Below are 72,089 nucleotides of genomic sequence, written 5' to 3'. Positions count from 1 at the left end.
CTCAACCCCCGATCTGCATTTCAAGGTCCCACACCCTTGTGGGCGACAAACTTGAATCGTTGGAGTGATGAGCAGGGTCAACCATTACCCTTCAATGGAGACCGAAGCTTTTACAATCTCAGAGAAGGAGGCTCTGCTGACTGAGTCCTGCCCATTATGGTCCGCAAGATTGCTCGGAATATTGAGCAAGGTAGAGCAACTATCAACCAAGTCATGGAAATTGATGCTAACTTTGGCGTTAACACACTCCGCATTCGACAACTCGAAGAAGCCATGGAATGGACTAGAAGAACCAATGAGGCTTTGCAGCAACAGCTAGCTGCATCCCGCGCTGAGGTTATAGAACTTCGAGTGCGTCAAAGAGCTCATCAACAACACCTTCAAGACGTAGTATGTCAACTGGTAGATCTGAGGGTTCTCCCGAGGAATACCTGTCGCCAGTAGAAGGTGTTTGACTCATCTTTTCTTTTGGTTTAAGGAATAGCCTTTCATATCAGTGCTCTATGGAGCACTTTTCAGTAAAATATTCCTGTCGTTCAAATACTTTAAGTAGACTTCTAAGCTGTAAAAGTTTTGCTACTTCTGATATGATGTAAGACCTACTATTGATAATCTTTTGTAGAAATCTTTGTTCAAATACTTTCATTCTTGTGATTCTAGAACTTTATGGAACTTATACTCTCATCTAGTTGTTGAACTATGGCGATTTAGTTCATGGGACTCATTCATTAACTTCACTATTGAATTCATATCCTTGTACTCATCTTTTAAACTTATAATTGAAAGATGCCTCCCTGAAAGTCAACAAGGCGTAATCCTCCGATTACTCCAACTCCAATACCACTTCCTTCACAATTTGATATGTCAGCTCTCATTGTTGTGGTAGCTACGGCTATTGCTATAGCCATGGCACAATATCACAACAACCAAGGAACTAGTGGAGGTGGAACAATCGTTCATTCCACACAAGGTGACATCGTCGTGCGGTTGCGAGAGTGCACTTATAAAGACTTCACCAACTGTAAACCCCGAACCTTCAAGGGGATCGATGGAGTCGTTGTGTTGTCGCAATGGTTCGAAAAGACAGAATCGATCTTTGAGATCTGTTCCTGTACTAAAGGAAGCAAGGTAAAATTTGTTGCATGCACCTTCGGTGATAGAGCCCTGACATGGTGGAATAGCCATGTCAAGTCACTAACTTTAATAGTGGCAAATGCTATGGGCTGGGAAGCTCTTAAAGGGCTGATGGTTGAAGAATATTGCCAGAGGGGCAAGGTTCAGAAGATGGGACAAGAACTCTAGAGTCTGACCATGAAAGGCTCTAACATAGTGGCTTACACTGCCAGATTCAGCAATCTGGTGGCGCTATGTCCCAATATGGTTCCCATTGAGGGGAAGAAGATTGAGAGGTACATTTGGGGGCTAGTGCCTCCATTTTAGGGGAATGTCTTAGCTTTAAACCCTACTACTTTTGATGGCGCCAAGCGATTAGCACAACGACTCGTTGATCACGGAGTCTCTACCCCGACAACGACAACAACCTTGGCTATCCCAGAACCCTCCAAAGCTGCCAACAATAAACGGAAGTTCTAGGATAACAAGAAAGGAAAATCGGCGCAGAGCTCTACCAAGAAGCAGCGAGTTGTGACTGTTCATGCCGCGATTGTACCTGCTGCTATGGTGCCAAGGAAGCCGTATACCGGAAATTTACCCAAGTGCAACAAATGCACTTTCCATCATAATGGTGGCTGCCGAGAAATACAGTGCGCTAACTGCAACAGGAAAGGGCACATTGCTCGATTGTGCAAGGCTCCGATGAGGCCAATTAACCAAGTCCCCAGCATTGTTGTGGGTCAGGCTTGCTACGGTTGTGGCGAGGTTGGCCATTTCAAGAGAGACTGCCCGAAGGCAGGGAATGCTGGCGGAGTAGGAAGAATTGTGGCGATAGGCCACGAGGAAGCCGTAGCTGATCCTAAAATAGTTAGTGGTACGTTTCTCCTTGATAATTCATATGCCTGTATACTATTCGATAGTAGAGCAAAGAGAAGCTTCGTAATCCAGGAATTTTTTTCGCTTACTTAAACAAAAACCGCGTGCACTAGAGGAATCATTCATTGTAGAAATGGAAAACGGGTTAATGGAAAGTACTAACTGCATATACATAGGTTGTACTCTAACTCTAGATGGTCATTCATTCCAAATAGACCTCATGTCGGTCTCAATTAAAAGTTTCGATGTCATAATCAGAATGGATTTGTTAAGTCATCTTCGCGCCGACATCATGTGCTTTGAGAAAGCAGTTTGTCTTAACCTCCTTAACAACGAAACTCTAGTTATCTACGACGATAAATCTAGTTCAAACCTTCGCATCATTTCATGTATCCAAACTCAGAAGTGATTACGAAAGGAATATCATGCATTCCTTGCTCACATCATCGATACGAGTCAAGAAGTGAAGGACATTCAGAACATTCCAGAAGTATGCGACTTTCCCAACATTTTTCCAGAAGAACTACCGGGATTACCACCGCAACGCCAATCCGAGTTCAGAATCGACTTAGTGCCAAAGGCTACTCCAGTAGCCAAATCTCCATATCATCTGGCACCAGCAGAGATGCAGGAACTTTCCAGTCAGCTTAACGAACTTCTTAAGAAAGGATTCATTAGGCCAAGCTTCTCACCATGGAGAGCACCGGTCTTGTTCGTCAAGAAGAAAGATGGATCGTTTCGTATGTGCATCGACTACAGCGAACTCAAGAAACTTACTATCAAGAATCGCTAGCCTCCACACTAGGGCCCACATCACGGGTGAATCCCCAAGAGGAATGGATAAGAACTTGGATATCAAGGGTGGCAGAGCCTTATATCTCATAGACCGGATATGGACACCGAAACACGGTGGATTCCAAGACTTGGTCATGACCGAGGCACACAACACTCGATATTCCATTCACCCAGGTTTGGATAAGATGTATCTGGATCTTAAAAAGTTATATTGGTGGCCTAACATGAAAGCAGAAATTGCTACCTTCGTGAGTAAATGCCTTACTTGCGCAAAGGTTAAGGTCGAATACCAGAAACCATCAGGTTTACTTCAGCAACCGGAGATACCATAGTAGAAATGGGAGCGGATTACTATGGACATCATAACCAAGTTGCCCAAGACGATGGGTGGACTTGATACCATTTGGGTCATCGTCGACAGATTGACCAAATCCGCGCATTTTCTACTGATCAAAGAGACTGACAAGATGGAGAAACTAACGAGAACTTATATTAGAGAGATTATACGACTGCATGGTGTTCCTATATCCATTATCTCCGATAGAGACAGTAGATTTACTTCGAGCTTCTGGCAGTTGCTACAAAGTTCCCTTGGAACAAGGTTGGACATGAGTACAGCCTACCACCCACAGACCGACGGACAAAGTGAGAGAACTATCCAAACCTTGGAAGATATGTTGAGAGCCTGTGTGATCGAATTTGGGAAGGCATGGGATACTCATTTACCCCTTATCGAATTTTCCTACAACAACAGTTACCACATGAGAATAAAGGCTACTCCATTTGAAGCCCTCTATGGCTGAAAGTGCAGATCCCCTTTGTGGTGGGCTGAGGTGGGTGACACCCAGTTAGCTAAAGGACGAATTCCTGACAGCACTCTCAAAGGTCTGGAAATCATACGGGAAATGATAGAGAAGATCGTTCAGATTCGTGAACGATTGAAAGCCTCTAGAGACCGTCAGAAAAGCAACACATACAAGTGAAGGAACCTTTGGAATTCCAAGTGGGAGACCAAGTCCTTTTGAAAGTCTCACCCTGGAAGGGCTTGATACGCTTTGGACAGCGTGGAAAGCTAAATCCAAGATATGTAGGGCCTTTCGAGATTTTTGCAAGAATCGGCCCTGTATCTTACAAACTTAACCTACCGCGTGAACTCAATAATTCTAGTCTGTATGCTTGTTCTTGGATGGCCCATCATTATCCCAATCACTAAAGCCCAATAGAAAGGCCCAACTCAAGGCCCAAGCAAAATTAGGGTTTTCACACAAAATGATAATTAGGGTTAAGTGTTTCTTACTTAACCCATCAAGGACTTAATCTATTAAGTCCATCACTTTACTAGATAAGCTATACAACGTAATCAAGTGTAATTCATAATTCAATTTCATTGGCCCAAAACGCGGTCCCGACAAGTCCAAATTAAAATCTCCAAGACCAGGGATTCTAAAACCCTAATTAGGGTTTCCAACCCAAAAAATTTTAATTAGGCCCAAAAGCTAAGTCTTTAGATCAATTAGGGTTTCATTAGGTCAACTAGGGTTTCATTAGGTCGGGCACCACCCACTACCACCTCAGGTAGTGGTGGTCAACAACGGCTCATGGCGGCAGCCACCACCTCGTGGTGGTGACGGTTGTGAGTCTAGATCCAAAAACATGTCCAAGCACATCACAAATAGAAATCTATTGACACTCAAATGCACACTGTCACCCAACACAACGGTTGGTGGCGGCAAAATGCGGCAGCCACCACCTCACAGTAGTGGTGGTGGCGATTTCCTTGATTATTCTGGCCAAACTATAATTATACAACATAATTTTCCAAAATAAACAAACACACACACACACACTATAGCATGCACACACACACTCAACCACCTTTGTGGTGGCAGACGGTGGTCATAGGTGCTAGCCACCACCTCACGGTGGTGGTGATGGCTCTCTTTGTTCTTGATCATGCAACACACACCAACACAACGCCTTGACTGAAAAATGGTGATAACCACCCGCCCGGTGGCGTACAGCGATATAAACATCAGCACTAATGGTGACAAAACCAGTGCTTACGACGGCAGTGGGACAACGAGAGTAGTGACTCGAGTAACAACCGAAGGAATCGGAGATGTTGACGGTCACATGGGAGGCCACTGACGTCGAATAAAGCAGCAATCGTGCTCTCTAGTCTCCAAACTAGCCTTGAATTGCCCTTGATCTCACCGGAACAGGGACAACAGCGGCAACAACAAAGCGGGGGCTTGTCCGACGGCAGCTTCGTCTTCAGTTGCGGTGGTTGCGGCGGAGGAAATGGTGGTAGTGCCTCCACCAGAAAGCGACCACAGTGGCCATGACTCTCGGTCCCGCCGGTCTTCACTATATCCGGTCATAGAGAGCGTCGTCGGTGGTCTTTTCTGGTCGGAAAAACGAGTGTGAAGGGGTGGTGGCGGCGGCTGGAGGGAGGGAGGTATAAGGGTGGCGGTTGTATCTTCTAGTCTTAGGGTTACCGGGATGACGGGTTATATACCCTGAGCCCCATAAAACTTTATCCCATTATAACACAATTGGTCCCTCTTTCCCCTTTTCTTTCAAAATGGATCCATAATTTACCCTTTTAACCCTCAACATTCCAAATTCTTTTCAATTTAGGTACAATACTTACCAAACAGCCCCTCCTCTACAAATTATTTTCAACTGAAGTCTATATATTACCATTCAGCCCCTTAACATCCAAAATCTCTTCAAGTTAAGTCCCAATAATTTACCAAGCAGTCCCTGTCTTAATAAATATTTGCAAAACCACTCCGGAACTTACACTTTTAACCCCTAAGTTCTAAAATTATGGCAGTTAACTCCTCGAAACCAACACCTTTCTAAATTATTATTGATTTTAGGGCTGCTATTCATTCGTTAATTTGTCTATTTATTTATTCAATAAACTGGGTGTTACAATTCTCCTCCACTTAAATTAGATTTCGCCCTCGAAATCATTCCTTACCATTCCTTACACGCCTAACAACTTAAACAACATGGCCACAATCCCGAGCATAATCTACCCCTTCCAAGGCAACCAAAACCATCCCTCTCAGGGTTCTAAAACATGAAGACAAACGGATTCCTTGCATTATGATATCATTACTCAATCTGAAATCTGTAGTCTCGAGATAGTTTGACTCTCTGATAGAACACCCATATTGAATCATTATTGTTGAATCCAATCCACTTATCTCTCAACTGACTACTCAACTCTGATGACTCGAGGTTCCTGCTAGGAAACATAATCACAGACCTAATTATCCCTGTAGATCACTTATACTTGGCTAAGGTTCAAATAATCCCACTGTGAGTGACTTAGCATAACCCAAGCAATATGTTACCCATCCATACCTGAAATTCTAAAACATTAATACTATTACTGCCAAAACACTAAAACTGCCTGAAACAACATGTTTTCAGATGGCTACTTTCCAAAATCTATCGAGACCTCCCTGGTCTCAATTCATTCACCAGTCATCTGAAATACCGGGTTCTTGCTCGGTTGCAGAGCCGAAAGACTCCTACGCGGTCGCTCCACCTGACTTCCGAACGAAATCCTTGTCTATCAACAGTTGCCATTAGTTATCTTGTCACTGTGGCTCTAACGACCTTCTAATCTAACTGGTCGGGTCCATAAGTCGAGTCCTAACATTACCAAATCCAAGGCTAAAAGAGATTGCTATATGAGCAAGGGTAGCCTTATATCACTAACGACCTTAAACGTCCATCGCTTCCTTGATCACATAACTGCAGTGATGTTCCTACGGTCTTATCACTGGCTCAAATAGGTCTAATTCATCCGGGGAAATCTGTTAACCAATCTGTGTATTTGCCACACCCTCACTGTTGCACCCGAACTGATGGGTACTAATGTTCCTTCCACGATCTAACAACACACTCATGCTTTCTACTAACCTAGTGAATGCTACAGCTACACTCGCAGTCTCACAACGCTCTAGCACTATTGGCCAACCTCGTGAATACTATGGCTAGACCCGCAGACTTACAACACTTTAACACTATCTTCCAACCTTGTGAATGCCACGACTACATCCGCAGACTTACAACACTCTAACACTATCTGTCAACCTTGTGAATGCTACGGCTACACCCGTAGACTTACAACACTCTAATACTGTCTGCCAACCTTGTGAATGTTACGGCTACACCTGCAGACTTACAACACTCTAACACTATCTGGTTGCTAGTGAATGCTATATCCTGCAATCTTACAATGCTTTTAACACTGTCTCAATTGCTGAATACCTATCTGAACACATCCAATGTCGAGCATACACACGACCTAGCATCCTAAACTGAACTCATGTCATGACTGGAATCCCCAAATTGATTCCCTATCGCCTGCTATCAAACATTCCGAGAACGCGATCTCATTATTGGCAAGTTTTTCGGACTTCTAACTCACACTATCCTCAATCCATATAGCCGCTTGGGCTGTCTTCCTTCCTAACAAGGATGCAAAACTTATCCCAATTTCAAAACTACTCCTGCTTCTGGATCCGTGGACGATTCCCCCCCCCCCCCCCCATTTAGATTTGACTAAGTCTTCACAATATATGAAAGTTGAAGAATTCCCAATCCTTACTTTCCAATGACCGATCCGATGACAACCAACTCTTACCAACCAGTGCTCAATTACTAGCCAATCCAAAGGATCACACAACTGCTAAGAACCAAATGAATACTTCCCGAATCCACAATTAGGGAAATGACCTTCCGCTACCCACTAATAATTCTCAGCATGTAAATGACATATGACATCACTTGAAGATATAAACCTAACACAAACAGGGAAACAACCCAAGTTTACCCTTACCCGAGCCCTTGGAGTGAAAAACTCCATCGTGCAGTTTCCTACAAGTGCTGCACTGAATCTGACCCTACTAATCTCTCAAAAGTTGATCTGAAATCTTGGATCTCCTCCCGAGACCCTTCAATATAAGCAAATTATCTGGTTCCCACTTCCCAGTATGCTCCAAGTCAATATCCTGTTCTCGGGCTCTAGAAGTCATATCATTCAGGGTCTCTCACCCCAAGATACTCACGATCTCCCTGATATCATTCTACAATATGTCATGATACCTTACCTTCTTCATTTCATCATCTGTTACATATTGCGATACCAAATAAGCTCTCTCCCGAGAATTGGCAGTGATCTTTGCCGTAGTCCCAATAGTCTAGCGGAGATCTAACAACTCTCGCGCCAACTATTGCGTCTCAATCGCCTGGGCAAACTCTGCCCGGAATCTGGTCGAAAAGTCATCCCATGACATAGCATCGACTGCATCATCATGCAACTCACTACCAACCTCTTCCCATCAATCACGTGCCCTGTCCTTCAGGAGGCAGGAAGTAAGTCGAACCTTATCCCTCTCGGGCAACGAATGGTACAAAAAGTGTTGGCGGCATCTGCCAACCATATGCTGCTAGCAATGGGGTTCCTCGCCCCATTATACTTTCGAGCTTTACAAGCTCTGAACTCCCGAATCATAAACGTACGCGTCCCTATCATGTCCGTTATCTCAGTGCAGAATGCACTCCGCCTCTCATCAGGAATCTTCAAAATGCCCTCCTCGACCATACCGAAGATCACAGGAGCCTGGTAAGTGATAGTGTGTGTAATCTCAGATGGAATAAAATCCCTCCTTTGATTATCGAGGTTCCCAACTCCAGAGTCCGATCCTGATCCCTTGCACACACCAGAACTGCCATCTAGTCTATCATGTAGCGTCACCATACTTGGAAATATACCATAACAATCATCAGAATACTCATCATAACTCGAGGGATATCACACACTATAAGTTCCCCATGTTCGTCTCAGCCTTCCATGATTCGAGTATGGATCCTCTGCTTTCAGTAATACGGGCCCCTACTACCTTCCACATCTATCCGTACTTTCCTTAAGAATTTCCTTGACTTCACCAAGTCCATTCTACTACTACTACTGCTTCACGTGCTAATCTTGTCCTAGGCTTTCCCTAGGGTAATCATCATTCCACTCTCCGCCATCAGCTGCGTAAGGAGTCCCTGTTATCTAGCCCTAACTAGCTCGCGAATACCATTACATATCACTAAGACTAGATAATTCTTCTAATGAAAGGTCCTACCGTATAATGGTTAGACTTAAACAAGAGCTGTGAAGTAAGGCTAAACCTAACCTTCTGAAATTATTTATTCCTCGTAATATGTAACTTAACATATTCTTTACTAGCTAGTAAAAGATAAATAGATCTCCTAAAAGCACAAATCAAGCAGCATTCGAGCATTGAGCACCCATAATCAAGCATATCCTAATTAGTCCATCATATCACTGACTAATTTGTACTAGCATGTAGTTCATAAAATTGACACAAATATAACAGGCACATAAGCCATCCTTCTTAGATCCTTATCCCTAATCTAACAAGTAGTTCTCATCAACATACCATAACATAAACTTGTACGGGTAATATACGAGTACTTACTTGAGCTCGGCTAATTGCATGAACCACACCCTTTTCTCTTTTTCAAAGTTATTTTCTCTTTTCAAAATTCTTATCTTTTTCTCAAATTTCTTTTTATAAAAATGATTTTCTTTTGAAAAATTTCATACCAAGTCCTTAGTTTGAGTTTAGACACACCTGAGAGTGTGCCCGAATCCCTCAAACCAAGGCTTTGATACCAACTTGTAACATCCCAAAATTTAAGACCAAAAATTTCATTTTTAATTAAGTTCTTATAAAACCAACAGTATAAAAACATTCACAATAGCATCCTATGTCAAAACCAAAATGTCAATAATAAAAAAATGTTATCATGAAACAGTATCAGAGTGTAATCCCAAAGATCTCATATGCGGAAAACATAGTGTGATGTGCTGCGATCATGCCGCCTCCTTCATTTTCGCAAAAGAAGTACCTGAAACCAAAACTGAAAAACGTAAGCACGAAGCTTAGTGAGTTTCCCCATCATACCACATACCATACAATAAACATCTTGTCTAACATATTTGGGTACTGGATTACCCTTTCGGTCTCTTTTAACCGGTAACTGCCTAGCATATCAGGGTGTTGGCCTACCCATTCGGTCTCTTTCAACCGGTAACTTGCCTAGCATATTAGGGTGTTTGCCTACCCCTTCGGTCCTTTCGACTGGTACCTTGCTTAGCATATCAGGGTGTTGGCCTACCCCTTCGGTCCTTTCGACCGTTATCGAGGAATATTTCACCCCTTACTTCTACCACATAACATCCTAGTATATATATATATATATATATATATATATATATATATATATATATATATATATATATATATATATATATATATATATATACTGCCTACCTTATCAGGGTGTTGGCATACCCCTTCGGTCCTTTCGACCGGTACTGGGGCCTATTTTACCCCTCCTACCTCTATCACATAATATCGTAGCATACTAGCACATAAAGCATAATAGATAGTGGCATACCAGATAATTATCACAAAGACAACCATCTCTACTATACTCTTACTAGTAGGCCGACATTGGTGCCTTCGACCCACTTCTACTGGAAGGTAACTCACCACATACTGCTGAAGTCCCGCGGACGAAACCCTAGCTGTTGGATGACAGATTCCCGAACTGTCAACATCAAAACAATACCCAATTAATTAAATGGGTTGCAACACATAACCGTAAGTCCATGCTTGGGGTAAAAGACTTCTTTACCCCCATCTTAGCTTGATTCAAGCCCAAGGCCCAATCCAAAGGCCCAAACGTCAAACTGTGAACCAAAGCCCAACATATGGTGTAAGTTTCCAAATTGGGCCCAAACCTTTACATGATGTTACCCTAAGGCCCAACCATTTATTCCAGTTCAAACATTTGGTATTCTAATGGTCCAATATCTCATAATCATCAAGGCTTAATTATGGCCCACCTATGGCCTAATTTTCTAAATTGGGCCCAAACCCCTCACCTTGGCCTTACCCTAAAGCCCATCCAAATATTCTAATCCATATGCTTGTTCGTGGATGGCCCATCAATAGCCCAATCACCAAAGCCCAATAGAAAGGCCCAACTCAAGGCCTAAGCAAAATTAGAGTTTTCACATAAAATGACGATTAGTGTTAAGTGTTTCATACTTAACCCATTAAGGACTTAATCCATTAAGTCCATCACTTTACTAGATAAATCATACCGTGTGATCGGGTGTAATTCATAACTCAATTCCATTGGCCCAAAACGCGGGTCCCCGGCAAGTCCAAATTAAAATCTCCAAGATCAGAGTTTTCTAAACCCTAATTAGGGTTTCCAACCCAAAACACGCTAATTAGGCCCAAAAGCTAAGTCTTTAGATCAATTAGGGTTTCATTAGGTCAACTAGGGTTTATTAGGTCGGGCACCACCCACTACCACCTTGGGTAGTAGTGGTCAATGACGGCAACCACCACCTCGTGGTGGTGGTGGTTATGATTCTAGATCCAAAAACGTGTCCAAGCATATCATAAATAGTAATCCATTCACACTCAAATGCACACCGCCACCCAACACGACGGTTGGTGGCTACAGAGGGCGGCAGCCACCACCTCACGGTGGTGGTGGTGGCGATTTCCTTCATTATTCTGACCAAACTAGAATTATACAACATAATGTTCCAAAATAAACACACACACACAATATAACGCACACACTCAGCCACCTTTGTGGCGGTAGACGTTGGTCAGATGTGCTAGCCACCACGTCACGGTGGCCGTGATGGCTCTCTTGGTTCCCGATCATGCAACACACACCAACACAATGCCTTGACTGAAATGGTCACAACCACCCACCTGGTGGCGCACGACAACGGAAACAGCAGCACTAACAGTGGCAACAACGGCGCTTACGGCGACAGTGGGACAGCCGGAGCAGTGACTCGAGTAACATCCAGAGGAATTGGAGATATTGACGCTCGCATGGGTGGCAACTGACGTTGGCTAAAGCAACGGCCGTGCTCTCCGGTCTCCAAACTATACTTCAATCGCCCTTGATCTCGCAGGAACAAGGCCAACAGCAGCAATAACAGAGCGTGGGCTTGCCCGAAGGTAACTTCGTCTTCAGTTACGGTGGTTGCGGTGGAGGAAATGGTTGTAGAGAGCGTCATCGGTGGTGTTTGCCGGTCGAAAAAACAAGTATGAAGGGGTGACGGTGATGGCTGGAGGGAGGGAGGCATAAGGGTGGCGGCTGCATCATCTAGGGTTAGGGTTACCGGGGTGACGAGTTATATACCCCGAGCCCCATAAAACTTTATCCCATAATAACGCAATTGGTCCCTCCTTCCTTCTTTTCTTTCAAAATGGATCCATAATGTACCCTTTTAACCCTCAACATTCCAAATTTATTTTAATTTAGGTCCAATACTTACCAAACAACCCCTCCTCTACAAATTATATTCAACTGAAGTCCATATATTACCATTCAACCCCTTAACCTCCAAGTCCCAATAATTTACCAAGCAGTCCTTGCCTTCATAAATATTTACATACCCACTCCAGAATTTACACTTTTAACCCCCAACTTCTAAAATTATGACAGTTAACTTCTCGAAACCAACACCTTGCTAAATTATTATTGATTTTAGGGTTACTATTCATTCATTAATTTGTCTATTTATTTATTTAATAAACGGTGTGTGACAAGGATGTTTGGATTAGTGATATTGGGAGGAATGAGCCATAGCATGTTGGAGGAGAGGGATGAGCGGGAGGAGAGCAAGATAAAAAGAGAAGTGTGTTTCGGTTTGAAGAATCCGTTGGAGGTTGAAACCAAAGAAGAAATTTGCAGAAGACAGGTTGTGTGACATCTGACTTGGGCGAGTTCGACTCCCTTCACATTGGGTTCAACGGCTTGAGCGGGAGGAGACAAACGATTCCGTCCTCCATAAAAGATTGTCTTTTAAGATTCATTTTGCTAGAAAACGATACAAGTTGTCTCATAAATGATTGACGTTCAAAATCACTACTAGGGTTAGAGTTCGTGTAGAGGTGTATTTGCGGATATTTATAATTTTTGGCTTTTATCCAGTTTATTGGTTTGTTTGTTCCTTCGGTACATCCAACAAAATGAGTTTTGTATATTAATTAGTGGCAATAGTTTACAATATGTTCCACTATAAATTACATTGATAAAGTTAGTTTGGAAGTTGTGACTAATTCCACAAGATGTAATAAATTTGTTATAATATTTTAGTTTGAAGGGCTCTCTTAAATCATGTATCGACCAAATTAAATTTGGTAAATTAGGGTGTTGAGTTAGACCGATAATGTGTCCCTTGTTCTATAATTATTTTAATAACATTGAGATTTGTTTATGAATTGTGATGTGTTGGCCGATGTTTAGTTGGTGGGATCAGTTTGTGGTTCCTATTATGGAGTCTACTAGAGATTTGAGCATGTATGTCGACGCTTTCACATTGACTACTGCAATATATTTGGTTTTAGATGTGGTATTTTTGACGTATTTGTGGATGATTTGAAATTTCAGCAATGCCGAGGTTTTCCGATCTCAAAAATACCAAAGGGTTTTGTAAATATAGTTTTTATATATATATTTTTTGTTAGTTTGCTTGGAGAGATTCCAAACTTAAAGTCAGTTTTGTTATACAGGCTAATATTAGTTATCATTTTCTTGTAATTTTCTTTGGTGGCTTGTTGTTCATTCCAGTGGCGGATCTAGAAAAATAAAATAGGGTATGCGGAAATCATAGACTGATTTTTCATTAATGTCATATTACACATACACCAAATCGTTTTTAGTTAAATAAAAACACTAGAAAACCATAGAACAAAAATAAAATTTTCAAAAATACGCTCAAAATTTATGAGCACATAAAGGTAGAATACAAGAAATGATAAAATCAAGGTTATTATGCATCGAAATCTTATTTATTATCATTTATACTTTACAAAATCTTATTTATTATCGAAAGGTCTTATATATGAAAGAAAAGAAATTAATAAATCTTTTTAGATAATAATTTTAAACTTCAAAGCCACAAAGTCAAAATTAAATTGTGACAGCATAAAACGTTACCTACATAAAAGATTTAAAAGAAAAAAAAATCCTACATTTTGTTCAAAATTTGGATAATAAAATACGCAACATTCAAAAGATATCTTAAAGTGATATGAAAGAATTTTTAAATACAAAGTTAACGGATAAGATATATATTTTATAGGCTCAAATCACTTTAAATTTTAATTAGGTTATTTTCTTGAAGTGAAAACTTGGTAGATGGGTTATTTCTAAATATGATGCAATTAAAAGTCTATCATTTCACAAAAGATCGACATATCCATAGCTTTGCCACGAAATCAAACTCGTGGGTATGCAAAGGTATGCACACATAACATGTAATACATAATTTATTTATTTTCTAAAAACCAACATATGTACGAAAAAAATTAAGGGTATGCATTTGCATACCCTTGTTATGAACTAGATCCGCCCATGGTTCATTCTATAAAATTTGGCCAAGCAAAAAACATTAAAGAATTTGATTTCATTTCATGTCACAAATTACTTTCGAATTTCAGTTAGTTTGAAATATAATTTCAAATTCAAATTTCTTAGGTTATGCGGAGTGGTTTGGATCAACACTTGACACACCTCACCTCCACTGCAACATGTTGAGTTAAACAAGCCTCTTTGTCAATATGTTGTCGAGCCTTTGCCTGACTTCTTTAACCAACCAATTATAAATGATAAAACTGTAAGATTGGTCCATTCATTTTATTTTTATTTTTATTTTTTAATTTTTGGTTGAAAAAAGCTTGAATTGATGGTTATACCATTTACTTTCTTTTTTATATATTTTTTTTAAAATTTCAAATACTATTTTAATTTAAAAATAAAAAGAAAATAAAATAATTATCTCCCAACTAACTCTCTCTCTCTCTCTCTCTCTCTCTCTCTCTCTCTTGGTGAGTTCGGGTTATTCATTTTCAAACAACAATGGTTAGCCTATCTCCTAACTAACTCTCTCTCTCTCTCCCTCTCTCTCTCTCTTGCTGAGTTCGGGTTATTCATTTTCAAACAACAATGGTTAGCCTAAAAGTTTCTGAAGTTGTTGGTGGATACGGGTTTCTGACGTGATTGGAAGTAGATTCAAGTCCCATTCTTTCTCCATCCCTTGAAATGTAAATTACATAATTTCCAATAGATCCAATCAACCATGATTTCACAATAACCAAATTGCTTAATTGTGAAACAAGATAGTCGAGAACGCCATATGATTTCCCATCAAGAAACAGTTTCAATTCTTTTAGATTGAGAATCACACCGAAGCTTATACAGGTGCCGACGTTGTCTCTTACCTCCTTCGACTTCAAATTCATCACATCTTCACTCAAATTCCTAACAAGAAACTCACGGACCTCCTTCTCCATGCTGATTACGTTTAATCCTTGTAATTCGGTAGGCAAGAAATCTGTTTTACCCATCTTTAAAGAATCTGTGAATCCAGCGAGGACATGGTCAACGGAAACTCCGGTTAGGTGTGGATTTCTTGAGGTTTTCTTGGCTAAGACTTGCCCATTTCTTTTGAAATCTTCTTCTCCTTGATCAACAACAAATAGAAAATTAAACCCGACTCAATTGGTATTCGAATCGGGTAGGTTATAAAGGAACAAAGGCGGAAACCTCATCATGGATTTCTGAACCCATAAACTGTTAGTGGAGGTAAGATTGAGATTTCAAACAATAGTGGTTACAGAGAAATCTCAAAACAATGTGATTCAAGAGAATGGTTAGATTGATGAAGACGAAGAGGATATTGGGAGCGAATTTGGAGATATAGGAAGTCTAAAAGAGTGGGATGAAGGATGAATGAGTTCATTTGGTCATGTGTGTTTGTGTGTGTGTGTGTGTGAGAGAGAGAGAGAGAGAGAGAGAAGAGCTCTTTTGTTTTGTAATTAATAAAATATAAAAATAAGTATTAAAAAATTATTAAAAAAAAATGTATAATCGTCTTTTCAAGTTATTTTGGACAAAAAACATAAAAAAACCTAGATTTTGGACTTCCTGTGCAAGTAGAAACATTTTTGAATTCTATCCAAAGTTTTTTGAATATCAAGGATAAATCTTACAGATTTATCAATTATATAGGTTATACATTCTAATTTATTTTTTCAATTTAAAAACTCTACTAACCACATCACTAAATGACAAAAAATTAAGTTGTGTGGCAAAAGTAAGATAAGGTCTACTTGACAATGTGTGTCAAACGTGGTGTTATCATTACTTCTTCTAACCTTAAAGACTAAAGTTATACAAATGATAGGCTAGTAGCCCGGACAATAAAAATTTATAAGTTCATGGGAATGGGGTAGAACGATTTTTTATGGCAAAACTTTAGGTACAACGTTTGATATGCAAAAACTAACAGTCAAAGTTGAAATGTAATTAAATATCAAGATGGAATAAGAAAAACGTAATATTTTATACATGACAATCAATCGAAGAATGAAATAGAAGAATTAAATAGAAATCAATTTAATTTTTCTAAAAGAATCCCATTTTTTTTACTATATTTAAATGAACCAACGTATTTTTCCAAAAAAAAAAAAAAAGTGATTCCTTCTTTTCATTCATCCTATAAGTATAAGAGTGTTTTCTTCATGGAATGAAGTGACAGCTTGCATCTTATTTTACCAAACAAATTCTTTAAAATAATAAAATAAGGTTTATTTTTCATATCTTAATTCATTAAAACTATAAAATGTTTTTTTTTTTTTCTTTAACAATCAAGATAAATTTCTTCATATGTCTATTCATAAGACTACCATTGACAATTTCATGAAACATACACACCCACAATTTGCCAAATGCAACATTCCTAGACAACACCATTCTTTGGTTTCATCACCTTAAAAAGACCACATCAAAACAGCCGGCCATCTGTACATATCTTTGTCGGCATCTTAACCTCCTCTATTTAACCCAACCAATAACGGAATCGTAGTTCAAGTGTTCAACTTACACATATCAACACAACCAACAAAACTAACATGAACAGTGGTGGCCGGAGGAAAATGAGTGCACCATTACCTAACTCTTCAAAAGACAGAGATGAAGACCTTGTTTTATTCCGGGAGATGCATAAACGCGATAAAGATCGAGTTGTTAGCCTTCTTCAACCCGTATCCGATGAATTTGAACCCAATGGTTAGTTATATTATCTATTTTTTCAAAGCGATTAGTACGATTAATATTGATATCATTTTTAACGTACAGGAAACTATCCAATCTATGGAATGGCATCCGTGAAGAAACCAGGATTTGGATTCCTTGGAGAAACCGAGAAAAACGACTACGACTGGTATAACTCCTTTTTTTTTTTTTACCATCTTTTGCGTATATAACAACTTCAAATTTTATATAAAAAAGAGTAATTGTTGTGCTTTTTAACAAAGGTTGAAGACACCACCCGCAACACCTCTCTTTCCATCTCTCGAGATGGATACAAAAAACGGGCATGAACTAGTCGTTCAACGTGAATTGCCCATAATCCAGCCACTTTCACGGGTATGTTCGGTTTTCATTTTATATTTTTAATTTTTAATTTCATTTTATATTTTAACATAGATAGCGATAATGATGTCACTTCGGATAAAATTGATTTGTTTCTTATCTAGATGGAATAAACCGTTAAAGAAAACTAAATTACAATTTTACCTTTACATTTCAAAAACAAATGCAGTACTTTTACTCGTCAAACCCTTGAAGTAAAAAGGTAAAAAGAAACTGAATCTAGCTAAATAACTCGGCCTAACACTAAATAACCACAGTTTGCAGTTAAACCAGACGAGAAGGAAACAAAGCAAACAGGCAATGGAGAAGGAAGGGCGAAAATTACAAACCCTAAACCAAGGATTCCAGCGAGATCGGTAACTCCTAGCGGTAGGTCAACCGGTTTGTTCACTGATCAGAAAAAGAACATAAAAACAGCTCCGATCCCGGTAATCACCGGTGTAAACAAGATTACTGATATCACTAACAAGTCTAATACCACTTCATCCATGTCAAATCAATCGAAAAGCATAACAAATTCGTCACCAAGAACCTCACAGAAAACTCGAGGGGTTTCGCCTCTTGTAACATCGAGGATTCCGGCACGGATTTCTGGTTTTTCAGATGAGACACCGGCTAATTTAAGGACAGATCGGTCCACTTCTGCTTCAAGAGGACGACCTGTTAACACTCCCGTGGCTGCTCCTCAGAAGCCGGAGGTTTTGAGTATGAGAGGGAGAAGACAGTCGTGTTCACCGAGTGTTATGAGAGGTCGGAAAGTGGCGCCAACTAATGAAGAAAGTGTGAACACCATGGCTGTTCAAAAGGGTAGCAATAGAATGTTTCAAACGGGAAATGGGGGACAATTTCTTGGAAGTAGGATGGTGGACAAGATTATGAATGCGAGAAAGTCAAGTGTTGAAGAGAAGGAAACGAGGATGAAACTCAATGGTTCGATTAATGAAGGATCTGGTTATGGAAGGATAATGGCGAAGAGTTCATTAGATATGGTATAGATATGTTTTGCTTTTGTTCTTAATTAATTTATATATACTTTAATTGGAGTTTGACTTAAAATGTTTGACACTTTGACTTTTTTATGACTTGTAGGAGACTAAGCGGGATTCAGTTCACTCCCGTCAAGTTGGAATATTATCGGGAAGAAAATCTATGTCCACGACCTATGCTCCTACTTCAAGGTCAAATGGGGGAAATTATAAAATGTGATCCATGCATGTAAAACAGTAAAATTCGAGTATTTGTATTCTACAGTTGACAAATGATATATAAACGGACTTAACTGATTTATTTTGATAACAGATCGGAGCAAGATCCATGAAAACATACGATAACTTGTACTAAATTTGTAGGTTTTGCTGTTACGAATTTGCAGTGGCATTCAAATTCTCACCATGGAGTCTTATTATCATGTCATAAATACTCAAATCCTCTAGGCAGATTAGCTTGCTTCCAAATTATTAAAACCACCTTCATGTACGTGTGCATCTTCTTTAGATATTCGATCTGTACATGCAGCTTAGGGTTTTTCAACGTTCAATCGAGCATTCTTCAAACTCCATGCACTCAGCTCAGAGATCACCACACTTTCAGTTCCATAGTTGAAGACGAAAAGTCGAGCTTCTTCTCCGATGGCTAATGTCGGGTAAACCCTAGCTGTGATGCAAGTCTTTCCTCCTCCTCCAAAGCTTTCAACGATCGAGTGATCTATCTGTAGAAATCCAAGATCAAACAATTAAACTACATTACACCTCACATAGAAAAACATATATAACAAAAACAAATCAAGCAGATTTACAAACCAAGGTTCTGAGTGAAATTTCATCTTGTTGAGGATCTACGTCCAGAAATGCTCCATATGTCGTTTTGTCAATCCCGTCCTTGGTGGAAGACCTGGGATTTGTAGGTTTGGAATGTAATTCGTTAGTAATTGAATAGCATAGAGATAATTCAATCGTGGAATACCTACCGGCTTTGATCACTGCACATTACCACGACATATCGTCCGTTTTTTTGAAAAACCCTAAAAAAGACTGCAGTTTTTTCGGCCAAGTCGTTGGAAGCCAAAGCCAACAGCCCAAAGGGTCCAAATTTGCCTTTCTTTGATGCATCATTTTCGCTGCAGATAAGCTGTGGATCATCAACCCAACTCGCGTCCATTTCTTCAGCGTCTTCTAAATTAGCCAGTTTGAATGAAATCTTCACATCAGCCTTTCAAATAATTAACCAATTGTTAGCCCAAATTAAAGAATCCTAAATGGAATTCAAGTAAAGTTAATTAGACTTATATGGCTTACCTGAGAAGCAGTGATACCCTGAATTTCATGTAATGAACCACCTTCAAGTTTTTTGTTTTGAAAACTAACTTTGTTTTCATGTAGCATCTCGATTTCCTCGATAGGCCATTGTAGGAGCTGCTTCTGGTTTTTGTCGAGCCAAATACTCCTCGGAAACGCCTGTATTTTATAAGTGAATTGATTATTATCTTATAGCATGTGTACGTATAATAAGAAGATGAAATTAATTGAAATCAATCTTCGATCGATCGATTACTTGAACTCCGGACCATCCTTTAGCGATAACATCAGCTTCAGAATCAGTCTCGTTCACCCAAGCAGTCATGATCCTTCGGTTTTTCACAGGATCGAAAAACGATTTGGAAGCGTAGTAAATCCCGTAATCAAGCCTCAAAGTAGTAGTTGTTAATTCGTCTTCAGGAACAAATTGTTCTTTCTCTGGACTGTATTCCCCGATCAAGTAGCAGTCTTTTCCATGATCTTGTATTCCCAGTTTCAACACATGCTTTACCCGGTTGGTAGGGTTGATGACAGATGCATCCACACCATTTGTGCTATCAACCCACACAGGAAAGAAATCAGGACATTCCCACATTCCGGTCCCAGAAACTTTATGTAATGGCGAATCGGATTTAGTCCAATTAACAAAGTCGTCAGATTGGTAAAGAAACGCGATTCCGGTCTTATCTCTCTGACTTCCGACAAGTAATCTCCATTTCCCGTCTTCTGCAAGCCAGACGGTGGTCGGGTCTCTGAAATCATCCGGTTGAATCTCTTCCGGCAGGCTGATGATTGGATTAGCGGTGTGCTTGACCCATTCTCTGAGATAGGGATCTGATAAGTCCTTGGGGAAGGCCAAGTTCTGGACTTGGCGGTTTTCAGTGTCAATTCCGGTGTATAACATAATAGGTTTTCCCCCGGGGATGACGGAAGCAGAACCAGACAAGCAACCATTAATGTCGAAAGGTTCGGATGGAGCAAAGGCCGGGTCTAGATGGATCCAGTTGATTAAGTCGTGTGATACGGAATGTGCCCAATGCATTCGTAAATTGAAGAGTGGGCCAAAAGGGTTATATTGATAGAACATATGGTATACTCCATTGTAGCACATTGGCCCTGGATACATATATATGGATCTGCAGTTAGAATTTATAAATATATGCATTCTAAGTTAGCTGCCTACAAATTTGGTGATTGACCAATGAATTTTGTTAGAGTTCATTACTTAACTTTTTGAATAGGAATATACTATTTTGAAAAGATATTTACCATTTCATTGTGGTTTAAGGTTAGAAGGTATGTGGGAATTAAAAGACTTTTTATGTCTTCTAAAAGAGGACATATTAATATTTTTAGGACTAAGGTATTTTAGAAAACGAATAATTTTCGGTAAAGATATTTGGTTTATTTGTAGTCAAAAAGAGCTCAATAAGAGCTTTTAACCAAACAATAATACCACTTGGTAGATTATTTTTTATATTATATATCTTGATGAAAAAAATGATCTTGAGTTAGAATAAAAAATCAAGTAACAATTATAGAGAAAATTTGTGAAATGACCATAAAGAGGGGGGTGTTGGAGAAAAATGACCAAAATTTTTTGTTTATCGGAAAACGACCAAGACTTCTGCAGAAAGAAGCTCTACGGAAGTCTTTATCTTCTGAGGAATGGATTTGGCTATGAGGAAAGACATGTCATGGGGAAAAAATCCATGGTTCCGCAGAGGTTGCATCGGTTCCGTAGAGATGCCCCCTGCGGATATGTTCATCAGAGGTAATCATCTGAGGATTTGTTCTTTGCTGAAAAATAATTGAAAACGATCGAAATCGATCATTGTGACAGTCGGAAACTTCATCATCTTCCCTAAAAACCCTATTTTATAAATCGACTTAGAAATTGGTTTAGAAACGTAGTTTTATAGTTTACATTGTTATTTTGAATCAATGATATGTGCTAAATGTTGATAACTCGTTAGATTTAGAAGAAAACACATTTGAAATCATTATTAGGCCATTTTTCAGTGAAGAACATTTCCTCAGCGGAGTACATCTGAAAAACAGATCCGAAAAGACCATCTCTACGGAACCAATGCACCATCTTTGGAACCATGAGTTTTTTTTTTGTCTTTTTCCCATGACACGTCATTTCCTTAAAGCTAAATTCATTCCTCGAAAGATAAGGACTTCCGCATGACTCATTTCTACGGAAGTCATGGTCATTTTCCAAAAAACAAAAATTCTTGGCCATTTTTCTCAAACATCATTTTCTTTTCGGTCATTTCACAATTTTTCTCAAGAATATATATATATATATATATATATATATATATATATATATATATATATATATATATATATATATATATATATATATATATATATATATAGTTTATGTTGGGTTGGAAATCCTTATCGGTAAGTAAGAAAGACTAAATAGAAACGATGAGAATCAAAAGACGATGAGAGAAGGCAATGTGCGGGTGAGATCTACAATGTTATAATTAATCATTGTCAAGTAAATGTTTTTTTACCTGCTAGTCAATAGGTAAATATGTTTTAACGTTTTACCAAATACCAGTTTCTTTACTTTAAGTAGAAAAAAGTACATAATCTTTTACACGACAAAACAAGTGATTTTGGACGGGAACGTAGAGGAAGTTGATATATTTTATGGAAATTAAGATTTGATGCTAATTTATTTCCACGACTTTATTTCAATAAATATGGAAAGACATGGGAAGCAAAGAAAGAAAGTAATCTATAAGCCTTTTTAATTAAGAACAAGTACATTGAACATTTGATTTACAACATAACAATTAACAAGTATAAAAAAAACAATCTAAATTAGGAAACAAAAAGTCAAAAAGTAGGTGTTGATAATGCTTACCATTAGGATCTGTGCCATGCAATCAGTCATATGCCATGTTCGTCATAACAGATCAACAAAACCATTAATGCGATATTAGAACATATACACGAGGAAAGTCAAACTTGAAGAAAAATAAGATTAAGAAAAGTCAAAATTATATATAAAGAAAATCTCACCGTTCATCCAGTTTTGCGGAGGCTGGAAGTGAAACGCCGTCCTATAGGGCTGCTCAGCAAGAAGAGATTCCGACATGATTAACACTGCTGGGATTGGATAGGATACCAGAAATATTAGGAAGAAGAATGAAGCAAATTGGGGGATTATATGATTACCTCTTTGGGTCTTCCATTATAATATAAACAATTTCCTTATCCTTCTGTTTTTTTGTTTGATTAGTTTACAATAATAAATAATTTATGTTTTAGTATCACTAAAACTTAACTCACCAAAACCTATTTCTTAAAAAAGTTGATGTACTATATAATAAAAACTCATGGTGGGTGGATTCATTGATTTTGAAAACCGTATGCGAAGAGTGAAAATAGGCTCCTAAAATTTCAGGTTAGCTACATATTAGCAATGGATTAACAGCGAGTTAGTGACAAATTAGCAATTGGCCACGATTACAGATGGATTAACGACATATTAAATTTCCGGACCCTTTCGTGACACGAGCCATGTGCGACACCTGGCACATGCTCATTGTCCCACTTGCAAAAACTAATAGTACCCAAAATATCTTGTTTTATAATATGATAAAAATATACTGAGTCAAAAAAAATAATCATGAATACAATGGTTTTTATTTTAAACAAATAGCTTATCATCCAAAAGTTACTTCAAATTAAATTTGAAAGTTGTTATTTTAGCTTATCATCCAAAAGTTACTTCAAATTAAATTTGAAAGTTGTTATTTTATATGCTATATGTTATTTTACATCAACTGGGAATCTCAAGTCTAATAACAAATCGGTTGGCGTACACGTACTTAAAAAGTTTAAAACATTATTTTCATGACTACGAGAGATCTGTATGGGCTTTAAAGATCTTACTGATTTGTCGTGACCTCAACAGTTGGTACGAATAATTCTAATACTTTATGTTTTCTTTCTTTTTAATGACTTCTTTTCGGATATTATATATTGACCATAGCATAAGGAATTTAATATTCTGACTTTGCATCTGGCCCTTTAGGTGATTGTAATTTACTATGGATAAATTTGTTATTATATCGTCACTCCGTTTTAAATTTGATGCGTCAATACGTGAATGATGTGTATGCATTGATATTTTTTTTTATGTACATAACCTCTTTTTTTTTTTTTTTTTTTTTTTTTAAAAGGCAAATCTAATTTATTCATAAACTACAAACTACACATGGAAGAGGCTGCTCTGTGTTTTGATAAAGGGTTACGTGAGTCGATTGAAGATATTGTGGTTTGTGAGGGTCCGTTCTTTGGAGACCTTCAATGGCGACTGGCTTCATCAATTAAATTTGGTGGTTTGGGCTATACTCAACAGTAGAGGCTTCCTCATATGCTTTTGTTGCCTCACAAGCTCAATCGTGGGTGTTACAAGACCACATTTTACGAAATAGCGGCATATGTGGTATGGATTCATATTATGTTTGTGCTTTGGTTTGTCTTCATGATATGATTCCGGACTTTGACTTTAGCGGTTTCACTAATAAGGACATCGCCCCTCCAAAAGCCCAACATTCATTGGCGAGTGCCCTTTTTAGTAAAATTATCCAAGACATGGAAGTTCACTTCGACATGACGATTAGGCAGAAAGCTATTTTTGAGTGTCTAAGAGCCTCACATGCTCAGGATTTTCTTATGACTATTCCTATTGACGGTTTAGCCAGTATATGTCGCCAGTGGAGTATCGTGTCATCCTCAAGTATCGCCTTACGATCCCTTTATTTCCGGCTGACGAGACTTGTCATGTTTGTCGTAAGGCGTGTTTGGACTCATTTGGGGAGTGTACAGTTCATTGTAAAGAACTCCCGGGTTTCAAGTACCGACACGATCTGGTTAGGGATGTTCGGTTTGACATATTTAGACGCGTTGGGGTTTCTGCCAAGAAAGAGACCTCTGTGAACTTTCTGACTGACCCATTGGAACGAAGATCAACACTTAGACCAGCTGATGTTTTAGTATTTGGATTGGCTGGAGGAAAACATGCATGCGTGGATCTAACAGGGGTCTCCCCTCTTGTGGGCTTAGGGAGTGGAGTTTTGACAGTGGGGCAAGCTGCTTTAAAAGCTGCATCAAGCAAAGTGGCAAAACATGAGAAAGCATGCATGGAAAATCAACACACATTTATACCTTTTGCATTTGATACTTTCGATTTTCTTGCACCAGAAGCTGTGGAGATACTCAATAGAGTCCAACGGGTCATGCATTGTAATGTTATGACTCCAAGATTTATAGATGTTGTTTTTAAAAGAATTAGTTTTGCCATCCAAAAAGGGGTTGCGACACAGCTTGTTGCTCGTTTACCCGCTACGTCTATGTAATTTTCAAGTAAAAACATTACAATGGAAACTACACCTTAAATTCATATATGTCTACGACGGGACTTGAACCCTCAACCTCAAGGAGGAAGAGTAACATCGGATACAACTAGACTATAAGCCCTTTGGTAATTATGTACATAACTGATTGATTTTGAAGAAGAGCAACACCGGATACCGCTAGACTATAAGCCCTTTGGTAATTATGTACATAACTGATTGATTAATTTTGCTCATATGACTTTTAATATTACATTATTTTTTATTTCGGTATTATTTTATATATGAAAAACAACAAATATAACCAATTTTCTTGTTTTAATTTAAATAAAAATCATAAAAAATTAAGTGATATGCCACAAATAACCAACCATTTAGCAGTGGGGTCGCTCATAAATAAAGGTGGTCACTAGTGTCGTAAACGAACCAAACGAACATGAACAAAGGCTTAGGATGTGTTCGACATGGAGCGTTTGAGAGCTTCTAGCTTTTAGTGTTGACAAAATGTTCCGTTTTGAATAGAAAGTCTCGTTCGACACTACAAGCTTCTAGTATTTAGTTCAAACATAACGCTCCAAATCCAAATGCTACTTCAAAAAGGCTACAAGTTACAAGCTACACATTACCAATTTTCCGAACACGCTCTTATTCATGTTTGTTCGTTTAACCTAGACGAACAAGCAACGAACACGAATGGATAAACGAACAAGTTCTCTTGTTCATGTTGTTTGTTTAACAAATTACATTCTTCATGTTCGTTCATTTATGTTCGTGAACATGTTAAACACGAATAAACGAACGCACATAAACGAACAAAGATAAACAAACACAATTGAATATATATGAACATAAACGAAAATATAATATAGTAATATATTAAAAACAATTAAACATATACGAACATAAATAAACATAATCAAACAAACATAAACGACCGTAAATGAACAACATAAACAAACGTTCACGAACATAAATGAAGGAATGAGACCATTGTTCAGATTCGTTCATTTAACTAAATGAACGGAAATTTGTGTTTATGTTTGTTCCTTTATTAAATAAACGAACATAATAGAACTTCCCACTGTAACACCAAGTTCAAGGTATAATTACTTTTGTGTTTGTGGACATTTAATGCTTAAAATACTTGATTTTTGTGGTGGCCACGACGTGGTGATGATAACACCACGACGTGGCGACACTCGATGAAACGCAAGATGAAGAATGGTACGTAGATGCACCCTAAGGTGTAATAGAGGTGAATACTCCTCAAATAGAACTCAACTATCCAAGCTAACAAAGGTGGTCAAAATGCTTGCCAAAGATAAAGGTGTGCAACCCACACCCAATTCTTGCAATATTTGCGCTCAAGTAGGACATCCAACCGATATGTGCCCATAAATACAAGAAGATATGGAAAACATTGCAAGCAATGGGAGTTTATTCCGGGAAAAATCAAAGGAATTTCAATCAACCACAAAGCAATCAAGAGAAGAGCAAAAATCAAAACATGGGTTATCAACCGAGACAACCACCTCCTTACCAACAAAGATCACCATTCTAACCTCAAAATTTTTAGCCAATGCAACCACAACATCTACCTCAAGAAGCGGCTTCATCAAGTTTGTCCTTGGAGGACATAGTCAAGAGCTTGGCAACTACCACTCAATCCTTCCAACAAGAGGCAAAGGCAAACATAAAAAACTTAGAGCAACAAATTTCACAGCTTGTCACTCCCGTAAGCAATATGGAATCTCAAGGAAAATTGTCCTTCCAAACTGAAAGTAAACCGAGGCACAAAGCTCGTGCCATCACATTAAGAGGTGGAAAGAGTAATGATGATCTGAAATTATTGGTTGACCATGAAGAGGAGGAAGAAGAGATTATGGTGGAAAAGTTGAGTCGAGAGGACAAAAGGAAAGATAAGTCTAACAAAAAGAATCACATCATCACTACCCACATGAAAGTAACACCTGCATCTCCCAGATAACTAAAAAAATGAAAAAAAAAAGAGTGAGAGGAAAATGAAATCATGACAATATTTAGAAAAGTTGAGGTTAGCATTCTCATTCTAGATGCAATAAAACAAGTCCCTAAATATGCAAAGTTTCTTAAGAAAATCTCTACATCTAAAAAGAAATTAAAGGAAATAAAATCTTAAAAGTCAACAGAAATATATCTACGGTGCTACAAAAGAGATTTTCCCTAACTAAAAGTACAAAGATCCTGGAATTTTCATGATTCCTTGCGAATTGGGAAATCTACATGTACTTCCTGCGATGCTTGACCTTGGAGCTTTCATTAATGTTTTGCCATATTCTTGTTATAAATAAATGAGAATCGGATCTTTTTAAAAACATGTGGTTATCATTCAACTTGTTGATTGGTGTATAGTACATCCTAAGGGTATATTAGAGGACGTGCTAGTGCAAGCTAATAGCTTGTTTTTCCAGCCAACTTATATGTTAGACATGGGTAATGGTGACAACCTCAATTCAAGTTCCACACTTTTGGGAAGACCCTTTATGAAAACAGCAAAACAAATGTCTATTATGACACTCTATTTGTGGAGTTGGATGGGGAGATTATCAATTTCAACACTTATGAGGCTATACGGTATCCTAATGGTGTTCATGCTCTTAACTTTATTGATGTAGTTTGAACTAATAGTTAATGAATGTTTCGATGTTAATATTCAAGAGCTATTAACATTAGTATTAAACAAGAACATAGACAAAAGCACAACTATAGAGTTGACAAGAGAGTTTAGTTTAGTAGAAGAGTTGGTTGAGATTGTATAATGTATGGAAAGAATGAACATGAAAGGTAAACATCTAAAGCTGAAACTACCAATTACTAATAAATAATTTCTTCCTTTGATTGTGCAGGTACCATTTCTAGAATTGGAAGACACTTCCCGATCACTCAAATATGCTTATCTGGGTAGCAAAGAGACCTTATTGGTGATTATTTCTAGAAAATGTTAATGGCCAACATAAATATGCTTCTTCATTTTCATTCAATGGTATGTTTATGAACATTCCTATTAGGTCATTCATAGTTGGTTTGGAAGACCAAATTCGAAAATGTCAAACCTAACATATTCAATGACTTTCTATTTTTGCTAAATCGTTTTGCACTAACTTTTGTTTATCAAAAACTTATCAGTATTGGCCTCATTCCTTAAGGTTGAGGGTTTAAGTCTCATCTGAGATATAGGTGGATTTAGAAATAGTTTAGGAATATACTGTATTTTCCGTTCAAAAATAAATCTATTCAAAATGTGCTATAAAACCCCTTCTCTAATTTTCCATATGGGGACACTGTATATTCAAATGTAAATATTACTTGATATTATGATTGATATGAGTAGAGTAAATCTTAGGACAGCCTGAGATTGATATATACGGTAGTCGTGGGATATGGTTTGGATGTGGGAAGAATTGGAATTATCAGGTAAAGCAGTGGGGAAAGGTATAGGTAGGTGTGGAAGGTAGTACTGGGCCTGTACTACTGGAAGCACATGACCTATACCCGAATCATTGTTAGATCTGACGACTTCAAGAAGGACCGGTATGGGGAAGATCCCTTATATGGAAATCCTAATAATTATGATTTATGATATTTCAATTAAGCATGGTGGTGACACGATTTGGAGCAGGAGGATCAGGATCGGCATCTGGATCCGGGGTAGGATCAGGCGCCACAATTGAGGTTATTGATGAGAGGTTGCACGATCTTATTGTAGAAGAGGTCACCAGTGGCATCCTTGACGCCACCCCAGCCAATTTTTGGGACGGTCAAGGAGGGCATAATGGAGATTATGGAGGAGAGAATCAAATCCTTCAGGGCTGAGATGGTAGCGGGTCAGATTGGGTCCCGAACTCCCTCATTTCGGGAGTTCAAGGCATGTGGGGCGTCGGAGTTCTTCGGGGTCAGGGACCCCATTGTCAGTCGATGCTGGGTAGCGGACATCGAGAACGCTCAGCGCACGAGTTCTTGTCCGGATGCGGCGAAGGTTGGGTTTGCTTCTTTTATGTTGAGAGACAGGGCTCGGGATTGGTGGGGCGAGGTTACTAGCCAGGTGGGGCAAGTCGAAGTGGCTGAGATGACATGGGCCAAGTTTGTTCGGTGGTTTGATTCGGAGTTTGCACCACCTATTGAGGTGCAACAACTAGTGAGGGGGTTTCATGACTTGCAACAGACCACCGAGACTGTGGCGGAGATCACCGCCAAGTTTCAGGAACGAGCTTTGTTGATTCCATAGTATGCTACCAATGAGGAGATGAGATGGACCCGATATCATTCCATGCTAAGGGGTAATATTCGGGAATTTATGAGCTTTACATGGTGAAAAACCCTGAATGAGATGGTGGAGAAGGCCCGTGAGAGGGATATGGAGTTGGATACCCACAGGAAGTCGAAGATTGAGTAGACACAAGCAGTAAGGGGTCAGGCTAAAAAGCCTAAGACCTCGGATTCTTCGGGTAGGGGCTAGTAGGGTCGGGGCCGATGTGCCAAGTGCCGGAGGTTTCATAGTGGGGCGTGTCGGATAGCTGGGATATCAGGATGTTACTCTTATGGTCAGTTTGGACACATGAGCAGGGATTGTCCCAAGAAGGGCCTGGTATATTTCCACTACAACCAGACTAGCCATAAAAAGTCCGACTATCCGAGGTTGCAGGGAGGGGAAGGAGTAGTGGCGGCATCTACACCCGCCACACTGAGGATCACCGATGACCGCCCTGTTAAGGCGGAAGCCCTGACGGTGAAGAGCCGTGCGATTTAGCTGACTACCGAGGAGGCTCGGGCCTCGCCAGACGTTGTGGCTGGTACGTGTTTATTATCCTCTACTCTTATTATTTGGTAGAACTTATGTGTATTTATGCTTGTACAGGGACGTTTTTGGTCAATGGTATTTCTGCTCATGTCTTGTTTGATTCGGGTGCTACCTGATCATTTGTGTCACTTGCGCTTAGCAAGAAGTTTGGGGACGCGCCGGGGGACCATGGATTCCCCGCTCGAGGTAGATATTGCAGATGACTGCACCGTTAGTGCGGCGAGGGTATATCAGGGTTGTGTTCTAAATGTGTTGGGCAAGAGGTTCTGTGTTGATCTAGTTCTGATATCGTTGCGAGGGTTGAAAGTGATTATTGGAATGGATTGGTTGGGGGCCAACTGGGCCATGATTGATTGCGAGCGCCAGTTGGTCAGGGTTCGAACCCCAAGTGGGGGAGAGCTGGTTATTCATGGTAAGAGGGCCTCACAGGAACTGACCCTCTGTTTGGCTATGAGGGCTAGGAGGTTTTTACAGCAGGCTTGCACACGATTTTTGGCTTATGTCTCGGATACAAGAATAGAGACCGTGAAGGATGTAGGCAGTGTGCTAGTTGTACAGGATTTTTGGGATGTTTTCCCCGAAGAGTTACAAGGAGTGCCTCCGTAGAGGCAGGTGGAGTTTCGCGTTTACTTGCTGCCGGGTGCCGCCCCGATAGCAAAGGCACCATATCGGTTGGCACCACCAGATATAGACGAGTTATCTATGCAGCTTCAGGAGCTACTAGACCGAGGGTTCATTCGTCCGAGCAGTTCTCCGTGGGGTGCACCGATACTTTTCGTGAAAAAGAAGGATGGATACCATAGGATGTGCATCGATTATAAGGAGTTGAACAAACTAACAATAAAGAACCGTTATCCGTTGCCGAGGATCGATGATTTGTTTGATCAGCTTCAGGGTGTGTCTTGGTTTTCCAAGATTGATCTTCGATCTGGGTATCATCAAATGAGGATTTGGGATGAGGATATACCGAAGACGGGTTTCAAGACTCGGTATAGGCACTATGAGTTTGTGGTGATGTCGTTTGGGCACCAATGCCCCCGCAACATTCATGGACCTCATGAACAAAGTGTGTAGTCTGATGTTGGATCGGTCGGTGATTGTTTTATTGATGATATTCTGGTCTATTATAAGCAAGGTTATAGAACTCATTACTCGGTACCTGTTCGGCCGACTACCAAGTAGCGAGTACTCAGGAATACTCAGGAATACTCGGGGAGTACTCGGATTTGGTAATTCATGTAGAAATATTTTTAAGGAAACTATATATTTCAAAATCATAAGTTAAAATCACAAGTTGACTGAAATATATAACAAAATTAGATAAATGTGAACACACAAAAACTAAAAAAAAACATATCATGGTCTCACTTCGTGAATAATTACTGAAAATTTAGGATATATATATATATATATATATATGTGTGTGTGTGTGTGTGTGTGTGTATATATATATATGTAGTAATAATCACATGTGTGTGTGTTAAATAATAAATCATTAAGTATACTATACATATTAATCACCGAGTTGACTTAGTTTTACATCACTTCTCAGTTTAGTAAGGGGCTGATCGAGGAGTACTCGAGATTCTATAACTCGCCTCGGTAAGGGGCCGAGTAGCGAGTACTCGGAGGAGTAATCGGCCAGATCGGCTAGTTTTACAACACGGATTCTAAGACCAGGGATAAGCATGAGCAGGATTTGAGGGAGGTAATGGAGACCCTGAGGGTAGAGAAACTTTATTTAAAGTTTTACAAATGTGATTTCTGGCTACGGGAAGTACAATTTTTGGGTCATGTCATTAATCAGGAGGGTATATTGGTTGATCCAGCCAAGGTTGAGGCTGTGATGCGGTGGGAAATGCCAAGGAATGCATCAGAGATTCGTAGCTTCTTGGGTTTAGCAGGATATTACCGGAGATTTATCTAGGATTTCTACAAGATTATTGTGCCATTGACCCGCTTGACCAAGAAGAATGTGACCTTTTGTTGGGTGCGGATCAATAGATGGCTTTTGAGACCCTGAGACGGAGGTTATGCGAGGCTTTGATTCTAGTGCTACCCGAGGGATTGGATTATTTAGTGGTGTACTATGACACATTGATTTCAGGGTTAGGTGCGGTGTTGATGTAGAGGTGACATATGAGTGCTTACACCTCGAGGCAGTTGAAGCCTCATGAGGAGAACTAACCCACACATGACTTGGAACTGGGGGCAATGGTGTTTGCCTTCAAGATTTGGAGGCACTATTTATGTGGAGTGTGGTTCACCATTTATACCGATCACAAGAGTCTAAAGTATTTGATGGATCAACAGAACCTTAACATGCGGTAGAGGAAGTGGCTGGATGTGCTTAACGATTATGATTGTGAGATCCTTTACCACCCGCGGAAGGCCAACGTGGTGGCCGATGCATTGATCTGCAAGACGGCGGGGTCCCCGATTAGGAGCATTTGTATGAGGATGACTGTGATTTCGCCTTTGTTAGATATGATCAGGGAGGCCCAGGTCGAGAGGGGAAAGAAAGAGAATTGGAAGATAGAGAAAATACGGGGATAGTATCCTTTGTTTGTTAAGGATAGCAACAGACTTTTGACGCAGTGTGGTCGAGTATGGGTACCAGTAACAGGGGGAGTGAGGCATAGGCTATTGGAGGAGGCCATAAGTCCAAGTTCACTATACACCCATGAGCTACAAAAATGTATAGGGGCTTAAGGCTGAGTTATTGGTGGTCGTGCTTGAAGCGGGAGATCGCATGGTTCGTGGAGCGGTGCTTGACCTAAAAGAAGGTCAAGGTCGAGCATCAGTAGCCTCATGACAAGGTTCAACTACTACCCATTCTCATGTGGAAGTAGGAAGAGATAACCATGGTCTTCATCACAAAGTTTCCTAGGACGGCGAGGGGAGTGGATGCTATATGGGTGAACGTAGACAGACTGACGAAGAGTGCGCACTTTATTCCAATTTCCGAGAGTATATCCGCGGAGAAGTTGGCAGATATATATGTATGTGAGGTGGTGGTTAGACACGGGGTGCCCGTGTCTATAGTCTTTGACAGGGATGTCCGGTTTACTTCCAAGTTTTGGAAGAAGTTCCACGAGGAACTGGGCACTCTGTTACATTTCAGTACGATGTGCCACCCTCAGACTGACGGTCAGAGTGAGAGGGCGATCCAGATGCTGGAGGACATGCTTCGGGCATGCGTGTTGGATTTTGGAGGGAGTTAGGATACATACCTCCCACTGGCAAAGTTCTCGTACAATAATAGTTATCATGTCAGTATTAACCGAGCTCCATTTAAAATGTTATATGGTCGGAGGTGTAGGACCCCAGTGTGTTGGGATAAGGTGGGGCACACTGAGGTAGTGCTCAAGACTATCAGATTGATTCAGTAGGTGCGTAACCAGTTGCGAGTCGCGCAGAGCCATCAGAAAAGTTATGTTGACCGACGACGTTCAGATCTCGAGTTTCAGGTGAGGGATTTTGTATTGCTAAAGGTGTCGCCCTGGAAAGGGATTAGTAGGTTTCGAAAGAGGGGCGACTTGGGGCCTCGGTTCATAGGCATCTTCAGGATCACGGACCGCGTGGGCAAGGTGGCATATCGCTTAGAGCTGCTAGAAGAGCTTAGTCAGATTCATAACACCTTCCACGCATCTCAACTTCGGAAGTGTGTTGCTGACGAGTCCACAATCATTTCCTTGGATGGCATTCAGGTGGATGTGAGTCTCAATTATGTCGAAAGGTCGGTCGCCATCTTAGATAGTAATACAAAGGGTCTTCGGAACAAGGAAGTGAGGTTGGTAAAGGTGCAATGGCAGCACCGCAAGGGTTCCAAATGGACTTGGGAACCGGAGGATGAGATGAGGGAGCATTACCCTGATATGTTTACAGCTACGGACTTCGAGGATGAAGTCTAGTTCAAGTGGGGGAGAGATGTAACGCCCTAAATCAGGTATGGCTCGAACCCTCGAAGAATTCTTATTTTGAGATAATTAGTCCCTTGAGTACGCTGGGCGTACTTATGAGTACGCTTAGTGTACTCTACATGAAGGATCACGGAGGAGCCTTACGTACGTTGGGCGTACGTAAGGGTACGTCGGGCGTACGCAACAGAGGGCTAAAACCCCAAATCATGGATTTATCCCCTATTTAAACATATTTTAGCCTCTTGGACCAAACCTTATCAGCCTCTTTAGCCTTTTTTCGTCTACGTTCAGCTGAGATTTTGTGTGTGAGTGTTTTGAGCTTAAGGAGTAGGTTTTGGTGGCCATTTTAGAGTTGTTTCAAGAAGAGGAAGTGGTCAAGCAAGCTTGGGATGGTTTGGTGCTTCAAGAATCTGCATCTTGGTCTTCTTGCAAAGCTTCTGGAGGTAAAAACCTTGCACCTTTCCACTTAAATCTCTAGATCTAGCTAGGGTTTTCTAGTTTTCCCCTTTGGTTGATTTTGGACCTCCACTTGTGAGTTAAACAACTCCAGAAGATGGGAATGACAGATCTGAGGTCCCTTGGTCCTTTAGTATCATTAAAATAGAGTCTTGATGGGAGTTTTGGCCTCATGCATGGGTTAAAGGCCTTGGAAAGGTCTTAATGGAGGTGTTGGGTGTATATGAGGCATGCAAATGATGCCTGAGGACATCCTAAAAAAACTTAGATCTGACTTTTGGACGTAAAGGAATCGAGTATTAAGCGATTAATGGAGAAAGTGATTAACCTGGGTGTACGCTGGGCGTAACCCACTGTACGATGGGCGTAGTCCCAAGACCCCAGTACGCTGCGCGTACCAGGATGGTACGCCAAGCGTACGCATCATAGTTGGGCCCAAATTTGTTTTGGGCCTTTGAGCTATTGGGCCTCATTTGGTTATTGGATATGGTTATATTCTGGGAATTGCGGGTTATTTCATCTATTATGGGCCATGGACATATTGATTGGGCCTTATTGGGCCAAGAGGCCTATTACTGATCTTGGACTTGGACTTTGGGGCCCATTAACAATGGAAGGATAATTGGGCCTCGTGGAAGGGTTTGGAGTTTGGGTTTCCTTTGATTGATTAAAATCCTAACAGTGATTAATTTTATTATTCATCACGGGAGGTTACAGACTGTTAGGAGAGCAACTTTTGTTTTCAGCAGACAGAGGTGAGTCTTCTCACCATACCCATGGGTCTAAGGCACCAAGGCCGACCCATTATGTGATTATGATTTATGTATTAGTCATTCTATGATTTGATATGATATGTGATTGTGTGTTTTGCATGGAAGACCCTAGGGGAGCCCGTTGCATTGGATGTAAGACCATGTGGGGGTAGCCCATGGCATTCCTAGGTAAAGACCATGTGGGGTAGCCCATGATATATGGGGTATCCCATGGTAGTCCTAGGTAAATACCATGTGAGGTAGCCCATGACATTAGATGTAAGACCATGTGGGGTAGCCCATGACAGTCCTAGGTAAATATCATGTGGGGTAGCCCATGACATTCTTTCAGGTTTTATGTATGCATGGATTATGTGATATGTGTGTAGCTTTAATTAGCTAATAGGATATGTGTATGTATATTGTGTGTGGTTTGCTCTGGGGAACTCACTAAGCATTTCGCTTACAGGTTGTTGATTTGTTTCAAGTACATCTGAGCCCAAGGGCAAGGAAAAAGCGTGATGGCGTGGCGTGTACTCTATCTCTCTTTCACTGACATGTTTCGGGGACACTCTGATGATTTAAATAAAGTTGAAATGAGTGTTGATTTGAAAATAATTATGTTGAGATTGCATGGGTTTTGCAATTGTGTTTTATTAATTAAAAATGAAATTTTTCTTTGAAAATTTGGGTCGTTACAAATTTGTAGTTTATGTTTCAGGTACTTCCAACTTGAAAGGGAAGACATGATAGCATTGCATCCGTCCATGTTTACCGCATTATGAGATTTTGGGATTATGTACTCTAATGATATTTTCTATGTGATAAAATAGTCACTTTACCCTAAGACTTGTTATTAGTTCTGACTAAGTGTCTTTATGGAAATTGTAGCCGGGGAGTTGTCGGAGCAGTAGTCAGACTTTTCCCGCTCAGTTTTTCAGCAGTTAGTTTCATGAGGTGAGTTTCCTTCAGTAAGAACGGGTCTAAGGTACCAAGGTCGGCTCGTAGTATGTTATGATTAGTAGATGAGAGTGGGTGGGGACCGTATCTGCCGTTAGCGGAGTTTCATTATGATATACACCTGAATGATAGACCAAGTTATACTTGCTGTCTGTGTGATGCTTGTATGTCTACCTAGTAATTGAGTGTGGGCGGGGCCCGTATCTTATAGCAACCAAGTGTGGGCGGGGCTCATATCTCGAGTATCTGAGTGTGGGTGGGGCCCGTATCTCAGAGTTAGCGGAGTGTGGGCGGGGCCCGTATCTCCATGAGTGTGGGCGGGGCTCATATCTCCTAGTTGCATGTTATATGTTTTTGGTATGTGGTAGCTTGGGGGAGCTCACTAAGCTTTATGCTTACAGTTTCAGTTTTGGTTTCAGGTACTTTAGCTAGCAAAGGGAAGGGTTCGAGTTGATGGCATGACACACACCACAATTTTTCGTTTGGGATGTATTGACTCTGATATTTTCTTATTCAGTTTTTGAAATAGTGTTCAATATGATATTTTGAGACACACGACACTTGTTTTCATTTTAATTTTGGATGATTATGTTTTAGTAATGCTTTTCAACAGAATTTTTAGATTGTATTTTTGGGTTGTTACAGAGAGGTTCAGAACAATGAAAATGGTGGTGGGTGGTGATCTGGTGATGGTGGTGAATGTTGCTCCGACGATGGTGATGGGCGGTTCTCCGGTAATGTTAGTGCTCCGGTAGATGTGGAAAGGTAGTTATGGTGATGCTGGTTTTTTGTGAGCAGAATAATGAAAATATGAGATAATGGAAGGATGTGTGGGATGGAGTTGAATTTATTTTTCTATTTTTTAAAAAACAAAATAAATTATAGTTAAATTAAAAATAGTATAAGGAGGTTAACAGGGATGGCCTCATGGCCTTACCTTTAAGTTAACTAAGCCCTTGCTTAGGGCCCCCAATTCTAAGGGGGCTCAGTTAACCTAATTAAGCAAATCCCGGTTTATCGATTCTTCGTTCCTTTATTAGCGCACGCCACAAAATGAGCGACTGTTCTTCTTCTTTCTCATAATTCTCAATTCATGGAAGAAACTAATCTCTATTGAATATTGATCGATTCTTGATGAGTCAATTCTGGAAGTTGTTCTTCTTCCTCTGATTCTCTATTATTGATCGATTGTTCAAAAATCAAAAGTAGGCTATCAAGAAGACAATAACTGAATGTCTGAAACGATATGTTCTTGTTCTTATTTTTCATTGTTGATGCTTCTTTCTCGATTAGTCTATTAAGCTTATGTTGGATATTTGAAGTAGAAAAATTATAATTTTAGGTGGAAATTTTCTAGAGAGACGTTCCGCCATTAATGAATCTCTTCTCTCCAGAAGAATTGTACGACACCGATTTTGTGTAAAACATAGGGCTGTGAATCCTATTTCTGGTACAACTCCTTCTCTTAGAGGTGAGTGCAATTTTTACTCATTTTTTTTTCTTCTTCCTTCTCTTTCAAATGGATAAATGTTAAAACGAAGTGATTTCAGAGGGTTAAACTAGCTTTGCCTTTGATTAATAATTAAATTTGTTAAGATAAATTTGTTATATTGTTTTTTTAATTGATCCGATCACACCTGATATGCATATCTTATTGTGATGCTACAATTTTGTAGTTGATGTTTCATCATTATTGAAAATAGAAGCCGAAAATGATGTCTTAAAAGCCTTATCTCATATTATTGATCTAGACTTTGGAACTGACATTACCTCATCTAGATTTGTAAAGCACTTACATGTTGATGATGCTTAAGGAGAGGTGTTTTAGAACAAATTGTAATGAGTTCCATAAAAACTATACATAAAGATCTTTAACCTCACTTAACATTCAGTTTTATATCTCAGGTTTTATTTCGGTTGGAGCTCACAACACCAACATGTATAGTCAATGATATGGTAATTGAATCACAAACATCGTTCTTTTGTGAAAACATAATGTATTTTAAAATGTGAAATATTATGTTTATGTTGACATATAATGAAGTGAAATTGAAAACATTCTTAAGAACAAAGTTTGAATCTTTTATTGCCTAGGTACGTTAATTTTATCTAATATTCTGATTAAAAGCTAACTAACTCGAAATACATATTTAAAAAAATGAACGTAAGTTAATGTACATAATTGTTTAATTAGGTGTTATAAATTGGAAGATGCTAAATTTTAGTTTAAGGTAATATTGTGTACACAATATATTGATTTTGTTTAGGTCCTTGTTGAAGAATCAAGAAGATCACCAAGTTACGAGTAGTACAACTTTTACGGTAGTATAAGGTGAGTACAACGGGCCCTAAAATTTTGGTTCGCTTAGAGTCCCCAAACTGGTTGAGACGTCTCTCGAGGGTAATATTGTTATCTTAAGTCTGATAAAGGATGCAACGTGCACAACTAAACTAATGAGGGATATAGCATACGCGTTTTAAACAGACAATGGACGATCTGAATTAATTTTTAAAAATAAAGACTAAACTTGTGTTTTGACATATTCGCCAGAAACTATAATTGTAATTTACCCTTATTTAAATGATGTTACCAAAATGTTTTTAAGAATAGATTGCATAATTTTACAAATTGAGTTGTACTCTGCATGAGATCCCTTCATGTATGAATCATTTTCATTGTATCGATCTCTCCACCTTATGGTTTTTCTCCATTGTTAATTATTTCATTTCCTATCATTAACTTTTGCAAATTACTTCCATTGATCAAACTAGAATTCTAAACAAACAAATATCCTGTTATTATTTAAATGTTGTTACAAAACCGTTTTTATGAATAGATCGCATAGTTTTACAAATTAAGTCGGTCTTCGTGGTTACAGTCCCTTCATGTATGCATCATTGTCATATTATCGATCTCTACACCTTACGGTTTTTCTTTGTTCAATCGAGCTTTCTTCAAACTCCATGCACTCAACTCAGAGATCACTACACTTTCTGTTCCGTAGTTGAAGGCGAACAGTCGGGCATCTTCTCCAATGACCAATGTCGGGTAAACCCTAGCTGTTATACAAGTCTTTCCTCCTCCCCCAAAGCTCTCAACAATTGAGTGATCTATCTGTACAAATCCAAGATCAAACAAACTACATTACAGCTCACAATAGAAAAATATATATGTAACAAGAACAAAAGAAGTAGATTTACGAACCAAGGTTCTGAGTGAAATTTCCTCTTGTTGAGGATCTATGTCCACAAATGCTCCATACGATGTTTTATCAATTCCGTTCTTTGTAGAAGACCTTGGATTTGTAAGTATTCGACATGTTATATCTTTAGTATTTGAATAAGTTAGAGATACTTGAATCAATCGTAGAAAACCTACCTGCTTTGATCACTGCACATTACCACAACGTATCGTCCCTTCTTTCGAAAAACCCTAAAGAAGATTGCAGTTTGTTCAGTCAAGTCGTTGGAAGCCAAAGCTAAAAGCCCAAATGGTCCGAATTTGCCTTTCTTTGATGCATCGCTTTCGGCGCAGATAAGCTGTGGATCATCCCAACTCGGGTCCAGTTCTTCGACTTCTTCTAAATTGCTTAATTTGAACGAGATCTTCACATCAGCCTTTCAAATAATTAACCAATTATTAAGCTGAAATGGATTATTAAACTAGATTTATCAAGAATTGATGGCTTACAAGTCACAGCTTACCTGAGAAGCAGTGATACCATGAATTTCATGTAATGAACCACCTTCAAGCTTTTTGTTTTGAAAACTAACTTTGTTCTCATGTAACATCTCGATTTCCTCGATAGGCCATTGTAGGAGCTGCTTCTGGTTTTTGTCGAGCCAAATACTCCTCGGAAATGACTGTATGTGATACGTGAGTCAATGATCTTATATATAATTAAGGAGACATGATAAAAATAATAAGTGAAATTCGATTCATGAATCTTTGATTACTTGAACTCCAGCCCATCCTTTAGCGATAGCATCAGCTTCAGAATCAGTCTCGTGCACCCAACCCATAATTATCCTTCGCTTTTTCACAGGATCGAAGAACGATTTGGAAGCGTAGTACCTCCCGTAATCAAGCCTTAAACTGCTGAGTGTTAATTCATCTTCAGGAACATACTGTTCTTTCTCAGGATTGTAATTCCCAATCACGTAGTAGTCTTTAAATTGATCTTGTAATCCCACCTTCAACACATGTTTTACCTCGTTACTAGGGTTTACGACGGATGTATCGACTCCCATGGTGCTATCAACCCACACCGGAAAGAAATCAGGGCATTCCCATATTCCAGTTCCTGGAACTTGATGAAGTGGGGAATCATGTTTACTCCAATTAACAAGATCGTCGGAGTGGTAAAGAAAAGCGATTCCCGTCTTATCTTTCTGACTTCCGACAAGTAATCTCCATTTCCCATCTTCTTGGAGCCAGGTGGTGGTCGGGTCTCTGAAGTCATCGTGTTGAATCCCTTCCGGCAGGTTTATGACTGGATTGCCGGCGTGCTTCACCCATTCTTTGAGATATGGATCGGATAAATCCTTTGGGACGGCCAAATTCTGGACTTGGCGGTTTTCAGAGTCGATTCCGGTGTATAGCATAATAGGTTTGTTTCCGGGGAGGATGGTGGAGGAGCCAGACCAGCAGCCATTGATGTCGAAGGGGTCGATTGGAGTGAAGGCTGAGTCCAGATGGATCCAGTTTATCAAGTCGTGTGATACAGAATGTCCCCAATGCATTCGTATGTTGAAGAATGGGCCGAAAGGGTTGTGTTGATAAAAGAAGTGGTATACTCCATTGTACCACATTTGTCCTGTTTTTGAATTAAAAATAATATTCTTTTTAATTAGTTCACAACAAAATAAACAAAATGAAATAAATCAAAAAGTAGGTGTTGAAGATCACGTACCATTAGGATCTGCGTCAATGAATCAGTCAGATTTCATGTTCGTCGTCACACATCAAGGAAACCATTGCGATATTAGAACACGTATGGAAAGAAAGTGAAAGCTGAAGAACAGAAGAAGAAGAAGAAGAAGACAAAGTGAAATATGAAAAGAAAAGCTCACCGTTCATCCAGTTTTGTGGAGGCTGGAAGTGAAATGCCGTCCGATACGGCTGCCCCGACGCGGCAGCAAGAGGAGATTCCGCCGGCGTACTGCTGGGATTAGACATGATCCAAGTCAAGCACCAGAAAAAATATCAGGAGCAAACTGGCGCTTTTCAACACCACCAAACGCAGATCGGAAGACTGTGATTCCCTCTTTTGGTCTAACATTTTAATATAATATAATTCCTTTTCTTTTGTAATAACACGGTTAGGTTTACAATAATTCAATTTTTTATAATATAAACATGACTTCAACAATATATTCTTTTATAAAAGATTGACGTGACATATAAGTATAACCATCAACAACACTCAATAAGGTCCAATATAAAAACATTGTTCTTGTTTTATAAGACCACAGTATATCAAGTTTAAGCTAATTTCTTGAGTAAAACAGAAATTTGTAGAAAACATAGTTACATTTTGTTACAAGTTATTTTATTTTACTAATTTATTTATTTATTTATGTTTTAATTTACAAAAAAAAAAAAAAAAAAAAAAAAAAAATAACCGCTTTATATAGAGAGCCTTCTACGAAAGGTGAAGCCTCTACAAAACGGGTATTTGTCAATTTAATAATGCGGTTTTGTCTGTTTAACATTGAGGATCACCAACTGCAAAATCAACCCTTCGAATCCCCCTTCCCCACGTTTGAAATTTGGGGAGAAGTTGAGTTTTTCATTATTTTGGGCCTTTGGGAGAAGTTGACTTTTTCGTATTTTGGGCTTTTTTGTTTTGTTGTGGGTCTTCAATTGAAAATTGAGTTTATCGGGTTGAGTTTTGTACTTTGTACACTACTATAATTTTTTTTTGGCGTATAATGTAAAATCTATAATTTTGGGTTAGATATTTAAAAACTAAATATGATAAAAGCTAATAAATAAACTAGGTGGGGAACCCCACGTTGCGTGGATCGGATGCGATAATTTTTTGTGTTGTTTGTTCTTTGATCTAACTATTTGTTTATAGTTTTAGTTGATCATTTCTTTCCTCTTTAAATGGTCTGTAAATAAATAAATAAGGAAAAAAAACCATCAACGAATCTGTAAGCAAAGTAAGAAAATTGTTAGATGACCCTCTTTAACACATTTTGACAAATTTTGGCAATGGAAATCATATATCATAAACCAAAATAACCAACATTGCATTCAAACGCTAAAACGGAAAGTATATTAGCAAATAACTTTTACATGAACAGCAGGTCATCATAAAGATTGAGAATGAAAATGACCTTTTAGTGGCTTGGACTCCTATATTCCACCTTCCACCTGCAAGCTCCAATGATGCTCCTTCATCCATCCATCCTTTAAAGGATACAATAGTATTAGTCACAAATGACATACAAAATTTAAAACAAATAAATACAAAAAACATGAAAATAAATAAAGCTACTTTGATTCAGGATGTAGTTTTAGATGGAAGTACAACAAAAAGGTGGGTAAATGTAATCTTGTCATTTGGTTTTAGCAAATCATTTGGCGATATGTTGATATTTTTTGTGGCTAAACTAATAAGAGTTAATTCACTACATAATATAATTAATTGACCAAATTAATAAAATGGTAATGTATAAATGTCTTCAAATCTGGAAAAAAAAAGACCTAAACATTATCTAGTAATTTTTCTACATTTTTGTTGATATACTTCCTTAAGGACCAACAAAAAAGTTATTAAACAAAGTTATAGTTATATCGAGGCGGTTAATGGTTAAAAAATGTAAGAACCAGAAGTGATTTTGCTTGGCTCCTAATTGTCGGTTCCGGTTCCAGCATTGCAGGTTGCAAAGATTGGTATCCAGTTTTCATGTTCACCTTGTTTTCTCTGTTTTAGAGACGGATTTGCTGAGTTTTTGTTGTTCCTCCATAACAAAAAGGTATCATGAGCTGCAAAAAATCATCACATAAAAAGAAATTATGAGAATAGAGGTAAGCAAACACCAAATAAGTAACTAATTTATTTAATTAGCAAAAGTCCTTTGGTAATAAGAAAAGGGAAGGAAGTTGCACAACATAAACAATAGTAAGATATGGAGAAAACGTGATGATAAAAACACAAAAAGTTGGCCTAAACAGAGAAACTGGTGGAGAATAGATCCAAAGCATCATATGTATTTTGCAATTTTCATAAAATTGAAGTTGGTATTATTCATCATCAAATTGATTTACCATATTTTTCCTTTGAATTGAAGTTGTACGTCACATTCCAAGAATTGCAAAGAACAAATTTTTTTTTTTTTTTTTTTTTTTATCAAGAACAACATTAAGGGACCCAAAAAATTTTAAATCAATCCAAACTAAAATTTTTGTTAATGCATTAAAATGTAAAAAATGTATCAATTATGGTCGTTGTCGTTACCTGATTAGATTTCAAGTATGCGATATTGGGTAAGTAAGGCTCACGGATGTCTTCTAGATGTACTTCTCAGCATACATTCTATCCAATAATGCTTTAATGACTACCTCATAAAATAACTAAAAAGTAAAACCCATGCAAGTTCTTTAAATTTCAGAAAATACACCAATTCAATTAATAGAAGTTGAAAATTAATAGAACCTGGGCAACAAATTGAATTTACTATGTCAACTATATGACCATATTTATATTTGGTCCTAATGAATGGTATTCCATAAGTTCCAACTCAACACCATGTTGTATTCAGACCAAGGCAAGTAATTTGAACCTTTGGTTCCCTATTGTTGTTATGAGACTACTATTATTGTATTCAAATGGAAGCTTTTGAAACTAAATTTATACAAACTCACCTATATACGTTGTCATTTTCGCGCAGATTTCTAAACATCATCTAGTGAGACAACAGCTGATACATATAGAAAGTTTGTTTCATTTGTAGACAACACTAAGGCCGTTTTTGAACCCACAACATCAGTTGACGTATTTGAGTACTTTCATCGAAAACTTGGCGTGGAATCTTCCAAACTCTACCTGAAGACAAAATTTCTTTGTGCAAGGACCTAATTTTCAATTCAAATCGGCAGAGAAAATATAATTTAATAAAATCACAAAGAATTAGACATTATTAATTACCTGATCCGAGATCAAAAACTCGAAGGCGGAAGAAAAGGAAGCGAGCAGCAGAACACCATTTGATTGAAAGAAGGGAGGCGGTGTGTTGTGCTCTACCCACCAACGCTGGGGATTTCAAAATCCTGAAAACATTCCTAAAATCAATGCGAAAACAAATTTGTCAAACCAGAGACTGAAATCAATTTATAGACTGTGGGAAGCAGTTGGAATATATATGAGAATATGGGGAACCCGAACAAAGATCTTAGCGCATAAACGTATTCATAAGCGAACAGTAATAGAAGAGACAGATTTGGAGAAAACTAATTACTTTTACCCATTAAAGCTTCGGAGCCAAGATAAACACCAGATTCTATGAAATGACGGAGTTTACAGGCCCATTGTTGGATTAATGTCTAAGTCCATAACTATAATTGGTAAGACTTGACCCGACCCGGCATGGTCCATTTGGGTTGCATGGCATCATGCACTTGGATAGACTAAAATGAGAGAAATAACACTTAAGGTTTGTTAATATATTATAAGTTCTAATATATTAATAAGGTTATTTAATTAGTATTGATCAAGAATTAATTTGGAATTAATTAAGTGATCAAAAGAAGACTAATTAAATATATGGGTTGATTGTGTAAATCATTCATTCTTATATATGTGGGCTTGTGATCCAAGATTCCTTATGTTGGACTAAGTCCATGGGGTGACCCATGGATACTCCATGGAGGTTAAAATCCATGGACCATAAGGAATGGGTAAAGTCATGGGTTACATGGTGTAACCCTAATAGCCACCATATAAAAGAAACCCATGGCTAAAGAAATCGGTACTATGTGTGTGTATGAGGGCTAGACGATTTCATGAAGTGTTCTAATTTCCCTCTAAGTTATTCCAAGTGCTTATGGTGTTGTGTGAACCATTTGAGGTGTCACACTTGGGGCACTAGGCACTCAAGCTTCATGAAGACAAGCACTATCAAAGAGGTATGTATTCTATCTTGTTATATCCATTATTTTGTATGCTAGATTAGGATAATACCTTGGATGTTCATATTTGCATGTATAATAGAGAAAACATAGATCCAAGGTATTTAGGGTTGCATGTACACTTAGGAGTGTTAGAATGCTCATAACCCAACAGTGGTATCAGAGCCTAGGCTTGTTTTCTTGTTATACCTGCAATAGAAGCTGAAAAATCGAGTTTTGATGCTGTCAGCCCAGCTGACTCGCCGAGTCCATGAAGGGACTCGACGAGTCCAAGGCAAAATGCATCCAACTCGCCGAGTTGTGTTCATGCACTCGACGAGTTGGACCCCAGACAGCATATCTTCGAGGTTTTTGGCTAGAAATGGACTAGGAACATTACCCTAAGTTGTTTTGAACTTATAAACTTGTTTTTTAATGTGGTAATGTTCATGCTAATCCATTTTCAAAGATAATTGTCAATAGATTCATGTTTTGTATTAGTTTAAAGGTTAGACTAATTACATGAAAAAGTTTGATTTGAATTATCTTGTTATTATGAGTTGCTTAGATTAATAGAAAAGTTGAATGAAATAGTTGTTTTCAATCCAAATTAATCTAAGAGTTGATTCTAAAATGTGTTTTTGTAACTTGTCCTCAAGTTATATGAAAAGTCACATTTAAGTTTCATAAAAACTCATAAAAGTTGGCAATGGTTACAAAAGATGAAGAGTCTTGTCCTTAAGTTATGGAGGTTCAAGAGTCACTTAATTAATAAATAAATAAATAAAATATGTAACCTTAATTAATTCCATAAGTTATAAAATAAAGAAAAAGTTAATTCTTTATTAGTTTAAAGTCTTCCATAATTTGTCCTCAAGTTATGGAACTTGAAGAGTTTTTGGATTAAAACTACTTTAAACATATAAGTTATGGAATTAATTAGTTTTGAATAGTTTCAAAACTTGCCCTCAAGTTTTGGAATTTGTAAAGTTTTCTCTTATGAATACTTTAATTCCAAGTCAGCCCTTAGAATTTTAAAAGTTAAAATTCAACCCTTATACTTTATAATATTATAAGTTAATAATATTTATATGTATAAGAGTAAAGTCGGTCTTACCGCTAGTACGCCTCATTCACGAAGCCGGTCTATAAGGTGGGTATAAGGTTGTTACCTATAAAATGGCAACTTAATGGGTGTCCACTCTCACCCACCGCTTGCTTGACTGGTGGAGGGTCGTTAGCCGAACGGGTTTGACATGACTATAATTCTCCCTTCATTAAAAGTATTAATGATAAATACTAAGTAACTAAACTCTTAATAATTCCCAATCTTAGTTACTTAGGAAAATGTGAATAAGGTGCTAATCCATGAAATTACACTTTGCACTTTGTTTAAGTCGGTTAGTGGAGCGTGTGTGGTTAACCGGCACACTAACTCGTATTTAACAAGGTAGGCAAAGGGTAACTTAATATTTATCATAGTATCGACGGAGCGTGTGTGGTTAACCGGCACATAGATTGAGGGGTAATTTATTAAGGGTACCAAGTAATTTGCATGGTTACTTCACACCTTGTTTTGTGATCCTCGGCATCCCAATCACAAAACCTGAAGGGCACACTCGAGATTGAAACATGCCATTGAACAGTTCAATGAATCTCAAAAGATCTAGGAGTTTCAAAAACCAATTAAAACCTAATAATACATTTCGTTTATCTTGGTGGAAATTGGTGAATCGTCATTCACCTACCTTCAAATTGTTTTATAGCTTGGATTACGACATACCTCTTCTAAGTTATAAAATAGTTTGTTGGGTCCTAGCCTTAATATTTTCATATTGGGTGTCATATTAAGGACTCAAAGATCAACTATCTTGAATATCTCCCAAAAGATGTCTGGTTTAGACATCTATGATCTTCCCAAATCTCTTGAAACAAGCATTCCTAATGAAGATGATGTCCCATGGATATCATACTTCTTTCTCCTCCTCCAATTATTCTCCCTAACCCACGAGTTCTTGAAAAGTTTAAGATCACTCAAGCCCTAGTGGCAAGGCAAGGTCTAGGTGTGATCACATCTTGGAGATGTAGTCACATATTGACAAGCCGGGAGAGTTGGGTGTCAAAGTCTTGAGAAAGTTAGTGGCTCAACTACTTTCTAAGTCACATAGTGAGTTCTTTTGGAACACCTATGAAACAGACTATGACAAGACCCTTAATGATCTTATCTATTTGCTAAGATCAACTTCCTGAAACTTTATGGACATTGACAATAGTGACACAGGAAATCCAGAAAAAGCATTCTCTTCCCAATAGAAAGGGATCGGCCATAGTCAACTCGGTTGAACAAATGGTAAAGAGAAAAACTAAGTCTGTAATAGTCCTGTGTACCATTATCAAAGGGTCCATATGTTTATATTGCCAAAGAAAGGGTCATTATTTGCGAAGCTGCCAAATTTACCTAAGGATGTTAAAGTCAATAAGGTTGACTCTACTTCAGGTAAAATTCACTACTCTAACTCTGTTAAGTTTCTATTCTGAGATTCTTGATGCATGATGTGACTGGGTCACATGGTAATGTTTTAAGAATCAAAGAAAAGTAAAGGAACTTAAAGAAAGAATATGCTGAATCTGATCGCATAGATGGATTTCTATCGCGTAGTTTGAAAAATCGGATTCTTGAGCTACTTCTTAGGAGTTATGAGATATTGCTAAGGAATAGATAACAACAAGTTTTCATATGGATTGTAAGGATAAGTTTTTCCGCATAGTTTTAAAAATAAAAGAAAAATTTTGATTTTATTTATTTTAAAAATATCCTTACAATGGCATTTGAGGAAAAAAAATTGTTGCTTGTATGATTCCATTAATAGCAAGAGTGGAAATACGAAATTGATTCCTTCATTTGTGGTAATGTCTAAATTTACCAAATAAGGAAAGATTCTCATCACCAAGTCTCAATTGGACCGAAACTTGGAATCGTGCAAGTTGTATAGCATGATGAATGAGAACTTTCAAGTATTGGAAAAATTAAGATTAATTACTTGTTCACATGGATGTGTGAGTCAAGTAATGGACTAAGGGATCGAGTACATAGTCATGTGCACTGATTAAGTCCACCACAAAAGATATAAGGCTATTCGTCATATTTTACTAGAGTTCAGTAAATATGATTATACTTACAAGCTTAAGTGTAACTCTGAGACATTGGAAAAGGTTCCAATGCATAGCAGAGCGGATAAGAAGAATCAAATTAGGCAGAAGGATAAAAGTTTCTCAAATCTGACAAGATGGGAGAGTACTTTAGTATCAGTTTTGTGATCATCTTAATGATTAAGAAACCATATCAAAATTAGTTCTCTAAGGAAGTCTTAGTGCATTCTTATGACTAAGAAGAAGGGATCTTGAATTGTTGAAATGGTTAAATCAAGAAGATGAGTCATACTTCGTTTCAATACAAGTCTTAGAGTCATACTCCAAGATTGTAATTTGAGTGACATGTCTTAAAGAAGGTTTAAAACACTTGACAAATGTAAGAGTAAAAGTTTTCTACTCTTGTACATTTGAAATTGGTAAGTTGTGATGTTTTGGATAAAACAAAGACCAACTAAGGCCAATTGTGTGAAGTGTTTGTCTTGATTAGAATCCACACTATCTCTTGGATGTTTGACAAGGAAGTCTTATAGGTCAAGAGGACAGTGGGAGTCTTAAAGGTCTTGAAATTCTCAAGAACTAATCAAGAATGAAACCTGAAGTTCTTCACTAGCACACGACTTGAGGTTTATAACCTATCGTGTTGACATATTCTGTGCTCATTCTAGTTAAAGTTGGCTTTGCATATGAGTTCTTAGAGTTCTCAATGTGTTGCACAACAACTTGGAAGCAATGGTAGGCCCTTAAGCTGCCAGGTGGCAAGAAATTAAGATTGAGTTCAATCCATATGGTTTTGGATTTGTCATTATCCTTGTCTTGTGATTATGGTTTTGACAAATTCATATGGGTAGGAACTCATACACCAATAAATCTAAGTGTCATAAGGTTTCTCTCCGATTCATGAAAATGATGGTGAGGAAACACTTTCACTAAGTAGATTTTAGCTAGATAGCAATTGTGATGTTTGCATTCTCAAAGTCGTTAGTGGAGCGTGTGTGGTTTACCGGCACACTAGCTTGGACTTGTGAGAAATGGCAAAGGTCAAAACGATCAAGACTATGATTACGACACCCCTTTTCATAGTTCTTAAAATTGTTTTGACACACCCATGAGCTATCTAAGGGAAGGTGTATGTTTTTGATAAAGTCTTATCAAAACAATCTAGTATCAGAAATCTGAACTTTGGTAAGAAAGTCAATAAAGTATTGATTTCTAGAAGTCGAGCTTTCTGAGTATATGTTAAAGCTAGTGGGAGCATAAGTGTTATGCTAATAATCATCATGTTAGTGGGAGCATGATAATTATGATAAAGATTGCAAGTTAGCAATGTTAATTATAGAAAACAAAAGGTTTCAATTGGGAAAAAGTTGTTTTGCTATAATTAAGGGAGAGGAAATTATACTTCATCTCAAATCTATAAGCTTAGATCGTGAGGTTTTAATCATTTAGTCAAGGATATATATGAATTTCATGTTGGAATGGCTCAACATAAGGAAATTTTGTATATGGGTCCATTATTTGCGTTCTTAAATTCGATTATGATTACGGCATCCCTTTTCATAATTTGAATTATGAGAACTTGGCAAATAGAAATGGAAATGTTATAGCAAAAGACTGGTTTAGTCTTTATGTGAGACATCATGAATCGTGTTCCATATGCTTTGGATATAGGATCGATTACATGTGCTATAGTTATCCGTTCTAAAAGTTTCCAAATGCCTGGGGCATTAAGAAGGGAAAAGGTTTAGAACTGGATATGACTAAAAGGATTAAACAATTGTTGAGGAAAATCTAAGGTTTACCAAAGATTGGTTGCTCAAGGACAGTTGGAAGTATAGTGATAATTCTGGAAGGACCATATTGACATAATCTGTAAGGAGGCAACTCTTGTTCAGAAGTGATAGTCGAAATGGAATCTGGAAATGTTTCAAAGTTAGAATTTTTTCAATCTGTGTAAGATTAAGGAAACTTAATGCAAGAAGGATGGTTCCAAGGACTTGATCTCCTTTGGAATGCTCTGTAATGATTGTTGTTAAGTCTTTCTGACTTTGTGCATAATCATTACAAGAGGATCGATGCATATAAGTTTAGAATCTAACAGATTTCAGTAAATGACATGAATTTGGAATTCTTGCATTTGCAGTAAGGATTTGGGAGTGTGAAAAGAGAATCATTGAAGTTATGTTCATTTGATCTAGTTCACAAAATAAAGATCATAGACAAACATATTATGCATACTTGGTGTATGGCATGACTAGTGTTTAGAAAACATAGTGTGCATGCTTGGAGCATGGGACAACTATTGTTTTAAATTCAAGAATAATGTTGATAGCTGAAACAGTATACAATGAATAATGTGTAATCATATGGTGATAAATAAAAGGTGTTTTATTTATATTCATAAGTTCTGAGACCATATTGGATTCAATTATTATTGTGTTGCACTTTGCATGTTTTGACTTCCCGAATAAACTAGGTTATTCTTCCGGAATGACTACGTTATTCAAACCATCCACAGTCGGTCATATGTTGGAAGTAGATATGAATTAAGACTGTCATGGGTTGGCTTGTAGAGGTCTAAGTTGTTGGACAAAGGGCTACAACACTCATGAGTGCTCATAAATTCTGAGTATTGGATTCAACCCGCGCTCATTGGAATCACTTCATGGATTTTATCACGAGTGATCATGAGACGATAATATCTTATATTCTTCAAACCTAGAGATATGAGTTGTTACTATGAGTTGATAGTACATTGATTACACGAAACGCATTGGTAACTCGATGTTATAAAATGTGTCTTTGTGTATGATTCAACAAGTAGTAGAACAAGCCATATGAGTCGAAGTTTATCCATTCCTTTTACCTTCGGGATAAAAGCGATATCTGTGGGCCCCTCGATGATTTGATGATGACAAATGGAAATGCTCGGCCAGGCTAGGACTGATTTGATTTGTTCAATTGGTCAGTCGTCATAAATCGGAAATCGGGAAACAGCAAATGGACAGAGAGAATGATTATAATCCATGTCTCAGTCTATATGATATCTAGAATGGAGGAATATATGATCCCTTATCTAATGGACAAGTCATTGACAAAGGTCAGAGTTCATCTACAAGATCAGAGTTCGACAGAAGCTTTTGAGAGCTACGATTGCTAGTCGGGTTTTGAAGTCATACTTGCAATAATAGTTTTAGACTTATCCAAGTGGGAGACTGTTGGATTAATGTCTAAGTCCATAACTATAATTGGTAAGACTTGACCCGACCCGGCATGGTCCATTTGGGTTGCATGGCATCATGCACTTGGATAGACTAAAATGAGAGAAATAACACTTAAGGTTTGTTAATATATTATAAGTTCTAATATATTAATAAGGTTATTTAATTAGTATTGATCAAGAATTAATTTGGAATTAATTAAGTGATCAAAAGAAGACTAATTAAATATATGGGTTGATTGTGTAAATCATTCATTCTTATATATGTGGGCTTGTGATCCAAGATTCCTTATGTTGGACTAAGTCCATGGGGTGACCCATGGATACTCCATGGAGGTTAAAATCCATGGACCATAAGGAATGGGTAAAGTCATGGGTTACATGGTGTAACCCTAATAGCCACCATATAAAAGAAACCCATGGCTAAAGAAATCGGTACTATGTGTGTGTATGAGGGCTAGACGATTTCATGAAGTGTTCTAATTTCTCTCTAAGTTATTCCAAGTGCTTATGGTGTTGTGTGAACCATTTGAGGTGTCACACTTGGGGCACTAGGCACTCAAGCTTCATGAAGACAAGCACTATCAAAGAGGTATGTATTCTATCTTGTTATATCCATTATTTTGTATGCTAGATTAGGATAATACCTTGGATGTTCATATTTGCATGTATAATAGAGAAAACATAGATCCAAGGTATTTAGGGTTGCATGTACACTTAGGAGTGTTAGAATGCTCATAACCCAACACCCATAACATCGAAGAAGCCAGAGGAATCTTCCTGGATGGCACCGATGATGCATCAATACCTTATAACCTTTGTACATCTAAGAATGAAATCGATTTGAGGTATTACAAAATTGATTCGATACCTGAGAAGCAGAAGGCGATGGTGGTTTCTTCTATGGCGGTCTCCTGAGTTGGAGATAAACTGGAGTGCAACGGTTTCAGGTGAGGTGGCGATTATAGCCATGAACGATGGTGATGTTGGGAAGATCTGTGAAGAAGACAGAACTTGAGCGGAAGACCTTAGGGACCAAAAACTAAACTGAACATCGAGAATCGTTAAGCTGTAGACGAAAGAAATTACCTTACCATTTGGAGGTGGAGGATGGGTGGGGAAAGCCGTCGCTTGGAAGAGCATCAAACCATGGAAGGAACTGGAAGGCAGAAGTCCATTTATGGAGGCGGTGGATTTGCAGAGGAGCGAAAGAAAGGAACGACAAAAACCTGTGGAAAACGGTGGTTTCAAGTAGAAGGTTTGGATGAAGCGATGACCATGGTTAAGGAATTAAGTGGCGGTCAAACAAAACCGTAATCAGTCGTAGGATGACCTATACGTGTGATGAATCGTGTCGATTTTGCTTCACGGTGGCAGCGACGTGATCGAAGTCGATGAAATTTGACACCACCATGTTCTACAGAAGGGGAGAGGGGAGGTAGGTGAGAGAATAAATTCTTCGTAACATGCAGAAGTGATGAAATTGGGTGGAGATAAGATATAAGAGGAAGGAAGTCGGTCCTGTCTGTAGATTGGAGAGTTGGAATGGGAAGATATTGGATAAGGACGCCAGAAGGATCCGGAAGCTAAGCACAGCAGACAAAGCACAATAATTTAGGATGGATAAAGATAACATAAGGAAAACACGTGGGTTTAACTTAAAAGAAAGAACAAATAACACCCTTAAAGAACAAATAACATCCAATCAAAGAACAAATAAGACCCAAAAAATACCAAGGGTCATTTTTGCCAAAAAGGACACAACTTCACTATTCCTAAAAATTATCCACCTTTATATATATATATATATATATATATATATATATATATATATATATATATATATATATATATATGTAAGAATGCCAAAAGCTGAAATAAGAAGGTATGAAAAGGACTCAATTTATATCCTAATTATGAAAAAGGCTTTATGTGGAAATTACTTAATTAAAAAGGAATTAAGTGTCAAAACATAACACTAAAACGAAAGAAAAATTAAATATAACTGAAATAAGTATAAGTGATGGAGCATGGGGTGTTATCTGTAAGTCTCGTAACACCAAAGGTAACTAAAAGGATAGAAGGGACCATAAATTTTTATAGTGGGTTTCGTTGGTGGGCTGAGGACGACGGCGACAACAACCAATGGTGATGAAAATCCATCTAGGGTTTTTAGAGAGATTAGAGATGAATTCAAATTATAAACAATGAGGGGAGAGGATGCCAGATAGTTTTTTAAGTCTTTGCACTATCTTTTTTAATCTTTTCAAGATAAAACATAACAGACTGTTGGATTTAACATGAGATGAATGATCTATGCATCTTTAAGAGTAATTTATGTCAAATACAAGATAATATTATGTGTGATACAAATATGAGAGTAACCGACTCATTATCTGTGTGATAAAAATATGGGAGTGACCGACTTATTTTTTCAATTTTCACATGGTTGTATCTTGAGCATAGTAGCTTGTATTTAAAAATTTTTTGCTTAAAAAAGATGTATCTTGTGCATAATAATTTGTATTTAAAAGTTTTTGTTTAAATGCTTTATAAGTAGTGTGTGTCTATATATATATATATATATATATATATATATATATATATATATATATATATATATATATATATATATATATATATATATATATATAGACACACACACACATACTAGCCGTTTACCCACGCTAAGCGTTAGATAGAAAAATATGATGATTGAATTTGATGAACATATCGAGTGTAGGAGTTACCGCAGACCATGGAAATATTTTATTTACCAAATTAGAAGTAAATATATTAAAATGTTTACATATAACTTATATAATTTGGAAAATATTTCAGTGATTGTGTGTAAAGATAAAAATAAGGGGTTAATTGCTATGGATTTACAAAGTTTATAATTATTGTATAAATAATCAAAAAATGGTGCTTTTGTGGTGGGATCTTAGTTATTTTTTTCATTTTTGTGATTATCGTAGAATTTGGCTAAAAAGTAGTTTGTTTTGTGTTCGGATCTTATTTATTTTGTCATTTTGTGTTGGAAACAACAAATCGCACAACCTCAATCACTAACCGTGTTTTGAGGTTATGTGTGTTTGTGCATGTAGGTATGTATGTGTGTGTGTGGAGGGGGGGGGGGGGGGAGGTGTTAAGGATTTGTATCTTTGTGTTGTTTTGATAAGGTAGTGAGCTTTATAACTTTTATTTTTAATAATTTAATTTAATATTTTTTGTTTGTTGATAATCTTTTTAAGTAACGAAGTATTGAAGAATATGGTAATAAACACTTTAAAAATGACAATATGTTTTCATCTAGAATAATTTATTTTATCAATGAACATTAATAGATTATTGACTTGTTAAACAAAAAATATATAAAAAAAACTTATCATACCATTTATGATTCTATTAATGACAATATGAAAATAATTACAACTCTAAAAGAACCACATGATTAACATCTTTTTCTGTAAGGCCTCGGGCCCCACGAATTCCGATTTCTGTTTTTGTTTGTATTAAAGTGTTGGTAGTTTCTAGCCTCGAGCTGGAAAGTCTCATTGGCGGGGGTACTATAGATATATCATAACTCTCTAATTGAGACTCAATCTATACAATCAATCAATCACTATGTGCAATATACCGGTCTTTGCGATATGCTCTTTCAAATAGATCACAGATCTTCCCGCTTAGCTGCACTACTTAGATCAGAATAGCATTCACAAAAATGTTCTAACATAGAGTAGAATCTAACATTGAAGAGATTAGTTGACAACAGTCAAAAGATGGACGCCTAATTCCAATACAATAGGGTATACCAGTGCAAGTCAGCTGAACACCGTGATTGATGGGTGGGTAGGTGGGTTAGGTGCACCTCTCGCCCAGTGGGAAGTCATGAGGCTAGTCTCCCCCCTCGAATGAAGAAGTAGTAAGGCCCCCTTCCCGCGTATGCACCTTGATTTAGTATTTAGTTTCTATTTTGATTCTTTCTATTTTTTAATGGGAATCTTTCTAAAAAAATATATCTGGCAAAACGCAATTCGTCGAGTTCAATCCAAGGTGCACCTTGCCTTTTTTTCAGGTAGCTTTCTTACGCGTATTCAGCTAGGGGGCCATTGGTCATAGCTTCAATTCATCGAAGGAAAAAAAAAGAAGAGAAAGAAAGGGAAGTTTTTTCTTTCTTTCAATCCAAATAAGAGAACAAAGAAACCACTCAAAAATGAAAGTTAGATAAAAATTTATCTTCAAACTTTTTGCTTATGTAATGGGGGAGGTACCAGCTGATGTCTTTGAAGACATTCAGAAGGACGTTCGAGATATGGAGGGGTGCTTTGGGTTTGATCTGAGATGGGTTCATGCCAGGCTGGGTGCAGTGGCCAAGGCAAGATTTGATACCCATCATCTCGAGGAGTACGCCCAGACTTCAGCAACGCTCGAGAAAGCTACAAGTGGCCAAGGCAAGATTTGAATTAGTCTCCCCAATGTTAAGCAAAAAATTAAGAAGATATCGATTTGAATTAGTCTTCATATGAATGATCCGTTTTAAGCCTTGACTTATCTATTTTTGTTGATCAGAAAAGATTTCAATGCCTAAATTCGTTGTACATGTCACAATAAGGTTTGTACGACTTAAAATTCAGTATTTGACTAAATATGCTTCATAAGGTACTAGTAGTCGATCCGCGCAATGTAGCAGCAACGATTCGTTTCATTCCAGAAAATAGTTTCTAGGCGGCGATTATCTTCCTTTTTGCATACGTCAAAACATTTCTTTTATGTGGTCAATGTTGTTTTGGCTTGAAGGTAAAAGTACATTGTTTATTTGGGTTTAAATGAAAAGTATTTTGTTGGCTGTGATTATTTTCATTTATGTGAATAGTTTCGGGACAATAATTAGACTTCGTTGGACATGTTTAAATAGTTTCCTTTCTATCAACGACTGGAAATTGTGATTTTTGGTTAAAAATATGTGTATGTTGTTATTTCGGTTGCTATTTCGGGTAAAAAATAAACATGTGTTGCTCTTTTTGTCAAAAAAAAAACATCATTTATTGTAGGATAACATTAAAGTAAGCTGGTTTTTGTTAAAATTAAATATACATTTTCAAATTCCATCAATTTAGAGGTATGTCAAGTTTGCTTTTACATATATTATTTGTTTTATTAGTTGTATTATTTTTAACATATATTATTATTACTTTTATCGATTTTTAACGATATATATTTTTATTATTATCATCTACATTGGTTTTTGTTATTAATTTTGTCATTCATTTTAACTTTTTTATCCATCATTAATTTGATAATTCTAATTATTACAACAAATGTAAGAACATATTTTACATATATATCAAGATTGTTGTAAATATTTAATTTGCATAAAACTTATTGAAATCTTTAAAATGTTAAAAACTCATTGTGAAGTTTGAGGATATAGGTCTTAGCTGGTTTTTTCAAACTTATTTTTTAATAGTTTTTTCTTTCTAAAATGTATTAGAAAGTCAGTAAAAATCACAATTTAAAGGATTTTTCATAAGATTTGTAAGATATTAACAAAATCTTTGACAATATTTGATTTAAACTCAACCAATCCTTATTTTTCAGGCCTACGAACTAATCAATATACTACTTTTGTATGTTTTTTTATTAATTAATCATTAAACCATTTTTTAAAATATATAATAATCACTTCTTAAGTTTACTTTTAATTTAAAAATGGTTAAATTGCTCGGTGGAACCTCTCCTCACTCTCATGTCGCCCTCCCAAAGTGGATGCGGTCATTTTTGCGTCTTCAATTCAACCAACCATCCCTTCTTTTGCCAAGCTATTGCCACAACTAATACAACTAACCGGTTATATCTTAAGCATAAGACCCATTTTTTTTTTTTTTGATTTTTCATGTTTCATTGTGTTTCTCATTTAATATGTTTCATTTTTATATCTTAACATAGATATAGAACGGGATGTCATATAAAATCCGACTCTGATTTTTCTGGTTTTTTAAAATCGTTTGGTTTCAAAATAAAATTCAAATATCTGTTTTAATGTACTATAAAAAAATTCAAAACGTAATGCATATATTTATAATATTATTTTGTTAGCATAAGTATGAAGCAAACTTATTCGGCTTTCAGCAAATGATGGTGTTACCCACTCAAAAAGTTAATTATACAACCGCCCACAACTTCCATACATTGGAGACCCTTATCTCATGCAAAAACACATAGCATAATCATAAATTATTTAAAATCATGTATTATTATAAAATCCAACTTAATATACAACCAGACATGTATAATATGCAAGTCAAAGATTGCAGAAATATTATCCTTTTTAATTCCAATCCCAATTACAGATTTTGCGACAATAGTTGCTATCTCGGTTCGGTGGGATTACATGAAGTCAATCATTGGCATTTTGAAAGTACCAAGTCACCAATATTCTCATGATCATGCTAATCTTGGAATCTTGCTAATGGTTTTTACACAATTTTAAGAAGTTTTAACATTGGTCAAACTTAATATTGGTTACGTTAACTTCAATATATCTTCACTTGGTTTGACTTTGATCAACATTAATAAGCATCTTCACCTAGTTTGACTTTGATCAACATCAATAAGCATCTTCACTTGGTTTGACTTCATCCACATCATTAAGCATCATTTCTTGCAACCTTCATTTCATCATGCTAAAAGAAATCCACTATACAAAACTTTTGCTTCGAAAACTTATCTTTAGGCACCCACCTAGAAAACTTTAATCAAATATATGTTAGCAGCCAAAATCACATGATTAGTTATAGTCGTCATAAACAAATACATGAAAGGTTTGCAGCCTTTTATTACATATTATCAAAAAATACTATAATGCCATTTTCTTATACCCACGCCCCATCTCTTGTTAACAGATTGCAACCCAATGGTAAAACCCCAACAGGAAACCCAAATGGTTAGACCTTGTAGTAATTGTACCTAAGCATACTAAGACGAACATACCCTTTCCTTTTTATTGAACATTTGACAGCAGTCCAGCACATCATAATTCAATGGCAAATGCCCAACAACACTTTACAGCTATTTTACTTCCTATAAAAGGAATTGAAAGTAGGGTAAAATTATAGACAAAAGAGTTTAAAAAAAATTATAATTTAACAAATGACCAAGGTTTGATGATGTGATACAGAAAACTGGAAAAAAAAAAGTCATTTCAGTCACATACACACAATTACATATAATATTTGCAAGAAATAGTTTTTAAAAAAATTTAAACCACTAACTATGACTTATTACCTTTCCATGATCAACATGCTCCAAGATGGTGAGAACAGGGGGGCTACATTTTTTGGAGGGCTTTGTCAGATGTGTTAGGGGTGCAACTTATGGTTTTGGACTGAGAGATAGAAAGAGAGGACTTATATACATATTCATAAGGTGCCTTGGGAAAACCTTTAGCCTTGAAAAGCATTTAAAAATATTAAGAAAATATGTCAACAAAATAAAAAGCAAGAACTTCTATGGTGTCGGTGAAGGAGAAGATGGTCATTGAAGGTGTCATGGTGAAAGCTGCAGATGGTGGTAGCAGTTGAAGCAACAACAGTGATGAGCAAAGCGGAAGGTGGTCGGTGGGCTTCTAAGGCTTCGATCTGTCCTTGAATCGAAGCAATCTGCAGGTTGAAGGAATTTAAGGAGACGGGGTCGAGATAATTGAGATTCAAGTTTAAATCTAACTAAAACTCCTTAAACTATGGTATGAATAGGTCAAGTATGATTGAAGACTCTTAATTCTTATCTTCGACGTTTTCACACGCAAATGTATATATGGGACTTAGTTAGTAAACCATTAGAATTATTATTTTGACTTTTTCAAATATTGATCGATGATGTGGCAATACATAAAATGATTGTAAACAATGCAATAAGGATTGTATGATTTAAAATTCAGCATTTGACTAAAAATGTTTTATTAGGTACAATAGATTATATATATATATATATATATATATATATATATATATATACAGACACACACACACACACACTAGTCGTATACCCGCGCAAAGCGGCAGGTGGCAAGTAGTTTTTATCGGCAGTTAGTTTCTTTTCTGCAGACAATGATTTGTTTCGGTTTAACAATTAATTTATTTTAGGAAATATGTCATATTAAATGTATTGACAATTAGTTTCATTTTGAAACATGTTATTTTCTTTTAACACAATGTAGTTACGTATTGTTACCGGTCTTTGTGTAATAAATAGTTGTAACCCTCACAATACAAAGTAAAATAAGTTTTTAGTGTGCATAAGTTTGGGCCCTTATGGTTAGTGGTTAATAGTTTTGATTTCGGACTTAAGATTAACGTTCGTTTAATAAATATATGGTTTCGCCTGAGTCGTCACCGATGACGTGGAAGTAAAACCTTCGGTCTCTTATCCAGACTTATCCACCTTATAATAGGGATTAAAGTTGGTCAGGACCAACCTGAATGGACCCGAGACCAGAGACTCGGAAACCGTAATTAAAGGTTAAGAAGACCCAAAAACCGGATTTGTATAAAGGAACCGGTTCCAGTTTAGTTTCGGGTACCGATATGGAAGCGGTTAGAACAAAAATTTGGTACTTTTAACCGGTTTTGGGTTTGAACTTTTAAATTGGTTTAGGCAATCATTTGGCGGGTAACAAACTCGACGAACGTTGTTATTAGGGTTAAAAAATAAAAGTACGTTACTATTTTATTTTAAAGTATGTTACTATTATGTACATTGTCATTGTGATTAAAAATAAAAGTACTAACTATTTAGAGTATCTCCAACCCACCTCCATTCTTTATTTTTCCTCCATTTCTTCCCTTCATTCTTCTCCAACCCTCTCCCATTTATTCCCCTATTTTGGGGGATATGAATAGTATTACACTAAATATGGTGTTATACTATTCATTTCTCCCAAAATAGGGGTGAACTTTGTATTGTTGGTTTTAGTTCATCTGTTATCTATTTTTACATTTCTAGTTCTTTTTTACCTATTAATTATAAATTAAATATAATATTTAATACTTATAATATTTTGTTATATATTAAATTATATTATTTAATTATAAACATAAAGTTTTTTTTTTGTTCATCAAATTCATATAAAAATTTAAATACATATTGAAATTTTAAAAAACGATAACGTATTTTATGAAAACTTATAATTAAAATATATATTACAATCACGATAACTTATTCTATTAAATTTGTAGCTAACATATATGTTACAATAATAATCTAATAAAAACCAACAAGTAACAATACTATTATTTATTTATTTAATATTTATTTAAAAGTGTGTATGTGTAATATTTTTATAAATGTTTGTATAATATTTAGTTATAAGTTTATTATAAATATAATCGTTTGTATTTAATATTAATGTAATAAAAAAATATAGATTATATATTTGTTAAAACTAAATTAGTAGAGGGGTGTGTTTGACAATCTTTGTAAGTTGGAATAATAGAATATACTAGGAATATACTTTTTGGAGATAAAAATGGGGTAAAAAATGAAATAAGGTTGGAGATGAAACACTATTTACTGAAATCAAACCATAGGAACGAAAAACGCAACAAAATCAAACCACAGGGACGATCCGAGTGCAAAAAAAAATTAGGGACCAAACGTGCAACTTTGACCAAACCATAGGGACGATTTCAATAATTTACTCAATTTCTTTTATAATTTTCCATTTTCGAATTTGAAAGTTTATATGGTTTTAACAATTTCTTTAATGTTAAATAATTCAACACTTAACCCTTTTGGGATAGATTAATCACTATATTATTTTTATTTTTATTTTTACAAAAAACTACCATGCTTATAGACACTTACATTAGTCAAACAACCTTGCAGAAGTGGTGTGAAATCAATAAAAACAACAACATAGAAAATACAAAATATGTTCAAAAACATATATATATATATATATATATATATATATATATATATATATATATATATATATATATATATATATATATATATATATATATATATATATATATATATAGATATATAAAACATCATTTCGTTGTTAAACCACAATACATATTTTATTAACTTCATGTACTATAAATATATTTACAAATAGTTATCATCTTTGACAGATTCAGTTGTTATAAAAGTTATACGAATATATCCAAAACACGATCAATGAATCTTTAATAGATTGTAATAAAAGTCTTGCTAATACGTTCAAAATACCATCTAATTCATTGTGACAATTAATCTTGAAACTCGATTTCATGTATGCATTTCCATATTTGCCCTCATCCACTTATGATTTACTATTTCCAACTTTACCCTTGTTATGCTAAAACCACCTTAACTTGACACCTATCTCATGTATGTTCATAACCTTCTAAAATGGTTCTTCCACCAACACTTGAGTTTAATGCAGTTAACTCATCAATTGGAGTAACTACCCCTTTACCCTTTGATGACTCTAAACCTATCATATCTGATATATTTAACTTGTGAAGCTAACTCTATAACCATAGACCACATAAACGAAATTAAAAATCAAACACGTTCCAACTAAAATCTGACAAGAGAGCAGTGAAGCAATGGAACAATTTTTACACAACATTATGTCAAATATGTATAGCATGACCCGGTACAATGCATGGATTTTGGATTTACTACTAAAGACTGATAGAAAAAGCATATTGAGGGTCAATACAAAGAATAAAAAATAATTTTTTTTATAAGGTTTGGATATCAAAAAAAAACCTAGAAAAACTCAAATATTGCTTGGTGCTGGTGGTATGTAGTTGCAATTACCTTTTGGTGAAGATAATCTTTTATCGCAGTTAAGTATAAGGTCCTAATGAAATGAGAATTTACCGCAAACATGCAACACTTTCATCAACATAACTGCCAATTCAAATGTTGTTTTACCAGAAGAGGGTAATCCTCAAGATAATGAAGTTAAAGATCGTCCATCATTTCAGATTCTCTGATTACCAACATTTGCCAAACGCTTAGGTTAGAAATTTTTTTAGAATGTTATAATTAATGTTTTTTTTTTTTAAAGTACAACATTGTAATAGAATTAAATGAAAGTAAAATGATCTGCTATGTAACCAGTTGTGTTTTGTAGTTTTGCATTAATTTGCAACTTCCATCTGTTCACACTTTTCCTTGAAACCTATATAACCTTCAATTTTTGTTGTGCGACATTTAATGGTCATGAGAAATAACCATGAAAGATTGGACGATTAATAAAGGTCATAAGAGATAACCAAGTTTAATAAACTTAATAAAATGAATAATATTTTTAGAACTAAAATATATAAAACAGAAAACAGACGACTAGCTTCCAACTAAACTAATACAAGGTGTTTAAACATAAAAACAAAGGTTACATGAAAGGAGGCTAGCTATGAAGACAAAACACAACATAAATTGATAAAGATAGTGTATGATTCATATTTTAATCCATCCATTGAAATATGTGTAAGGCTCAACCAATCCAATAAAAGCAACAGAGAAGTTGCATCAACAACCAATAAAAGGTTCATGAACTTATCAACCAAGGACCAAGGGAAATTAAACAAATCTAATTTTCTTGGAATTTTATCTATTTTCATACAAAATGTATTTAATTTCAAGCATTTGTCTTTCTTTTCATTAACAGTTCATCATTTCTCTTCTAACTATTGCAAATAATGTTTATGTATAGCTATAAATATGGGGAAATAGTTTCAAAATCATAATACGAAAACAATAATCAATAAAAGCCGAAAAAAAACAAACCTTAGAAAATGATCATCAAGCACTTTATAGCCTTGACCCCTCTATATTTCCTTCATTAAACAAACCAAAAATAACTCTTTATATGTACGAATGTGTATTATGAATGTATATTTGAATGCAAAAACTTACATAATTATCTCTATTTATTTACATGGTGGTGTGAAAGGAGAAGAACCTTGGTCCACTTCAGTAGATCGAAAAGCTAATATGAATGGAAACATAACAATAGAAACTATTTATATGTATACACCATTAACATTCCCAACATGTAATAGTATGTACTTGGGTCGGAGATAACACAAATTGTAACTTGCAAATGGAGAAGAAAACATAAATAAGAAAGCATCAGTAGAAGATCACAACCAATTGCAATGACTGATTTTAAGGTGATGAAAGTGGTGGTAGCGGGAGCGTTCGATCTAGGTTATATGGATGTAGAGAATAAGGTACAGAAGTGTTACTTGCTCAATTTTCTGATTTGTTGAGTTAGAAGGAGAAGCAGACGGTCAAATATCCACAATAGTAGCAATGAATGGTGGCCTACGATGCAGTTAAGCGATGTTATGACGGTGGTGACCGGTGAATGAGGGTAAAAATGGTGGTAGCGGGAGCATTCGATCTAGGTTTTATGGATGTAAAGAATAAGGTACAGAAGTGTTACCTGCTCAATTTTCTGATTTGTTGAGTTAGAAGGAGAAATAGACGGTCAAATATCCACAATAGTAGCAATGAATGGTGGCCTACGATGCAGTTAAGCGATGTTATGACGGTGGTGACCGGTGAATGAGGGTGACAGTGGCAAATGGGTTTTTGGTTAGGCTTCTACTTTTTAGGGAAAGAAGGAGGATGGTGAAGAGTGAATGATCCGATGATGATGGTGATTGGTTTCTCCTGTGCGTGTGACCTTTTCTTTTATTTGACCGAATAAGATTTTAATGCATAAATTATTTTTACATATAGCAATAAGGTTTGTACTTCTTAAAATTCAGCCTTTGACCAAATATGTATGTGTGTATATATATTTCAAACATTAAGAAAAGGGTAAATTATATCGATCGTCCCTCGTGCACATGCCAGAAAACATGTTTAGTCCCTATTTTCAAAAATTAACTCGGACCGTCCCTGGGTTTCTTCTTTCTTGCATGCTTGGTCGCTATTGATATGAAATGACAACTTTACCCTTAGTAATTTCTTTTTCATTTTCTTTTATTTATTTATGAGTTTTAAATTTAAAAAATAAAAAAATAAACCAAATATCCCCTCTTGCCTTCCATTTCCCCATCTTTGCAACAAGGTTCTCCATAAATAACCCAGGACCACCTATCACCGCCTACACCTTCGACACCACCACCTGTCACCGTCATCTCCTTCGGCACCACCACCTATCGCCATCATCTCCTTCGGCACAACCATCTGTCACCTCCAATACTTCCTCCAACTAAAACATAATCTGAAAACTTTACACCTATCGAAAATCGATATGAACACAGGTGAAGGAGATCGGTCTTAGCATCGTCGATCTCGAAACCCTAGCCAATGGAGATCGATGGCGGCGCACAAGTGAATGAGATCCATGGCTTCATGTGTCAGTTTTGAAATCCTAAGAGGAGGCGGTGATGATGTTACTGAATGCTAGATATGCAACTACCTTTCATCTGCACTTCCAGCGACGCCTAAAGCACCACCCTTCATCTGCACTCCGGCTAAACCCGTCTTCTCCGCACCACCGTCACTGTGTTCTCCCTCATCCTCACCGACAGAAAAGGAAGAACAAATCTACTATTTTCTGCTTTCATCTTCGATTGTAAACCCTAGTTCCACCTCCACCTCAGTTCCAAACCCTAGATCTGATGTACATTCTGCCGGAGTATTACCTGACGTTTTGTGTCAAATTTGTTAGGGAAGAGCAAATTTACAAAGGGGTTTTGAAGGACAGATTAGTTGTGGAAGTGTGCGAGTGTGAAGAGTTGCAAGGCTGAGGAAGGTAAGTTTCTGGTGGTGCTACGATCTCTTTGTGGTGATTCAGGCCATGGTGGTGTTGATTTTCATTGATGTTGGTGATTAAGTGTTCTTCAAACAATATATATATATATATATATATATATATATATATATATATATATATATATATATATATATATATACTAGCCGTCTACCCGCGCAAAGCGGCGGGGCACGTGAGTTCTTTCGGTGATATGTTTCCATTACAAAATTGTTATGTTAAAAAAAACTACATGTTGAAGACAATATAATCAAACTATGGTGTTATTTGTTACATCATGCATCAAATAACCAATAAAAAGCAACCAGTCAAGACGACACAAAATTTAATCGTGCAATACTTCTTTATACACCACATTTGCTGTATAAACCCCATCACCTTTTGAATTTTCGTTAGGGTTTACTAATACTTTTGTATTGCAACGTGAAACCCCTCTGGACAATGCAACATAAAGTTGTCCATGCGAGAATACTGGTTCTGGAAGATAGATACCTACATATGGAATTGTTTGTCCCTGAGCTTTATTGATTGTCATTGCAAAGCACAATCGAATAGGAAACTGTTTCCTCATTAGAGGATCGATGGTTGCTACTAATTGCTTGTAACTGGTATTGGTTTCATATCGATGGATGTGGATTCGCATATGAAATCAATTGTGTTCGCATCTATGAAATCAGTTCGCATATGACATCAATTGAGTTCGCATTTGGTTTTGTGGGTCAAAACAGTTCGCATAAGAAGTTCACGATTTGTTTGAGGTTAATTGATTTTGATTTCGCAAGCTTGGAGTCGGAGATCTGGATTGTGTTCGCATCTATAGAATGCGAGGAGAATTTAATGGTGATATTCAGTTCGCATTTGGTGACACAAGTACGTGGTTGATGATTTTTGGTTGGTTCGCATTTGAAATTAGTGGGTTTCGCATTTGGCTTCGTATCTGGGTTTCTCAAACAACTGAAATGCGAATATGAGACAATTGATTAATTTCTCAGTTAATGCGATGAAATGCGAATGAACTCAAAGACGGATGGATGCAAGATGCGAAGAATTTGAATGAAAATGCGAAGTTTTTAATGTATAAATGCGAATTGGGGAAGAAAGCTTAGAGTTTCGCATTTGGCACCTGATCTTTTCAAGAAATAATATAAGTGGTCCAACTTCGCAAAATGGGGTCATTTAATCAGAAAATCGATCATTCTTCAAATATGACATTTAATCAGAAAATCGATCTAAAAATGAGACATTTGGTGTTTATCGATTTTTCAGGGTCGACGGGTTGTATGAAAAGCGAAGGCTGAGTAATTGAAAATTAGAGGATCGATGGTTGCTACTAATTGCTTGTAACTGGTATTGGTTTCATATCGATGGATGTGGATTCGCATATGAAATCAATTGTGTTCGCATCTATGAAATCAGTTCGCATATGACATCAATTGAGTTCGCATTTGGTTTTGTGGGTCAAAACAGTTCGCATAAGAAGTTCACGATTTGTTTGAGGTTAATTGATTTTGATTTCGCAAGCTTGGAGTCGGAGATCTGGATTGTGTTCGCATCTATGGAATGCGAGGAGAATTTAATGGTGATATTCAGTTCGCATTTGGTGACACAAGTACGTGGTTGATGATTTTTGGTTGGTTCGCATTTGAAATCAGTGGGTTTCGCATTTGGGTTCGTATCTGGGTTTCTCAAACAACTGAAATGCGAATATGAGACAACTGATTAATTTCTCAGTTAATGCGATGAAATGCGAATGAACTCAAAGACGGATGGATGCAAGATGCGAAGAATTTGAATGAAAATGCGAAGTTTTTAATGTATAAATGCGAATGAACTCAAAGACGGAAGAAAGTTTTTAATCTTAAATGAAATCATAGTTTCCTAATAAATTAATTAACAAAATACTTAACCCGAAAACAAAATCGAAAACCAAAATATAACCACATAACGTGAACCCACCAAACCAATTACGAATGTCAAGGAAAGACACATGAGAATTAACAAAAAAAAAAAAAAAAACTTTCATTCACAAATGGTATAATGCATAAATAAAGCTTATTTTTTTCATTTACATACAAAATATTAAGAACAAAACACTCCCATGTTCTTGTACATGATACATACAAAACAAAGAAGAAACTATTATTCATATGGTACCTTCAAATATAAGAATGATACAATAGTCAAATATGTATATGATAAAATTTGAAACAAATCAATCCAAATTCACAAAATTTTGTCAGTTAAAATTTTTTTGTTGTCTGACAATAAATGAAACCAAAAACTTATGCATTGCAATTTTCAAAAACAAAACTTACAAATGCGTTTACCCCAAACAATAACAAAAACTTACATATTGCAACTTTAAAGAAAAAACTAAACATTCAACTACAAGAGCTCTAAAAACCCAACAAGAAGATCATATTCAGATCTTAAGAAGCTTACCCACGATTTCTTTGAGATGTTGGTTTATATCAATCCATTTCAAGTCCTGTAAACACACATAAACACAAAGTTAGACAACTGGTATTGGTTTCATATCGATGGATGTGGATTCGCATATGAAATCAATTGTGTTCGCATATATGAAATCAGTTCACATATGACATCAATTGAGTTCGCATTTGGTTTTGTGGGTCAAAACAGTTCGCATAAGAAGTTCACGATTTGTTTGAGGTTAATTGATTTTGATTTCGCAAGCTTGGAGTCGGAGATCTGGATTGTGTTCGCATCTATAGAATGCGAGGAGAATTTAATGGTGATATTCAGTTCGCATTTGGTGACACAAGTACGTGGTTGATGATTTTTGGTTGGTTCGCATTTGAAATCAGTGGGTTTCGCATTTGGGTTCGTATCTGGGTTTCTCAAACAACTGAAATGTGAATATGAGACAACTGATTAATTTCTCAGTTAATGCGATGAAATGCGAATGAACTCAAAGACGGATGGATGCAAGATGCGAAGAATTTGAATGAAAATGCGAAGTTTTTAATGTATAAATGCGAATGAACTCAAAGACGGAAGAAAGTTTTTAATCTTAAATGAAATCATAGTTTCCTAATAAATTAATTAACAAAATACTTAACCCGAAAACAAAATCGAAAACCAAAATATAACCACATAACGTGAACCCACCAAACCAATTACGAATGTCAAAGAAAGACACATGAGAATTAACAAAAAAAAAAAAAAAAAAACTTTCATTCACAAATGGTATAATGCATAAATAAAGCTTATTTTTTTCATTTACATACAAAATATTAAGAACAAAACACTCCCATGTTCTTGTACATGATACATACAAAACAAAGAAGAAACTATTATTCATATGGTACCTTCAAATATAAGAATGATACAATAGTCAAATATGTATATGATAAAATTTGAAACAAATCAATCCAAATTCACAAAATTTTGTCAGTTAAATTTTTTTTGTTGTCTGACAATAAATGAAACCAAAAACTTATGCATTGCAATTTTCAAAAACAAAACTTACAAATGGGTTTACCCCAAACAATAACAAAAACTTACATATTGCAACTTTAAAGAAAAAACTAAACATTCAACTACAAGAGCTCTAAAAACCCAACAAGAAGATCATATTCAGATCTTAAGAAGCTTACCCACGATTTCTTTGAGATGTTGGTTTATATCAATCCATTTCAAGTCCTGTAAACACACATAAACACAAAGTTAGACATACGCATAGATACAGGACGATGGTCAGCAGCACCGGAATTTTAGAAGGATGCATAGAGGAAACTAATATGTGGAAGCTATGAGGTAGCTTTTTGATAGAGAGACAGAAAGGGGAAGTGCAAAGAACGATAACAAAGGTGGTGGGTTTAGCAAGCATTGTTATTTTTCTTGAAAACAAACATTAATTAAATGGATAAGGATTCAACAACTACAGTAAAATGATAGAGTAATAAGATATTTCCTTCATTAACTGGAGTCCATATCAGTACAGATAGTTGAAGATATACCTGAATTGATACAGATAGTTGAGAAATGTCAAAAGGACACAAATACCCTTAGTACCACTTAAACAAGAAAGCTTTACTCTAGATACACTTATACAAGAATATTTAATATACAAATGATTACCCAAAATGTAGACAAACATCAGAACCTGAAATGGAGAGGAAACACCGGAAATTGAGAGTAAACATTGACGATTATGTGATAAATGACTGAAAAGAACACTTTAAAATTGCTAACAAAAACCTGTATTGTTAGAGAACGTTTGTAAATTAATAGTGTTTGCCTCCTGGTTCTGCAATAGAGAGAGAGAGAGAGAGATGGTTGGAGACCTATGACCACAAAAAGAGAAATTCTCAAATTCACAAAATTTTGTCAGTTAAAGAGCACTAACCTTGAAATCGTGTTGGATCCTGGTCCACTGTGACACTTGTGAAAATGGTTGTCTGAGGTTTCTAGAGAGTCGAGTGCGACCAGCTGTGAGTAGTAGATGGTTAGGTCTCCAGGTATGTGTGTAAAATGCGTAACACTTACGACCTCACAGATAAGAAATTTTTTGCAGTCAATTGGTCATATAAGGGGATGGGGCAGAGATATGAAGAAAAAGATTCGTTCTAGACTTGACCGGTGCAATCGATCAAAATCAAATAATTAGAGAATAGAACAGTAGCATATGCTAGATGTCGAGAGATGGGGGTTGTGAACGGTGGTAAGATGAAGTGCGATGATGATGAAGGTGGCCTGTTTGATGGTAGTGAAGGTTATGTGACAACAAAGTTTACTGATGGTGTTGTGATGTTCGATATTCGGGTTTCTAAAGGAGATATGCAAGAGAAGAGAAAGGCAGAGGTGTTTAGCAGCGACTGTAATGGTCTCAGTGGTCAAGGTGTGGTGGGTAACTGCGTCGAATATGGGAGGAATTTTAGAGTATTTAATAGAGAGGGAGAGAGTTCAAGGAGAGAAGAGATGGCGACTCATCTAGGGTTATTCTACAAGGAAGGGCTATAGATACTAAGATAAGAGATGATATATAAAGTTTATCTATAGACCGATTCAATTGGCAAAATCTGAGGAAGACGGGTTCTTCTTTGACCAGTTCAATTTGAAGAAGAAAGCCAAAGCCTATTCAATATGTACGTAATTCATGTTAACTGCGTAAGATTTGGTATTTTTCTATGCATAAACTCATTGTAAATAGCGTAATAAGGGTTATACCTCTTAAAATTTAATATTATTTTATTAATGATTACTTGTACTAACAGCTTAATGGTTTGGACGTCTTAAAAAATATTATTATTATATTGAATCTATTTATGGAAATAGTTGGATTTCTATTATAAAGTAGTATATATATATATATATATATATATATATATATATATATATATATATATATATATATATAGAGAGAGAGAGAGAGAGAGAGAGAGAAGGTTCATCAGAGATGGTGATGGACGCAGAGAGGGTTCATCGGGGAGATTATCCACTTGTGGTAGCTTTAGGATGAATGGTTGTAGAGTTTTTTGAAAACTTTAGAGAAGAAATATAGTAACGGAATGGTAGGATAGGTGGGGAGGTTGGGTTGGATTTGAAGTATGACCATATATTTTTTTTTCTTTTTACTTTTAATTAATAATAATAACTATCACATAAAATTAATTAGAAAAGAAATACATAAAGGGTATTATGGTCATTTCAAATATGGCACGGACTAAAATCGCATATCAGAGACGAAGCATGCACATTTAAAACAAATGAGGGACGGTTCAAGTTAATTTTTGAAAATAAAGACTAAACATGCTTTTTGGCACTTAAGCGATGAACCATTGGTGTAATTTACCCTTAAGAAAACATAACCACAACATAAATTTTGGTTTTGGTGTTCAAAAGTTCAAGATCAATCCAAATAATAATAAAAAACAAATAATAATACCAAAAAGAAATATAGTTCAAACATCAAACAACAATTGTCATAAGTTTACATTGAATCTAAACATATAATGATCGAAACAAATCACAAATACTGGCACCTCAATGCTTTGTGAGCTTATTCTTGAAAAGTGTTTTTTGTTAACCGTGGCTTATTGTAAAACTGGATTGTTTAGTTTGAATCATAATTAAAAAAAAAACTTGCTTTTAGTTGACATGATCTCTGCACAAATTCATTATTCAACTCGACAGATCATCCCGTTGTTTTAAACATTGGATTCTTCGATGCTCATTTGAGCCGACTTCACACTCCATGCATTCATCTCAGAGATGATGACACTCTTTGTTCCGTAGTTGAAAGCGAAAAGTTTGGCGTCTTTCCCAATGGCTAAAGTCGGGTAAACCTTAGCTGTTATACAACTCTTTCCTCCTCCCCCAAAACTCTCAACGATTGAGTGATCTATCTGTAGAAATCCAAGATCAAACAAATTAATGACATTACATCTCACTATATATATATATATATATATATATATATATATATATATATATATATATATATATATATATATATATATATATATATATATATATATATATATATATATATATATATATAACAAAAATAAAAGAAATAGATTTACGAACCAAGGTTCTGAGTGAAATTTCTTCTTGTTGTGGATCTATGTCCAGAAATGCTCCATAAAAAGTTTTATCACTTCCTTCCTTTTTAGATGACCTGAAATAATTCGTAGGTTTTAGTTTGGAGATGATAATTAGTTGGTTAACATTTGATTAAATTTGTACATATCTGAATCGTAGAAAACTTACTGGCTTTGATCACTACACATTACCACCACGAATCGTCCGTTCTTTTGGAAAATCCTAAAATAAATTGCAGTTTGTTCGGTCAAGTCGTTTGAAGC

The 72,089-nt window shown here is 36.7% G+C and overlaps 4 protein-coding genes and 2 long non-coding RNA genes across 7 annotated transcripts in view; 1 reads left to right on the top strand and 5 right to left on the bottom strand.

Annotated features, from left to right (window-relative positions):
* The first annotated feature begins 17,255 nt into the window (after positions 1 to 17,255).
* On the top strand, positions 17,256 to 18,655 carry LOC145034759 (uncharacterized). Its single transcript, XM_078983263.1, has 3 exons — positions 17,256 to 17,361; positions 17,625 to 18,356; positions 18,457 to 18,655. Exons 1-3 carry the CDS (start codon positions 17,293 to 17,295, stop codon positions 18,571 to 18,573), a joined length of 918 nt encoding a protein of 305 aa, XP_078839389.1. The 5' UTR covers positions 17,256 to 17,292; the 3' UTR covers positions 18,574 to 18,655.
* LOC145034758 (beta-fructofuranosidase, insoluble isoenzyme CWINV3-like) lies at positions 18,561 to 22,889 on the bottom strand. Its single transcript, XM_078983262.1, has 7 exons — positions 22,707 to 22,889; positions 22,549 to 22,557; positions 19,918 to 20,777; positions 19,662 to 19,820; positions 19,334 to 19,575; positions 19,167 to 19,257; positions 18,561 to 19,075 (listed from the first exon to the last, which is right to left on the bottom strand). The coding sequence occupies exons 1-7, from the start codon at positions 22,780 to 22,782 to the stop codon at positions 18,884 to 18,886; spliced, it is 1,629 nt and encodes a 542-aa protein (XP_078839388.1). The 5' UTR covers positions 22,783 to 22,889; the 3' UTR covers positions 18,561 to 18,883.
* Positions 22,890 to 38,750: 15,861 nt separating this feature from the next.
* LOC145034757 (beta-fructofuranosidase, insoluble isoenzyme CWINV3-like) lies at positions 38,751 to 41,251 on the bottom strand. Its single transcript, XM_078983260.1, has 7 exons — positions 41,050 to 41,251; positions 40,890 to 40,898; positions 39,934 to 40,793; positions 39,682 to 39,840; positions 39,356 to 39,594; positions 39,182 to 39,272; positions 38,751 to 39,091 (listed from the first exon to the last, which is right to left on the bottom strand). Exons 1-7 carry the CDS (start codon positions 41,153 to 41,155, stop codon positions 38,900 to 38,902), a joined length of 1,656 nt encoding a protein of 551 aa, XP_078839386.1. The 5' UTR covers positions 41,156 to 41,251; the 3' UTR covers positions 38,751 to 38,899.
* Positions 41,252 to 57,797: 16,546 nt separating this feature from the next.
* On the bottom strand, positions 57,798 to 64,117 carry LOC145033460 (uncharacterized). Of its 2 annotated transcripts, none has more exons than XR_013677568.1 (3): positions 63,384 to 64,117; positions 63,255 to 63,304; positions 57,798 to 58,216 (listed from the first exon to the last, which is right to left on the bottom strand). It is a non-coding gene; the product is annotated as an uncharacterized LOC145033460 (long non-coding RNA). The 2 variants fall into 2 exon arrangements; XR_013677569.1 differs by lacking the exon at positions 57,798 to 58,216 and adding an exon at positions 58,246 to 59,125.
* Positions 64,118 to 68,729: 4,612 nt separating this feature from the next.
* LOC145034756 (uncharacterized) lies at positions 68,730 to 70,350 on the bottom strand. Its single transcript, XR_013678213.1, has 2 exons — positions 69,629 to 70,350; positions 68,730 to 69,529 (listed from the first exon to the last, which is right to left on the bottom strand). It is a non-coding gene; the product is annotated as an uncharacterized LOC145034756 (long non-coding RNA).
* An 814-nt stretch (positions 70,351 to 71,164) lies between these two features.
* Positions 71,165 to 72,089, bottom strand: part of LOC145034755 (beta-fructofuranosidase, insoluble isoenzyme CWINV3-like) — a 3,457-nt gene continuing 2,532 nt past the window's right edge. Inside the window, exons 5-7 of the mRNA XM_078983259.1 lie at positions 71,995 to 72,089; positions 71,812 to 71,902; positions 71,165 to 71,627 (exon numbers count right to left, since the gene is read on the bottom strand). The exon at positions 71,995 to 72,089 is cut by the window's right edge and continues 144 nt beyond it. Of these exons, the coding sequence (XP_078839385.1) occupies positions 71,430 to 71,627; positions 71,812 to 71,902; positions 71,995 to 72,089 (384 nt within the window). The 3' untranslated portion in view covers positions 71,165 to 71,429. The remainder of the gene's footprint in view (positions 71,628 to 71,811; positions 71,903 to 71,994) is intronic.

The sequence above is a fragment of the Lactuca saligna genome, chromosome 3 (genome assembly GCF_052625555.1).
Source record: "Lactuca saligna cultivar CGN05327 chromosome 3, ASM5262555v1, whole genome shotgun sequence".
Taxonomy (NCBI): Eukaryota; Viridiplantae; Streptophyta; class Magnoliopsida; order Asterales; family Asteraceae; genus Lactuca; species Lactuca saligna.
Note: the sequence above shows the minus strand (reverse complement) of the source record. Positions and strands in the feature narration are given on the sequence as shown.

What these genes read in the sequence shown, in the direction of transcription:
- LOC145034757 (XM_078983260.1), bottom strand. Translation starts at nt 41,155, where the DNA reads ATGTCTAATCCCAGCAGTACGCCGGCGGAATCTCCTCTTGCTGCCGCG. An exon ending in AAGGATGGGCTGGAGTTCAA is followed by an intron (nt 39,841 to 39,933) that starts GTAATCAAAGAT and finishes TATCACATACAG; the next exon opens with TCATTTCCGAGGAGTATTTG. An exon ending in ATGGTATCACTGCTTCTCAG is followed by an intron (nt 39,595 to 39,681) that starts GTAAGCTGTGAC and finishes ATTATTTGAAAG; the next exon opens with GCTGATGTGAAGATCTCGTT.
- LOC145034758 (XM_078983262.1), bottom strand. Translation starts at nt 22,782, where the DNA reads ATGTCGGAATCTCTTCTTGCTGAGCAGCCCTATAGGACGGCGTTTCAC. An exon ending in AAGGATGGTCCGGAGTTCAA is followed by an intron (nt 19,821 to 19,917) that starts GTAATCGATCGA and finishes TATAAAATACAG; the next exon opens with GCGTTTCCGAGGAGTATTTG. An exon ending in AGGGTATCACTGCTTCTCAG is followed by an intron (nt 19,576 to 19,661) that starts GTAAGCCATATA and finishes ATTATTTGAAAG; the next exon opens with GCTGATGTGAAGATTTCATT.
- LOC145034759 (XM_078983263.1), top strand. Translation starts at nt 17,293, where the DNA reads ATGGATACAAAAAACGGGCATGAACTAGTCGTTCAACGTGAATTGCCC. An exon ending in TAATCCAGCCACTTTCACGG is followed by an intron (nt 17,362 to 17,624) that starts GTATGTTCGGTT and finishes AAATAACCACAG; the next exon opens with TTTGCAGTTAAACCAGACGA. An exon ending in CGAAGAGTTCATTAGATATG is followed by an intron (nt 18,357 to 18,456) that starts GTATAGATATGT and finishes TATGACTTGTAG; the next exon opens with GAGACTAAGCGGGATTCAGT.